The sequence below is a fragment of the Chenopodium quinoa genome, unplaced genomic scaffold, assembly GCF_001683475.1.
Source record: "Chenopodium quinoa cultivar QQ74 unplaced genomic scaffold, ASM168347v1, whole genome shotgun sequence".
In the NCBI taxonomy this organism is placed as follows: domain Eukaryota; kingdom Viridiplantae; phylum Streptophyta; class Magnoliopsida; order Caryophyllales; family Amaranthaceae; genus Chenopodium; species Chenopodium quinoa.
The window spans coordinates 337,435-409,523 of NW_018745368.1; the positions used below are offsets into that span (position 1 = coordinate 337,435).

Genomic DNA, 72,089 nt, shown 5'->3' on the forward strand with positions numbered 1-72,089 from the left:
AGTATAGATTTGCCCCTAATCTGTCCACTCAAGTACAAGTTTGCCACCTGAAAAGTACATCTATAAATAGCTCATCATTCATTAATGATGGGAACTTTTTCCTAATTCTCTCTCTAAGTACACTCACTCTCTCTACTTTCGCTCTCTAGAAAGTACTGTCGCTGACTTAAGCATCAGAGGGGCTTTCCCGGTTCACACCCCCCGGGTAGCTAATCTTCTCTATTTTGCAAGCCTAGCTCTCGGATATACCTGTGCAAGACGGAGCTCTCAGACATACCTTTGCTAGGCGGAATCGAAGGACATTTGGATAATACTTGGACTTAGTTTCTAAGACATTTTGATACCTTACCCTAACACTCCGAGGAGTACTCTGTTTTCATAAACAGAAAGTATGGAGTAAGAGCACAAGAATTTGCTAATTTATAGGCACAAAAAATGAGATAAAGCATTCTTATTTAATGAAATGATTGAACAAAGTATCATTATCTAGAACTTCCACATGATAATTAACTATGTATTATGCATGTATAATAGTACGTAAAACATTATAATAATTCTTTCAATATATTTATATATGTCTCTATAACCTTAAATTCACTGGCAAAACACGTGATTCATGCAAACATCTTAAATACCTAAAGCAAGACCAAGATACGTCGGAAATGAGAAAGAAGAATACACAATAAGGTGAAAAAAAATAATAATAATGGAAAACCGTATCTTAATTACATATCAACCCATCTTACAAGTTAGCTAAAGTTAGAAATTGATTCAAAAATTGATCGAATTGGAATAAATATTTTACTTGAGCGTTTTATAGATCAGAAGCAAATTAATTGATTATAAGTTTCTTATGTGAAAGATTACGGCTAATAATCCTACTTTGTATTGTAGTATGGCTGGTTCTTTACATACCTCACTTTCATTTGCCTTGATATTTATAACATGTTTGTCTTTTATATGCGTGATTTGAAGGAGCCACACTTTATTATTGCATTAGATTAAAGCACATCCATCCTATGTTACATTCACAGCATCCTCGACCATGATATGGGTTACAATTATATCAATCTGTGTTCTACACAGTACACTCGTTTACTTATACGAAGTATTATACTAATATAGATTAGGATGTGGGTGTTTTGACAAACGTGACAACAGTCATTCAACTTTCTTGATTGATTGCCTAAGCGTCAAAGTGCCTAGTAGGATAGATAGTGAGCATATATAGTTATTGATGGAGGTATGGCCAGCTATCAGTAAGGTCCTGGCTTAGTGGTTAATAATATTGAGAGCTTGTGTACACTTGATCACAAGCTCAAATTTACCACCTTCATGTGTAATTTGTATTATGCTTAGTCCCTTACAACTCACTTGGATTTCAAACACAAAAATAGAAAAAGGCTTAATAATTTTTATTTTAAATTGCTGCCTAGTGCGGTAGAGGTTTATTTATGTATACAATAAAGATGTTTAATTCAACTTTTTTGACTTATTTATGAAAAGTTAGCTTTACAAAAATTTTTTTTTTTTTTCATTTCACCGGATTGAAAATAAATTAATAAACCTTACCTCCAATAATTGGCCAATCCTATTCAAAAGTCAAAGATACCTCACAATAATTTTCCTTTCACAAATAATGAGTATATATTAGGAAAATTTGCGAGGAAGGTCCTTTTAAGTGGTCAACCTTGTGTGGAAGGTCCTTTATAAAAAAGATGGCACTAAAGGTCCTTATATGGAGATTGGGTTGTGGGGAGGGTCCTTTGACCAAACTCCGACGTTGACCAAAATTTTCCGGTAAAAAAAAGTCACGTGCAAGCACATGACAACTTAAATGGCCCTTTTTTTATTCTTTTTTTTTTTCCCCTTTTTCCCTCAATTTCCCTTTTTCCCTTACAATTTTGTTTTCCCTCCCTTATTTCCCTTGAACCCAGTTGACGTGACTAGTAGCTACCCACCATTAATGGCGATTCACTGTAGACGAAATTAATGGCGAATTGCAATATGACAGGAGATTAACCCCACAATTTCTTCATTCGGTAAGTCTTAACTCTCTTGGTGTTCTGTCTCTTTCAAAGTAGTAAAATTTTGCAAATTTTTTTCCACAATTGCTAATTTGGTCTGTATAAATGGTGAAGAACAACCCACAACGGAAAAGCAAGTCAAAACGCAAAAGCAAGGCCTACATCTTTTCATTCAAGCGCATAACTAGGCTCAAGTACGTTCTTCCCAATTTTTTAATTTTGTTTTTTTGCAAATTGCGTATTAAAATACTCAATGTTGGGAAAAAGACAAACAATTAGGTTAATTACCTAATTAAATATGTGAATTAGTTTTTTAAATACTGTATTTAGTGGTTGGATGTTGTTACTGTGTTGAATTTGTTTCCTTTTGTTGTGTTTTTTCATTAAATGGTGGTTAATTGTGTTTAATTTGGTACTTAGATGCTAGTTTATGTGATTGGTTGTTCAGGTTTAATTGTCCAATTGAAGTGTTGAAAATGTCGAAGCCAATTAACATAAGACTATATTATGGTGGTAATTTTGTGACTAGAAAGGGGAAAACAACTTATGAGTATGGTGATAGTGAGTTTTATGGTCTGTCTTTGCACCCTAATGTTGAGGAAGTGTGTTACTTTGAATTTGTGGAATGGGTTAATAAGGAATTAGGGTACAAAAAAATGGGTGAGTTATGGTTTAGGAAGCATGGGTACAACTTATTCACAGGGAGGGAGAGGTTGAAAGATGATAATGATATCCCAGAGTTCTTGTGTGCACCTGAGAAAGATGGGTGGTATTATCTTTATTTAATACATGTGCCTAAATTTCTAGACACCAGGAGGCTTATATATGGTCCAAGTGTGGGATTCTATACTGATACAGAATCTGAGGGGGGTCCACATCATAAGGTAGTTATATATCTGCTGACTCAGTTGCCACATCATTGGATAAGGATAGGGTATTTGTTGGGGGTGAGTCACAGTCAGGTCAAAGTGATGACATAGGACAGAAAAAGAGTGGATTAAAGGAGGGAGCACATGCTATTGAATGCAGGAACCCTAGATCTGGAAATATAAACCGACCCATTCTCACTTTTTCCCACAGCCTTTTCTTGAACATCACTAAAAGCGCTGCCTCTCAATTGATAAACATACCCAGCCCTTCTTCAACCCAGAACAAAAAAGAAAAAATAAAAGGGAAGTTGGTCCTCAAATACACTCAACAACCACCTGTTTCTCTTGAATCCATTCCAGAACTAGGTGATGAGAATCCTGCTATTCACAGAGATGGAGATGAGGATGATGATATGGTTTTGAGTGATCTTGATTTTGAAGAAAAAAGTGATGATGACTTGTTTGTTGCCAATGTTGATGAGGAGATTACTGAAGATGTGAATAGAAGTCTGGGGAGTATTCAAACTAGGAAGCAGAACGGTCATAGAGGTGATGATGAGGGTGAAGTACAAGTTGAAGAAGATGATGACTTGAATGATAGTCAGGATGAGTTGGATAGTCCTGCTGGTTCAGATGATGAAGAAGTTAGGTACCCTGTTTTTAACCCTGATGTTGACTTCAAGAGTAAGATTAATCTTACTGTTGGGTTGAAATTTGCTTCAAATGAGGTGTTTAGAAAGGCATTAAGACACCATGCAATAGAGAATGGATACAGTTACATGTTTTTGCACAACCAGAGTAAGAGGATAACTGTGTTCTGTGCCAAAAGGTGTGCATGTAATTTTGTCTCTGGAAATTTTTTTTCTTGTAATTGTCCAACTAGAAAGAAGTGTTTGTTTAGGATACATGCTAAGAAATTGAAAGATGAGGAGACTTTTCAAATTAAAGGTCTTATGCTGGAACATGAATGTGGGCATCAGCATATAAATCCACATGTTACTAGTGAGTATCTAGCTGAGAGATTCTTGGAGGATTGGAAGGATGACCCCACATATAAAATGAGTGCTTTCATGAACAGAGTGAGAAGATTTATTAGGTGTAGAAGTTGGGTATTACAAGTGTTATTATGCAAAAAAATTGGCATTGCAAATGATTCATGGGAATGCAGCAGAGGAGTACAAGAGAGTATGGGATTATGTTGAAGCAATCAGGAGGTACAATCCAGGTAGCACTGCAGTTGTGAAGCTACAAAACATAGACAAACCTCCACCCATTTTCCAGAGAATGTACATTTGCTTGCAACCATGTAAAGAGGAATTCATAGCTGGTTGTAGGCCCATTTTAGGTGTATATGGTTGTCACCTAAAAGGACCTTGGCCTGGAATTTTTCTTACTGCTGTTGCCAAAGATGGTAACAATAATATTTTCCCAGTTGCCTAGGCTGTTGTAGAGACAGAGAGTTTAGAAACCTGGACTTGGTTTCTTGAGTTGCTGGTCAATGACATAAGCCTTGTTGCATCAGTGACTTGGGTGCATGAGCATGAAGATCCAATTACCTTCATGAGTGACAGATAAAAGGTAACTTAAATGCTTTACTGAAATTGCTACCCAAGTGCTCTATGCCAATTATTAACATGGTAAATGATAATAATTGCAGGACCTGCTTGATGCTTTCAACATAGTTATCCCAAATGCAGAAACAAGGTTTTCTTGCAGACATATTTGGGGAAATTTTAGCTCAAATTTCCAGGCCAGATATACAAAGAGAGCTTCTGGAAGGCTGTAAGGAGTTCTACTAAGGTTTGTATCTCTTACTAGTTTGTTTCCTCCACTTGAACTTGTTTCACTTTATACATGTAGTGATGTAGAGTTTTTAGTGAGGATACTTTTCAATATCTTTCTGAGATACCAGTTTGTCACTGGTCTAGACATGGCTTTAGTCCTAGGGGAAAGTCAGGGATGCTGCTAAACAACTACTGTGAAAGTTTCAACAATGTCCTCAAGGAAGCTAGGACAAAGCTAATCTTGTCTTTAATTGAGTGGATCAGAAGATATGTCATGAAGAGAAGCTGTGCTAAGAGAGAAGGCTTGAAAGATTTTTAAGGTTTAATCATGCCATCAGTTGTGAAGATGATTGAAAGAGGACAAAAACAGATTTGAAATATGAGAATTATTTAAGCAGATTCGCATGAATTTGAGGTGGATGATGAACAAGAGACATTTGTTGTTAATCTTGAAAACAAGACTTGTGGTTGCTATAGGTGGACTTTGATGGGTATCCCATGTTGGCATGCCTTAGCTTGCATAGCCAAAAGAAGACTCAACTATGAAGATTTTGTACACCAAGCCTATCATATTGCCACTTATGCTGCTACATATGCTCCAGCATTTCATGCAATGCCAGGACATAACCAATAGGGTGAATCTGCTATGCCTCAGCCTCTGCCCCCTGTTTACAGAATCATGCCAGGTAGGCCCTGTAAAAAGAAAAGGAAGAAAGAACAGGGAGAGGGAACAGGGAAGAATGTGAAGAAAACAAGGAAGCCATACACATGTGGCAGATGTGGTGGTAAAGGGAAGAATGCCAAGAAGTGTTTCAGGTCTCTACAACCACCACCTCCTGTAAACAAAGATGGTAGGCCTAGGAAGCAAAAAGGGGTAGCAACCTCAACAGCACAAATATCTACTGCAGTAACCAACCCCTTAGCAGTCACAGGTCCACCTCTGTCTCAGGCATCAACACAGCCTTCCCAGTCAACAGTTACTCCGTCTGCATCAAGTCAAGCAAAAGGAAAAGAAAAGGTCCCTGCTGCTAAGCCTAGGAAGCAGAAGACCAACTCAATGAGTAGGATACTGCAGGGATTAGCTTCTAAGTCTTAGTTTTGTTAGCTTAAATTAGCTTTCATGTTTTGTATGTCACTTATGTGTAAGTGACTTTTATGTTTATGTATGGACACGTTTAACAACATTTTGGTACTTATGTGTTGTATTTTGAATGCTTTGGAATGAATTAAACAATAATATTGAAGCATTTTAGTTCCAAATATGTGTTCATTTCATTTCTCATTGATAGTAATAGCAACCATATTGGCATAAATACAAATTTCCAACTAGAACAACATGCCTAAACAACTAATACAACCTTTAACCAAACAGTTTCACAATTAATATACTAGCCAACACTGATACAATTGCACACAACACTAGAAAAATGAACAACTGATCATTACTAATCACACCATCACCAACCCTGTTTGCAATTGGTTGTCTAGGCACTTGCTGAACTTGCTCAATCAATCTTCTATTCTCATGCTCCAAACATGTTACTCTTGCCTTTAGGACATTCTGGTCAGTGGCCATCTTGTGTTTCTTAGCCAACAGTCAGTGGCCATCTTGTGTTTCTCAGCCAACAACACATTTATCACATCCTTCTGCCAATCAACCATGTTAGGGTCAACCCACTTGAAATAATCACAACCACTATGCATTGTTTCAAAATCGAAGAACTTGCAACACCAAAATCTTCTTCCTGGGCTTTCATGGGTCCACGATGTTCTTTTGACAACAAGAAGACAACAATTACACCTCTTCATCGATTTGCGCAACTGCAATGTACAACAAACAAAGATAAATTTAATTTGCAAAAGTAAACTTGAAATTGAAGTGGGATTGTCACCTTACCCTTGTTTGACTCGCGTTGAATGCCTTCAATTGGCCTTCAATTGTAATTTCTGGGATAAGAATTGAAGTTTGGGATTAATGTTATTCTCAAATTAGGGTTCAATAAGAAGGAAAAAGGGGGGAAAATTGAAAATCGAGGAAGAAGAGGGAAAGGGTAAAAAAGAAAAAAAAAAAAAAAAGGCCACTTAAGTTTTGGTTAACACCGGAGTTTGATCAAAGGACCCTCCCCACAACCCAATCTCCATATAAGGACTTTTAGTGCCACCTTTTTTCATAAAAGGACTATCCACACAAGGTCGGCTACTTAAAATGACCTTCCTCGCAAATTTTTCTATATATTAATATAGGTCGAGTACTATAGCGCGCGCACACACCCAAAAAAAAAAAAAACATATATTGATGCATTTAAGGTACAATCATTTATACTTATCGATTAAAAAAATTTAAAAGATGTTACGAATCGTACGGAGGAAGATATTCGGATATTGTTATTTATGTTTAGAACAATCTCCACGTCACTGCTCATCGATTCAAAAGAAAAAAAAAAAAAAAAAACAACGTGAGCTAATGTTTTGGACCACATTCAATCCACCTATATTATCTTTAGAAGATGAGTCATTAAGTACAAAGTTATCTTATTACAGTTGCACAAAATAGACAATTGATCTTAATATTGCATTTTGATTCCCTAGCTGGCTAGCTTATATTAGCTTATATGATTGCATTGTATAATTCTTTTAGCCATCATTGAGGTACGGAGTAATATTTTAGCAATCGCGTGATCAATTAATATCTTAACTTATGTGGTTGCATTGTATAATCCACTATAATTAATAGTAATTCTTTAAAAAACATGCTTTCAAAAAAACCGGATCAACTATGAATTTTGTAATATCAATTTTTTTTTTGTAATAGAATTAGAATCAATGAGAGCTATCCAAAACCTCATTCAACTCCTCTATCCCAACTCTCCATCATCTATTTTCAAATTCAAAACTATACGAAGTACACTCTCGTATTGTATTTCTTTCTCAAAAATGTCATAACAATTATACGGTTTTTTTTTTTTTCCTTAAAATTTATTGTATACAAAATCTATTCACCCCATATAATGTACTATGTACAACCCAAAAATGACATGCCCTAAAGGCCTAGATGCCCTCAATTTTTGCATGCCGTTAACATACCGCTGACGTGCCTATAAATTTTCTCCTAGGAAAACGACATTATATTATTATAATGGAATAAATTGAAGGTGAGATTGTTTTCGAATGACCGATCAAATGTAAGATTATTTATTTTCATTTTTCTTTTTTTAAGATTGTTTTTGAATGACCGATCAATTTTCATAAATTTAAGACTGTTTTCGAATGACCGATCAAATTGAATTAAATCTCGCACAGTCAATCCTATTTCTTATGAGTCTTATGACCCATTCCTTTTGTTCCGATCCTTTGCACATGTGTTGGGCTTGTAAATGGGCTTCAAACGACATGCTATATAATGGGCTGTACATGGACTATGCAAAATGCGAGTTAGTATTGGCTGGACTTGCCCCCAGCCAGAGCTGGCTGGTCCCGCGACAGAAATAAATGTCTACTATAACAAAAATGAACATTTTTTAACTGAATATATTTTACAATTTTGTTCATTATAAAATCAATATATTTTCATTCTCATATGTTTTATGTTCACTTGTAAATAATATACTTTTATATTAATGATGTTCAGGTTAATATTAGCAAAAGAGAAGTTTTTACGTGAGATCGGACTCATTGTGAGTCCAATATGTCTGACAATAGTATTCTAATACAGGACATTAATATTCTAATATCTAACAATAATATTTTAATATCTGACATTAATAATCTAATGTCTGTCAAATATTAGATTATTAATGTTAGATATTAGAATATTACTATCATATATTAGATTATTATTGTCAGATATTAGATTATTATTGTCATTTATTTAAATTCATCGCGAGTCCGACTCACCCAATTTTTTTCGATTAGCAAAATGTTCATAATCAAAAAACTGTATGTTTATTTGTATATCACATAAATAAAAAAATTATTTATTTATTTATTTCAATTTTCAAAAATATGAAATTAGATGTTCATTTGTATTACGGATGTTTTGTATTTCTCAATAATTAAATGTTAATTTTCATGCAGTACGATGTTCATTCTTATAAAATAAATGTTCATTTTCATGTAGTATGATTTCACTTGAAACTTATAAAAATATTGATGAATAGGCAACAAAATTATATGTTCATTTTTATTTACAACTGTAATGTTCAGTTATATAATATAATATGTACAATTTTTTTTTTTTCAGTTTCATAGTCTCTTTATTTTACTCTTATATTATAAATGTTCATTTTTATATATTGCAATGTTAATTTCAAGTTTTAAATATTTCTTTCTTTTGATTTGGAATTCATTTTTCATTAAAAAAAAAGTGTTAATTGTTATCTGACAAAATATTCATTTCAATTTTCTGATATACATTTGAAGTTTAAATGTTACTTTTCAAATATGTTCAATTACTTAATGTTCATTTTTTTCCGAGTAAATGTTCATTTTTGTTGGGGAGGACCAACCACTTTTCAAATATGTTCAATTACTAAATGTTCATTTCTAGTCGCAAGACCAGCCAACTCTGACTAGGCGCGAGTCCAACTTAAAATTTATGGCAAAATGCTACAGAATGTGGGCCTCTTACAATGGGCCAAGTATAGCAAGCAAATATACTTCGTATTTCATAAGGCTATTTTTTTTTTTTTGGGTGTTCACCCTTTGGGATAAGACTGAATTTATGGTTGTAGTCAAAACATTGTGAACTAGATAAAGTTAGTGTGATGAACGATTTTTTTCTTCTTCTCTATATATAACTAGTGTATAGCGCGGAGGATGTTTCGAATTACTACTTTATATGTAACCCTTTTTTTAATATCTTAAGTATGTTCGACTTTTTTTCTTCTTATTTTCATATTATCTCGAAAGTTTCCAATTTTGATATTAGATTTATTTGTTGGATCTTTTTGTGTGTGACTATGCTCTATAATTTTTTAAGGTTGTTTTTATTAGGAGATCCGACCGAGTTCAATATTTTGTATGCCATTGACTATTTAACCAAAAATTATGTATATATATATATATATATATATATATATACACACTCCTTTGCAGAACCTTAAAACTAAAGTGGCTAAAGTGCCTCATGAATCATGATCATTACATGATGGAAAATAGTTACAATTAAGCATTCATCTTATCATAATTAACTACTTTCTCCATTTTCTTTTTATACAATTTGCAAAACTTCTCATTTTACGCTTGCCGAAATATTATTTCAAACGCTAATATCTTTACAATATGTTAAAATTATAAAAATTTGATATTAAAATTATATAAATTGAGACGAATCTAACAAGATCCACATGACTATATTTTTTGTAGCTATAAATCACCAATGTTAGTAAAAGTGAATCAAATAAATAGTGTAAAAGCCAAACTGTTGCAAGTATTAAAAACCGAAGGAAGTATATTTTTGTTTTGGTAGAAAAGCATATTAAATGAAAAGTTGAAATGGTAAGACTTAAATCCTAATACTTGTTAGTCTCAAGTTCAAGCATTATAATTCTAAAAATGGTATGAATAAAATTTCTATTAGCAAAAATTATTAATTTAATTATAATGATTTTCTCATACCTAATTATAATGATTATTATTTAGCTTAATGAGCACTTAAAATACAATAAAATAAAAGGAAATATTAGAAATAATAATCCCAACTTTCATCAATTTTGGTAGAATAATCCCAACTTTGGATTATACTGGAATAATCTGAACTTTGGGGGTCTTCTTTTTCTTCAATCCCAAATACCGGTTACCGATTGAATGGATTATTTTTTTTTTTTTACAAAAGTGACATGTGTCATGAGTTAATTGGTTAAAAAAAATATAAAAACAAAAAGAAAAATAAAAAAAAACAAATTTTTTTAAAAAAAAACACCAGCTTAACCTAGAATCCGGCCACCCAAAACCTAGCCGCCGGCGGCTGCTGCTACTCCCCCTCCCCCTGCGCCGGTTTCTCCGGCTACTAGAAAAAAGACTTATGGCAACAGCAATAATCTGTTACCATATGTCCTATTAATGTTGCCATATGCCTATAACAACAGATTATAAACCGTTACCAATAGGTGCCGCTGCTAAAACTCTTTAGCAACAACTTTCATGCATTAGGCAACATTTATTGTAAACTGTTGTTGTAAATAATTATGGCAGCGTTTTTCTTAGGTAGCACTTTTAACTTATGCCAACACTTATTCAACAACTTTAGGCAACATTTTCAAATTTAAAGCAACAATTTTCGCTAATTTTAAGCAACACTTATTAGCTTGATACTAGTTGATGTTTAAAATTAAGGCAACACTTTATTTTGTTTATGGCAATGCTTCCAATTGAAACTAAGTCGACACTTTTAAACCTGCTAATGGCAACGGTTTTAATTGGCATTTAAAAAAATAGATTTGATAATAATGCATTTAATAATAATTAACTTGCTTAAAGAGCATATGATCAATAAACTTACACTTTGAAATAAGTTCTCCAAAAAAAGTTATACGTAGTTAATTCAAATTAATTCTAAATGATAAGCTAAATATTTATTACAACTAGCAAAAACATTCAATCTAAAATTTTCATACATTAAACTAATTAAAATTCCAAAACCAAATTCTAAAAATTTATCTTCAAAAATCATTCTCTTATTTTTGCTCAAAGTCCAATAGATCTTTAGATGGTTGATGGAGCACTTCATTCTTGGATATATATAGTCTCCTGTAAAAAAAAAAAAATAAAAAAAAATAAAAAAATAATAATAATAATAATAATGATAATACTCTTATATTCAATAAAAAAAAATTCAAATGAATTATTTATAAAGCATTATTATCAAAACACTAGAAATTGAGATTGTAGTGAGTAAATAATGAAAATTTAAAATTATTTCATCTAAATGGGGCAAGAAGCAGTACTGTAGCAACATCACAAGAGTATAAGGAAGTAAACATCAAAGGATCATAAATTTTTATAATCATAGAGACTACATTATCAAAACAATAGAACAATTTGGCTAAGCTAGCATCATAAATTTTGATGCCTGGTTTCGAGAAGAGGAAAGAGATTGAGTTTTTTAATCTTATAATTTTCTAAGAAATAATGCCAGTTGTATTTACTTTGTTTAGAACTTCATATCATATAATACACCATTTCAAATTCTTCAACCACATGTAACTATGTAAAAATAGAAAAAGAAAAAAGGAAGATAACATGTAAAATAGAATAACATACCTGTTTATAATCTTAAATAATATAGTTTATGCATCATTTGTAGTCGTTGAAACGATAGCTTTTGCAATAATTTCTAGAGTTAAGCTAGGATCTTTTTGGCGTAGTTGTGCAAGTGCTGATATTACTGCATCAAGAGTTATATTCCCTTGCTGATTTTTAATATCCATGCGTATCTCTTGCAGTTTTAAGGTCTCAGATTCAAGCTCCTTAGTCTTCCTTTCTATTTTAGCTTCTTGTGCAGCATGAACTTCTTTTTCCTTGGCAAATTCTTCAATTTCAGCATTTATATCCTTCTAAACATCAGCAGTTACAACACTTTTAATAGACTCCATGACCTCTTCTGGTAGAATCAAAGAGGTACCAGGTCCTTTATCTTTTCGCTTCTTACGAGTGGCACCAAGTCCTTGTAATAGTCATGCAAGCTGGTTTTCTACATAAAAAAAAAAGCATTAAAGTCAAGACAAATTTATTGAGTTCCTAATTGTTCAATTATACCTTTGCTATTGGTGTCCCCCAGTAAGCTAAAAGTGTTTTGTAATGTGCTTCAGGAACTCTTTCAGGAGGATGCTTCAATCTCTCTTCATAGGTGTCATACATATAATAATGATCTCTTTTGAGGCGACATTTGAATCCTCTCCATGATTGATCAAGAGTCTCCATTACCAATTCTTAGCTTCAACTGGAAGGATGTACTTGTTCTAAAATAATGGTTAGGTTTATGTTATAAAAAAACAATATTAAAACACATATAAAAGTAAACGCATGTTGTATACTCAAAATAGTACAAATGAAAGAAAATTACACATACATTCACAAATTCCCAGATTTTCTCCTTGTTTGGAACTTGTTTCCAATTTGTGTATGTCAAGGGAGTCCAACTGTAATCTTAAGCAATAGTTCCTAATAATTTAGTTAGTTCTTTCCTTGCCTTTTCAGGCCCGATAGCTTGTCCTTTGTCATTACAGTAGATAGCTACGCAATCTTCCCATTTGCGAGCATGGGCATCAAACAAATTTGTTGGACCTCGCCCTTTCTTCTTAGGAACTTTTATCCAAGTAAAAACAAAAGAATAAATTCAAAATAAATAAAAAATTTAAAGATAGAAATAAAGATTACAATTGCAACTTTATAAATGCAATTACATGATATGGAAAAGTTCATAAGTAAACATGTGACAAGCATTCAATAGTTTTTAAGGCATTAACTAGATAACTTTGACAAACAAACAAAGAAAATGATCCCAAGTAACAAACTGTACCAAAATAAATTTGAAGTTTAAGAGAGTTCTAAGACACAAACAATTAAAATGCTTTTGCTTTCCCATACTTAGATAACTTCCAAAAACGTTGAAATCACTCCACTCAATTTAAAGAACTTCCAATCTGTTTTGTATTTTATATTTCTAGAGAACTGTGAAACCAAGTCTTAAGCATCAGCAGGCCCTGCACAAGCAGCAACAACATAACTTGCATTGCCACGTACCATCAGCAGCAGGCACTGCACCATCAGCAATAGGCACTGCACCATTAGCAGTAGGCCTTGCACCATCAGCAGCAGGCCCTGCTTAAGTAGCAACAGACCCTACATCAACAACAACACCAGAACTTGCATCAACAACATCATACCTTGCATCAACAGTAGAAGACCCTACACTAGCAGTGTCCCCTTGATCAACACAAGCAGTCACGTTTTTCCACGTGCAACAGCAACACCTCGCGAAGCAAAAACTCACTTCAAATACTCCCATACTCCCTCACAAGCCTAACAAAACTTGCTTCAACCAGAACATAATTACGTTTGATTTTATAATGGTACTTAGCTTGCAGTTTGTTCATTGTTTACTGCTAATTACTTATATAATAAGAGAAGAAGCAATTTTAGAAGCAGATTATTGAAATTTGTCTAACCTTGGATTGAATAACTAAAAAGTTTACAAGACCATAAGAATTTTCATGATTTTTAAAGGGGTGGAGTATTAAAGACAAACCTTGTGCGGAGACAGATTCTCCTCGGCTTTCTAGTGGAACTTTAGTCGAAAGCGGACGCTTAGATCTTTGTCGATCTTGCTCCAATTGTTGTACATCTTGCTCTATTTGTCGTACTTCAGCTAGATTCATTTGATTTTGAGCAACAAGGAAATCGTCCATTGCCATAGATGGGCACAATGGCTGCTTCTTATTCTTCCTAGGTGGTTGCTCTCTAGTTCTTGCCTTCTAGCATCCGATCATTAAGGTAATCAGTATAAAATAAACATGATCCCAAGAAGAAAAAAATAATGAAAAATAGGAAAAAGTAACCTTCTTAGGTATAGAGGTTGTTGCTTCTCGAGACATCTCAAACTCCTCATCAAGGTCACAATTTTCTTCACCAGGCACATAGTCTTTATCATCTACATTAGAATTCACATTCTCCTTTCCTTTTGTAAAGTTCTTATTTTTTTCCAACAATTGTTAAGCAATCTTGTCGAGCCCTAATTCTCTAAACCTCCGGGCATTTCTTTCCATAGTCATGGACCTTACTTTCTCATAAGGTGCTAAAATGGACTACAAGGCAATTTCAAGCTTCTTACTTCCATTCTTCGTCATTCTGCAAACAAATATTATAAACAATTAGTGGGAAAAAAAAAGTTTAGACCTATCAAATAACACTTACAACAAAATAGTCAGACATATTTTTTTCAAATATAACACATACTTAATACTACAAATTTATTAGTACTATATCTGATACCTGACATTAAGCTAATATATTCAGGTTTTGGGATACTCAAGTTTTGGGAAAAAAATTAGAAAAGGCTAATATATTGACTAAGGAAGAAGATAATTTTGAGGAAGTCCAAAGATGATAAATAATTACTACTAAAAAAGCCAAATCAAATGTTCAAATAGCAATTCTAATACATAAAACAAAGTATAATAAAATAATATCGATTTTTTTTTAAATAAATACAATTGCTCAAGATTCATTAATAATCCTATGGCTCATGAGCTAGAATATCATCAGTTACATCCATCCAATCCCAATCTGTATCATCATAATCAATGTCATCTTCAAGGTTATTAACATCCTCAGAGTATGATAAATCATCTATGTTCACAGCACGCACTTCACATCCACCAGCTCCTACATGAATATGATTAGCATCAAAAGAAGGCATGTTATTAGAACTAGAATCAATAGGCTCCTCCCAATATGTTTCCTCATTCAGTGCTTCCTCAAAGTCAAAAAGGTCTCTTGGAACCCTTTTCATGACGTATTGAATATCTTTTTCTAATGGATCTTGAGAATAGTATACTTGGTGAACCTGAGAAGCCAATACGAATGGATCATCTTTGGAACATTTCTTCTTGAAATTGACATATGTAAGCCCAAACTCATCAATATCACCAAGAAACCAATCACACTTAAATAACACAACGCTGAATTGAGACCAAAAGTCTAAGTCAAATATTTCTTCCATTACACCATAGTAGGTCTCCGTCGACGCGATTTCGATCCCTTGAACTGGAAAAACTTAAAGTCAAAGCTGTCAAAGTCACTCCACTATTTTGAGTCTTTAATCGTGAATCACGTTCTCTAGTGTAAAACCTAAAACCATTGATAAAATACCCAGTGTACCTCCTGGTCTTAGGATTAGGACCCTTATCCAACCAAAAAAGTTCTCCATTAACCTTCTCTCTTTGTACTTTTTCAGAAAACCAATCAATAAAATCTTTACTATGACTTTGTGCACTATCCCATCTACGCTTTCGACCTTGGCTATTCACCCAAATATGATGTTCTCTGAATTATAAAAGAAAAAATATCATTATTTTTATTAGATTAAAATTATAAAAACTGAAAATATATTAAAAGAAAAAAACTCTTACTTGATGTATGTTTCAACTGTTGCATTGTCGCAATTGAAGACAATATATCTATGAGCTTGGTTCAAGACTTTAGAAATCTAATGTAAATCCTTTTCCTTTTCTCTTCCTTTTCCACCAATAGGATGTCCTACTTTAGGAAACAAAGATAATTCATCATCATGCTGATTCAAGGAAAAATTCCTAGCACATCTAATCTTCTATCTAGTCTAGTGTTTACACCTTCACGCAAATATCGAGAAATACATGTCAAGCACTCTTCCATCATATACCCTTATGCTATACTTCCTTCGGGATTACTCCTATTTTGAATATAGGACTTCAACTTACCTAAATACCTCTCAACAAAGTACATCCATCGATATTGCACAAGTCCACCAAATTTGATTTCCTCTACTAAATGAACAGGTAGATGAATCATAACATCAAAGAATGCAGGAGGGAATATCATTTCAAATTGACAAAGTATATTGACAACTTCAGATGCTAACCTATCTAATTCTTCATGATCAACAATTTTACTACATAAACCATGAAAAAAGTTCCCCAAAATAGTCAAAGGTCCTGCAACATTTTTTTTTGGCAATGTCTTCCTAACAGCAACTTGAAGCAAGTGATGCAATACGACTTGTGCATCATGAGTTTTGTAGCCAAAAAAATTCCTTTCTTTAACATGCACACACCTCCCGATATTTGATGCATACCCATAAGGTAACTTTGTTTCCTTAAGAACTTTGATAAACAAATCCTTCTTTGCATTACTCATAAAATAAGGTGCTTGCGGAAATAGGATGTGGCTCGCTGTCATCTTTAGATGGATAAGTCTGGAGGCGTGGTTTTATGCTAAGATCCAACAAATCCAAATATGCATTATTATGGTCTCTAGTATTTCCAGGAATGTCTAACAAAGTGCCAACAATATTATCGAAGACATTTTTGTCGATATGCATGACATCTAAATTATGACGATATTTAATATTAGACCAATAAGACAGTTGAAGAAAGCATGATTTCTTTTTCCATGGACCTTTACCTTCTCCACCTTTACTTTTCTTCCCAAAATCATTTTCAAAGTTCTCTAATTCATTCATCAAATCAGTACCTGTTAACGGAGAAGGTGCACACCTATCCTCTACTTCTCCATTGAATGAATTTGTATCTTTCCGCCAAGGATGATCCATATCAAGATGCCTTCAAATATCCATGTAACAATTCTTTTTGCTGTGATGCAAGTTTTTAGGTTTCACATCATGGTTACAATTAGGATATGCATAATTTCCTTTAGCTGACCATCCAGACAACATGGCGTAAGCTGGAAAATCATTTATCATCCCCATCAATGCAGCATGTAATTGAAATTATTGTTTTTTAAATGCACCATAAGTCTCAACCCTAAATTCCCATAATTCCTTCAATTCGTCAATTAGTGGTTGTAAAAAAACATCTATGTCATTTCCAGGAGACTTAGGGCCAGGAATTAACAAAGACAACATAAAATATTCCGATTTCATAGAGAGCCAAGATGGAAGGTTGTAATTTATCAACACAACAGGACATGTGCTGTGAGCAACACTCATAGTTCGAAATGGATTGAATCCATCACTAGCAAGAGCTAAATGTACATTTCGTGCTTCATTTTTAAAGGCAGTATATGATGAATCTAGTCCTTCCAAGATTGGGCATCTGCCGCATGTCTAATTTTGTCATCTTTTATTCGGCCTTTATCATGCCAAACCATTAATTCGGCTGTTTTGGAACACATGAATAGTCTTTGCAATCTAGGAATCAAAGGAAAATGCCTTAAAACTTTGGCAGGAACAATGTTAGACTTCCTCCTAGATGTACCACACTTAGGATAAACATCCGCTCCTTCAAATTCCTTCCTATAAAGAATACAATCATTGGGACAAGCATGAATTTTTTTTATAATCAAGACCCAAATTCTTCACTATATTCCTAGATTCATTAAATGATTTAGGAAGTTCGGCCATTGGAAATGCCTCTCTTAATAACTCTAAAAGATCACCAAAGGCTACATTGCTTAAGCCATTAAGGCACTTAAAGAGGAACAAACGAATTATGAAAGACAGTTTTGAGAAATTTTTACAGCCCGGATAAAGCTCTTTCAATTTTTTCCTTCTTCCACCAAATGAAAAAACTTTCTAGCCTCCTCATTTGGCTCACTTTCAACCTCATGATCTCTATTTAGACCTTCACCCACATCTCTAAAAGTATCATGTAGTAAGCCATTGATATCATCATGTGTACTTTGATTATTTACTTCATGCATAGTTTGCCTATCATTATTTGTAGAAGAATATCCCTCCCTTTGCAAGACCCACTCCTTGAATCCCTTCACAAACCCATTAACAATCAAATGATCATAAACGTCATCTCTAGAATGGCAGAAACGCCTCAAACACGTTTTACAAGGGAAAAATATATGATCTCCAATGACGTCCTTGGCAAAATAATCATCAAGAAAAATATTCAAAGCAACTTTAAAGTCCGAACTTCTAGGATAGTTCATCCAATTTTGATCCTTAACTTAATTTATGTCAATTCCTAAATTACACAAGCAAATAAATTTAGAGATCATCTATATTATAAAATGAAAGAATAGATTTGATAGATATTAATTGGAAAAATTTACAGTACTAAAGCTGAAAATAGAAATCTTATATAAAGATCATCTATGATATCTAAACATGTACAGATATTAGTTATAAACCAAAATCTAGTACATATAAGTTTATAATTATTAAGATCAAAAGTTATATATAAGAAGAGAATAATTAGTTTTACTCACTAACTAGACTGAAAATTACAAAGTCTTTAGATAAAACTTCAAATAAGAAACCACTAACTATGAACTAAAAGTTAGGTAGACATGATTCCATTAACTCATAATAATTCCCGACTAATAAGAAATATGCTACTAGTCTATAAGGAACACTTACTTGGCATCAACAATCTCTAGCTTATAACTATCTTTAGGTTCACATACGCTTAATCTCGTTAAAATATAAGATTGATAAAGTAAAACTATACTCTCTAAAATCTTAATTATTTGTGCACTATCAATTTTAACTTTAACTCACTTTTTAAAGATTCTTCACATCGCCTTATCTGGCTGTTCTGATATAGTTTCAATTATGTGATTCAATTCTAATGGATAATGAATAAGATCTAAACTTTACATATCACACTAAAGAAATTGTAATGTTGTAAGAAAAGTTCACTTTATTGCAATGCTTCATTATTGCTAACAAGATCATCATGCATTTTTTTTGGGTTTTATTGTATAAATATGTTACTGGGAAAGTCATGTTCTTTAAGTGGCATTAATTAGTGAGTAGTGGTTAAGTTAGTTGTATCATATACTCACAGGTAGATATTTATAATTTTCCAGTACTTCTTAGGAAGTAGTTTTTATTTGGAGCATACTTCTTAATTTTCCGATATCCTTATAATTGCAAATTCTAAGCTATGATAAAAATAGAACTAGTAGAAGGAGAAGTGAGGATCATCATGCTTTTGTCATGTGATTATAACTATTGCTTAACACAAATAATTACAGCAAAACAAGTTTAATTTTGAGAATATTTTTTTTTGTAAGAATGAGAATAAATTATTTAAATTATAGCCTTTAAGCCAATTAACATCAACTTATTCAATCACTCATTCACTCGTATAAGACTCAATTCTATTTTTTTAACAAAAAAAGGAAAAAAAAAACCACACAATAAAAAATCACAAATTAGCAATTATAGGCAAGTAGAAACTGACTATTGTTACTAATCTTTCCCAATCTAGCAATTATAAGCAGGCTCACAATCTAAAGTATATAAATAACCAACATGTCTAACAATCCCAAAAAATTATGTAAAATTATTCAAGTAATGTCGCTTTCGTTGATCTTATTCTAACCAGAAACATGCAACTCACCAAGAAAACATATTAATTTACAGGAAAAAAAAATTCTATGGTAATTCATAATAAATCTATAGATTAAATTGAATTATATGAACTCTCATAATCAGATGATACAATTCCCTAATTTACCAAACCCTAAATCCCCTACTCAATACCCATAAGTTCCAATTACATAATTGTGATATCAAAATCAAATTGGAGATAAGTTATTCAAGAAAATATCAATTTATACAACTAAATTACATACTAACCTTGTTCACTAGTCTTGAGAGCAAAGAAATTTCGGTAAATTGTGATTCAAGCAATTTCAACTCGCCTACAAAGAATTGTAATCGGACTATGATGACAAGATTGTACGATAATCAACCCTAATTTATGTGCAAAAATAAGAGAGGGCTAATTTAAGAATTTTGGGGGATGAACAGAGGGAATTGAAACGAAAATAAAGAGGGTTTGTGAATTCGGAGAGGGTTTGTGAATTAGGAAAAGAAAGAGGGAAACCAAAAAAAATTGGCCGCTTAATAGAAAGTTTTCATGTTTCCAGAATTTTCATGTACCCAAAAAAAGACTGCTTAATCACTATCAAGTACTCCGATCCTTATTAGTTATTTTTATTTTTCAAATCAGAAATTATTTAATTAATTAATCAATCATTAATCATTAATATTAACTAGCATCCACTTGGTTAAACCATTGTCAAATAATATCTTTTACTTATTCATTAAAAGTGTTGCCATGTTTTTCTCTATAGCAACAGACTTTAAACGAAAATGGTTAGTTATATCAATAAATTAAAAATTGTTGCCATATTGTCTACTTATAGCGACACTAATAAAACTGTTGCAAAAATGTGTGTTGCTATAGCCCTCTTTTGTTGTAGTGATCCCCTCCCCCAACGCCGGTTTTCCCCCTCCCCAATGCCGGTGATGCGACCCACCTTCCTCCCCTCCTTTTCCGCCGGCAACCATCACTTTAATCTCCTTTTCCAGCCACCACCACCACTAGAAACTGCCTTTAAAACTCCCCCTAACTCTCGAAAACCCCCAAACACCCTTCCCCCACCATTGAAAACCCTAGCCGCTAGGGTTTCGGGGTGGAGGAGGAGTTTTTGGGGTTTTTCGGGAGTAGGAAAGGGGTTTTTTGTGGTGGTTGCGTGGGGGGTTGGAGGGGATTTCGGGGAAGGGGGAAAACGGCGAGGGAAAGCGGCGGTCCGACGTGTGAAGAGCGGCGGTCCGGCATGGGAAGAGCGGCGGTCGGTGAGGGAGAGGCGGCGGACTGGGCAGTGGTGGTGGGTGGGACGGTGGGGGAGGGGAGGTTGGCTGGGTTTTTCTGTTTTTTGGGTTTTTTTTTTTTGGTTTTTGTTTTTTTTGTTTTTTTTTCTTTTAAATTTTGGACCAATCAAGGCTTGACACGTGTCAAGTGACCTGATATAGTAGGTCATTGACTTTTGTTAACCGGTTAGGGATTGAAGAAAAAGAAGACCCCCAAAAGTTTGGATTATTCCAGTATAATCCAAAGTTGGGATTATTCTACCAAAATTAATGAAAGTTGGGATTATTAATTCTAATATTTCCTAAAATAAATTTATATTGTTGGAGTAATAATACTTGTAATGCAAATCGGAGTGTTGCTAAGTGTTGTTACCCTATATCAACGTTGTGTGCAAGGAGCTAGCGAAAGAGCTATAGCTAACAAGGCAAATGGGTTGCGGCAAGGCCGGGCTATAGCTCAGATGGTAGCTCAGATGATTGCTTGGCATGTAGCAGATGCGAGCTATAGCTCGTGTGCGCGCGAGCGATAGCACGCTGCTTGCGTTGCTTGCGGCAGGTACGAGCTATAGCTCGCCTGCTAACTGCTGCACATGTTGCTTGCGGCAGGGCCAAGCGATAGCTCGCTCGTTCGTGAGCGAGAGATTGGCCGCTCGTAGGCTTAGCGAGGAGGCCTTATTTGCTTCATTTATATCTTTTCTTTGTGTGTGTGTGTGTGTGTGTGTGTGTGTGTGTATATATATATGTGTGTGTGTGTGTGTGTATCCCCAAATTGAGATATACAATTTTGTTATCTCTGAAACCCTAAACACAAAAAACACACACCTACCATTTGAGATCTGAACAGTTCTTGAGTAATTCCATTCTTCGGGTTCGGGTACACGAATCATGAAGAGAGTTGTGTTAACATTGAGGGGCGTGCGTCATCAAAAAACTTGTACCGGTGGTGGCGTATTTCGCTTCTAATGCAATAGATTCTGTTATGCGGCACAACTGTATTATTGAGATCATCAATCGAGTTTTTTCCCTTTCATCTTCTCTATTTGTTATTGAAATCGATAGATATTTTACCAACAATTTAGAAGCGAAGTAGTACAATTAATTTACTGTTGATTCTTGTATTATTTATATTAATATTTGGTTCGGGATCATCATATGAAATTCATCCGTATAATTCGAATCAGAAGAACCCTAATTCATGAGGACTATTAATTTCGTCGTCAGATTATGATTGATATCTCCTCAGCAAAGCGGATGAAACTTATAAAGGAAGTCTGATCGTAATTTTATGCAATTACTATTATTAGTGGCTCTTGTGATTAAGATCAAGATGGGTCTTGGTTTCTCAAAGAATATTGATGTCCTTGTGATTGTCCGACATGGAATTAAAGGAAGGTTAATCCTTTATCTTCTAAGACTTGCCGACTAGTGGCCTTATTATTTAATTCCTAGCAAAAGGATTTTTAATGGGTAAATGTCAGAGCTTGAGTACAATTAATGTTCAAGAATCAAAATCCTTTTATAATGTAAAGATGGAGTACCAAAGTGGTATTATGGTGGCGAGGAGTTGATTTAAGTCAACTGAGATAAAGCACAACAGATATTGTTAGGAAATAAAGGGTGTAATAGTGTTTGATTAATGCGGAATAAGTCAATGAAAAATAAGGACGAGAAAAGCAATAAAGAAGATAAACAAAGAACACAAGGATTTACGTGGTTCGGTCAAATTAGACCTACATCCACGTGTGAGGGATTCGAGAGCTTCTTCACTATAATGGAAAAAAAACAAGTGAATAATACAAGGAGTCCTAAATCTAATGGATCAAAAGGTATGATCTAATTGATTAACTATAAGGTCCTTTAATAACACAAGGAAATCCTAATAAAAAACCCTAAATTGTTCTCCAAGTTCAAATAGCCGTCATAGAAAAGATATAATTTTAGGAAATATTCCATAATTTACCCCACAAGAACCGAATTGACGAGCTATAGCTCGACAGCTAGCTCAAGCCTGCCGCAAGTCTTCATAGGGACGAGCTATAGCTTACTCGCATAGAGCTATAGCTCGCAACCTCGTCGCAACTTTCCAGCTTCATCAGGTTTTCGTAAAACAGTCATAACTTTCTCGTTTCTTATTGGAATTAGGCATATGACCTATCGTTGGAAAGCTCTTGAAACAAGCTATCACCTCCAACTTGAATCACCTCAAAATAATTTATAGTTTGATAGATAAATGCATTAAAAGTCATCCCTACAAGATTTCGAGTCACAATTTAACAAATCTCCACCTTGACTTGAAATCGACTAAAAAACAAGGTAACTCTACCTTGAACAAAAAAAACCAAGAATTAATGCTCATAAGAAAATGAAGAATCTCCACCTTAAACAAAATTTCATAAGCCTACTCTCATTAGGCTATCAACAAACGGACATCTTCCATAACTTGTGAACCGGTGCGTCTTCGAACACAAAATTACGTACACAAAACCATCACATGGCCTAGATTGAGAGTATAATGTCCCGACGCCAAGCATGCTTATCAAAATTGACCAAACTCTTTTCAAACACTTCTTCATCTCAAAACCAAACTAAAACTTAAGCAATTCTAGAAAAATAAAATTACATCAAAAATTTCTAAATTGCAATTATACTTAATAAATCATAAAAGTACCAAAATTGAGATAAGAAATAGCATAACTAGATCAAAATCTAATGCATAACCAAGATTGCTACTTTATAAAGAACGAAAATCAAAAAGTAATCTATCATAGAATCCATAACCAAAAAAATTCACACGGTTTCTCGTTTCACCAAGAGATCTTAAAGGGGCACTTATCATGAAGAGATCGTAGAAACCGCAGCCCCGAAGCTCAAACCCTAAAGTGCATAATCATCATCATCGTTGGTGTCAGCAATATTTGTAGATTTGTCCTCATTGGACTTCTCCTCATTCTTTTTCTTCAATTTCCAACACTCGGCTTTGATATGACCCTTCACATGACAATAGTTACAAACTTTTCCTTTACCAAATTTCTTATTACCACCATGAGCAACCAAAGCATTATTTTGAGTTGGATTATTAGATTTATTAACCAACTTATTGTCAATTAAATCTCTATGGGTTAAGGCATCCTTAACATCCTCCAAACTCAAATCATCTTCACCATACAATAAAGTATCTCGAAAGTGCTTATAAGGAGGCGGTAAAGAACACAACAACCTAATAGCCATATCTTCATCATCGATCTCAACATTGATGTTTGAAAATCCATAATAATAGAGAAGAATTCATCTAAATAAGACTTAAGCGGTTTACCTTCTTCTAGACGAAGATCATGAAGTCTAGATTGAGTAGTAGACAGTTGGTCACGCTCTTTGTCATATAAAGTGACTCCAACTTTAACCACAAACCCGCAGCAGTTGTCTCCTTGGCAACCTCTCTCAAAACATCATTAGAGAGACATAATTGAATTGTCAAAAGAGCCTTCAAATCGATCTCCTCCTACTTATCCATTGTCATGCATGAAGGGTTTTTGGATACACCTTCAAGAGCCTTGTGATAGCCACTTTGAACCAAGATGGCTTTCTTATTCAATTGCCATAGGCCAAAATTCACTTACTTGTCGAATTTCTTAATGTCAAATTTCATTGGCATAATTTAATTAACACCTAAAACCTAAAACCTAAGATCTTAATATCTGGCTCTAAATACCAATTTGTTAGAAAATAAAGGGTGTAATTGTGTTTGATTAATGTGCAACAAGTCAATGAAAAATAAGAACGAGAAAAGCAATAAAGAAGATAAACAAAGAACACAAGGATTTACGTGGTTCGGTCAAATTAAACCTACATCCACGGGTGGAAACGAGAGAATAATACAAAGAGTCCTAAATCTAATGGCTTAAAAGGTATGATCTAATTGATCAACTACAGGGTCCGTTTATAACACAAGGAAACCCGAATAAAAAACCCTAAATTGTTCCCCAAGTATGCTCAAATAGCTGTCATAGAAAAGATATAATTTTAGGAAATATTCCATAATTTATCCCACAAGAACCGAATTGCCAAGCTATAGCTTGACAGCTAGCTCAAGCCTTCCGCAAGTCTTCATAGGGACGAGCTATAGCTCACTCGCATAGAGCTATAGCCTATAGCTCGTAACCTCGTCACAACTTTCCAACTTCGTCAGGTTTTCGTAAAACGTTCATAAATTTCTTGTTTCTAATCGAAATTGGGCATATGACCTATCATTGGAAAAATCATGAAAGAAGCTATCACCTCCAACTTGAATCACCTCAAAATCAATTATAGTGTGAGAGATATTTGCATTCAAAGTCATCCCTACTAGATTTCGAGTCACAATTTAACAAATATAGTGGTCGGCCATGGCAGCATTATTCAGGTTCGCTGATGGAGAGTGCCAAGTATGGACGAGTATGTGGCAGCAAGATTGAACCGTATAGCTGTACAAGCGTTGTACAACAATGAAAGTCACAACTCGTAGGGGTCGATCATGCTCGATACCAGGGAAGTTCCTTCTCGTATATTAGTTTTTATCAATTTCTAACTTTACATAATATGGTGTATGTTTATTATTATGTGCCCCTGTTATCTATGCATAATTTTATTATTTTTATTATGAGCTATTACAATGCAATGTGGGGGTGAGATAAGTTAGATATTGAGACTAACTAGTATGTTAGTTTTACTCTTGTTCATGAGTGGTTATGAAAAGGAAGGTTTTCGTAAGAAACTTTTATCTATGTCTATTTACTTGTTGACTTGTTGTTTTGAAAGTAATTTTTATCTCTGCTAAAGTATGGTTTGTCCAATGATAATTTTTATTGATTTTCATGGACTTTAAATGTGTTTTGTCCTAGTAGATTAGGGATGTCATGCGTTCTATCTTATGATAGTGTTTTGTTGACCTTATTCCTAATCATGGACATTGTTTTGTTGAGCACAGAGTATGTGATAAGCTTGTAAGTGTCATTTTTTAGTTTAAAAAGGGATGTCGAATTATTGAAGTTAATTCTTGTGATCTTAGCTTTGCTCACGAACTTGAAATGTGTATACATGCTAGAGGTGTTTTTTTTTCCTTTCTAGTTGATGGTCTAGATGAGACCGGGTTTGATCTCCGTGCTTGTTAGCAAAAGTAAAGTGTTTGGCTTGGTAGAGTTAGAATGATCGTGCAAGTTTAAAGCGTAAGTGCCCCACATGCGGTAATAATGGAAATTAAGATTCCATATGTCTTTAATATCTATGAATATCTTCTAAATATTTGTATTATTGGGGTTGAAGATATGTTTAAGTTGCTTAGTTCACCCCATAATTGGATGTTACTCCCTATTTTTGTTACTTGATTCATGATTATTTTCATGTGGTATGTGTGGTGTGGGGGTTTCCAATAATGACGAATTGATTTCTATATGTGTTTCACATAAAGCATGAAGGCTTGTGGGACTATGGGTGATGTGTATGTTGAATATTTGCTACGTTTATCATGTATGACCTTGATATGATGAATCCTGTGAAATGTCTCAAGTATATGCTTTCTTATGAAATGACATGTTAGTCTTGCTCGTTAATAGAATTTATTCTTTCTTCCTAAGCTTTCTTCTGACTATTAAAGTTGATGAGTACGTGCATCATCTAAGCTGCATTTGATTAAAACTTGAACTAATTGTGTACCGTCTTGGTTTTACTTTCTTGATTGAAAGGTGTAGTTGGACTGTTTGTGGTATGTATTCAAGTAGTGGTGAATAAAAAATCCTGAACCAAATGAATAGACCTTGATTAACTAGTTGTGGAATGAAACATGTTCATATAATTTTTTGCGCTCCTTTTGAGCCTTACATGCTTGAGATTAGTATGTCTTGCCTGCTTTAATATATCCATCAGTTGTAAGTATCTTTTAAGGTGAGTTGAAAGGTAGTTGATTGGAAATAGGCTGAAGGTAAGATATTATGATATCGGGATTTAGTCTGTAAGTGTAGACACCTGATTGTGTCTCCCCAAAAACCAAACCCAGTGATGAGTACCTTTCACGTCTTTGATTATCGAGTTAGGTGAAGAGTTGAAGAGTCTCGTGAATTTCCTTTAGCCTTGACCATTTCTAACCTTTCCTTATATGTTTTAATCCAAAATCATTTATTTCGTGTCCTTAAATCCAAAATCATTTATTTCACGTCTTTAAACCCAAAATCATTCATTTCTTGTCTTTGAAAATCATTCATTTCGTGTCCTCTTTATAAAACGTCCAAACCTGTTAATTTTGGTCCATAATCCTGGTCCAATTATTGTGTAGTTGGATGGGGTTGAAAAGAGCTTTCCAACGATATATTATAAGCCCAAATCCGAGTTATAACGAAGAAGTTATGGCCAAAATACTAAACCGAGTCCAAACTGAGCCTTACCCAATGACTATGTGGAGGGTCCATTAACCTTAACCTCATTCCTGAACCAATTAGTATTTATTATGAGCTTTTAGAATCCACTAGAAGGTTGTTTTCAATCCTAAATCCCTTAGGATTTATTATTAGCTTCTAGAATCATCTAGAAGGATCAAATTTGTCCTGTTTTTGAAAAGATAAAGATTTAAGAATTTTACATCGGATAAAACATTTGTTTTTCAATGATTTTGATTATGATAAAATTAGAATACGTACGGATATTCGATTTACCCAATTTGATTGGAAGTCGGATTCCGTACGGATTCTATCTTCTAAAAATATCGCTGAGTGATAGAAATATCGCGTTGCGATAAGCCTATCGCGCTGCGATAGAAATATTGGGTCGCAATAGTGCCTGTTTGACTCCGAGTCGGATTCTGACTCTTTTCTAATCTTCGACCCTCTTTTTTCTTTATAAATAGAGGTCATTTTCATCCATTTTCAATCATCAATAAGCTTGATCAACAATCATCATCTAATCCCCTCTCTAAGCTAAAAGCTTTTCTCTCTATCTCTCTCTTTCTTTCTTAGCCTAGCCTAAACACATCCCAACACCTTCTTGATATCATACACCATACTTCCTTCACGAGCTTCAAATACTCCTAGCCAAACTCGTAATTGCCTTCGACCTCGACATGAAAGGTTGATAGTTCTGAGGGTTTGGTCCCAAATCTATATTTCAATTCATATTTGATTTATTTGGTTTATTTGATTTAATCTTTCTTGAAGTTACTAACATGTGTATTGTTTTGATAGAAAGAGATACGGGGCATCAAAGTAAGTAATTCGATTACTTATTTATTCCTTTGATATAGAAGTCATGCTTAGAATATTATTTTAATTCCTAGAATCATGTTAGGATGTCTTTATTGATTCCTAGCATCATGTTAGGATGTCTTTATTGATTCCTAGTATCATGTTAGGATGTCTTTATTGATTCCTACCATCATGTTAGGATGTTTCTTATGATTTCTAGTATCATGTTAGGATGTTGATTTTTGATTCCTAGTATCATGTTTAGGGTGTTAATTAATATTTCTAGTATCATGTTTAGGCTAAAGCTTTAATCTTTACTATTTAGTGACATGCTAGAATTTGTTATTAATATGTTTAGTATCATCCCTAGGATCTTGCTAATTATACTATTGATGAGATTATGTTTACATTGATTATGATGATGATTGTTGTGTCAATTATGTTGCTTGATTATTCATTATTCATTGTTATTGCTTGATCACGCCCTTTCTACAGGTTTAAGGGAATTTGTACTTGAAATCACGTTAATAAGATAATTAATAATTTGTTTTTTAGGCTTAATATGATATTAATTCAAGTGATCGCCAATAATAGATTTATTTGTGCATTAATAATCAATCAACGTAGATTAAATATGCTTAGGATTAATTTAATGAATGTAGGTTGATCGAAAAGCGCACATGAATATCATAAGAATTAAGTAGAGGCCGATTTAGGGTGGGTTCAATCTCTTTTAGGTTGGATTCGTTCCATCATTCCCGAATATCTAGTCATGGTTCCGGAACACTATGGAGTTAGTGATCTCTGTGATCGTGAATGGGGTATAACCTTCATATCCGTGAACGGTTTACAAGTTTATAAAACTTGTTGGCGACTCTTTTATCTTTAGCTTCTTTCCCTTTAGACGCCACCATGCTTAAATGCATGATCACAGTGGGGCTCAAAGTTGATGTTTGAAAAATTCCTTACAGGGTAAGTTTGGTGTTAATCCACATTTGTTTCTCACCTATTTTGTTTTAAGCTTGTCTGTTTTGCAGTAAGGTTGCTTAAGCTACCCTATCATAATAGATTTCAAATAAAAAAGGTATGTATTTAAAATGCATACACAGGTGACAACTTAGAAGATGGGGTATTTCTCTCATGTTGTTTTATCCTTTGTGATATGTATGGTGAGTGGGGGTTACATGTAAGTACCCAGACTTTGTTTTATCAAGTTAGTCTTGGTATGTGTGTTGAACCTCTTGATGCATGTGTGAAGTTATTATGGTTTGCATTGATAGTGTTCATATGCTAGAATGATCACATGTTGTTAACTTTACATGCGTGTTGTTTATTGAGATAGAGATGTATGTAAGTCTCAAAGATAAGAAACAAGTACGAGATATTGAGATAAGCTGCATGGTTCTGGTTAGTAAACCAATGAATCTTTAAAGGTACGCATTAATCTCATTTTTGTAATGTAGGGAAAGTGTTTTGGTAAACTATGTTTATCATGTTTAAGCCATAGTTAATTTTGTGTTTTAGCCTTTGATGTTTGATTCAAATGTGCTAATATTTTGCAAGTTAAATGAGTTAACAAATTATTCTTGACATGAAATTGTTTTGTTGGGAAATTCATCGTTTATTTTGTTTGTCAAGAGAGAATTACTCAACTATTGTTTGAGCTTTGAGTAATGCAGGGATAAAGGTTAAGTGAGAAAGATTCTCAAGTACCTGTTCCAGTAGGATCTAAGGATAATGATTGAATGAACACTGATGATTAGTTGAACCTCTTTAGTGTATGGTTTTTACATGATGAAGGGTGGTGCTCTGTTTCGAGTGAGTTGCAAAATAAATTGTTGTACACTATCCATTAGGAAGCAAGGTTCATTAGATTGGATGACGTGTGTCAAGAAGATGATTTTTGCAAAATTTATCTCTGGAAGTTTGTCCATTGTGGGGGTAAGTTGATCCTCATGTTTTCTACATTAATTTTCACAAGTGTCTATGTATGTTGTCAGGAACTACAGATGTAGTGATAGAGTTAGATAGATCTTGTGGAGGTGATACTCATGTTAGAGTATGTGAAAGCAAAGAAGAATCAAGCAGGTCCTTATCCAAGGATGAAGCACAGGTAAGTGCTTGATTGTCTAAGGGAATGTTTTTAAGATTATGTGTGGTTAATTTATTCCAGTGACAAAGTTTTAAATGATCAGTCTATGTTCTAAAGTTATCTGGCTTGATAACCCTCTAATTTATATGGTTATGAGATGCTTTAGTAGACTTGTTGCTTGATGTTAACGGGTCGAGCTTTAAATGCTCTTAATATGTCCATAACCTAGGTTGGGTGGTCAATTGAGACAGCTTACATGGACACACCAAAGTGCTTTAATTTTTTTGAACTTTTGTTCTGAATGAGTCCGGAGCCTTGTTTTGGTTGACTCATTGTTGGATTTATACTATTTGTGTATGTTGAATCTTTAACTCTTTTTGAGTGGTTTGTTGACCAGGTAGATTCAATTAGGTTGAGCGCGGCTCTTAATGTCATTTGTCTAGTTATTCTTTGAGCAGGAATTGATAATGGTTCTTAAGTGGATTTAAGACCATTAGCCCAGTGGCTCTTAGAGTAGGATTGATAATGACACTGAAGGTGGAAGGTTGAGCGTTGCTTGCTCTTAATACTACTAGCCTAGTTGCTCGAGAGTAGGGAACAATAGTGATCCTTAAATGAATTAGAATCACTAAGCTCCTTTCTTGACAACGTTATGGCCCCTGATATTACTCGAGTAGGGAACGATAGTGGTACCGAATGATTGAGGTTGGGAGTATCCCTTAATGCATCTAGCCTAAGAGCTCGTTGAGTAATGGATTGATAGATGCACCGTCGAGTTGATAAAGTTGAACTTTACGTTCTAAATGTTCTTATTCCATTGCATAGAGAATCTTGGGTTTGCAAGGTGCTTGAATGTGTTTTAAGCCTGCAGGGAAACACCCTATATGTGCTTGGAATGTGTAATTTATACACAGATGGAACACCTACGTGAGTACGAGGGGTGTCCTCCTTCAAGGGAAAGACTGTGGAGATGTTTTCATGAAGTACTCATGAGAGCCCAATGTGTTGGCCAAGACTGGCGGAATTGCTCAAGCTCAAAAGGTAAAGTATGTGATACATGTTCCTTCCTCGCTCCTAGGAGTTCAAACCTTTGGATGCTCACTAGAAGAGTGTTGAATACCTGTGTCACTAAGGTATTAGTTCAAACGTTATGGATACTAGTGCTTAAGTAGCTAACCTTTCATTTACTATTCAGATTTCATGATCTCAGACCGTTTTGCATTAGTGGGGGATTGTTGGAATAATAATACTTGTAATGCAAATCGGAGTGTTGCTAAGTGAGTATTGTTACCCTCTAGCAACGTTGTGTGCCAGGAGCTAACGAGAGAGATATAGCTCACAAGGCAAATGATTTGCGGCAAGGCCGAGCTATAGCTCGGATGGTAGCTCGGATGATTGCTTGGCTTGCAGCAGATGCGAGTTATAGCTCGTTGCGTTGCTTACGGCAGGTGCAAACTATAGCTTGCCTGCTAGCTCGATGCACATGTTGCTTGCGGTAGGGCCGAGCGATAGCTCGCTCGTCCGAGAGTGAGAGCTCGTTCGTGAGTGGGCTTAGCGAGGAGGCCTTGTTTGCTTTATTTATATCCTTTCTTTGTACACACATATATATATACTCTTTATCCCCAAATTGAGATATATAATTTTGTTATCTCTGAAACCCTAAACACAAAAAACACACACCTACCATTTGAGATCTGAACAGTTCTTGAGTAATTTCACTCTTCGGGTTTGGGTACACGAGTTACGAGGAGAGTTGTGTTAACATTAGGGGAGTGCGTCATCAGGAAACCTGTACCGGTGGTGGCGAATTTTGCTTCTAATGTAGTAGATTCTATTCTGTGGCACAACTGTATTATTGAGATCATCAATCGAGTTTTTTCCCTTTCATCTTCTCTATTTGTTATTGGAATCGACAGGTATTTCATCAACAAATGTATCTTCTCTTAGTTGTTAGATATTTAGATAAACAGTAAGTCTTCTGTGTGGCCAAGGGCAATGTTGGCGTGGCACAACTTGGCGACCGTATAGAGTCCCCTAAAGATTGGGGCCCCAATGTCATGTAAAATGTTATTATGAGTCCAAAGTTCAACAAAGGTTTCTTTGGTTCGCTTGTTAGGATAACTGAGTTTTGAAGGGAAGTCAAGGGAGTACAAGTAATAAAGAAAAACATTCATAACCATTAATATATATACTTGGATTTTTATTGCAAACATAGAAAGCTAGGGAGCATCACCCTCCTTTTCAGTTGGTTACAAACTCAAGATCATGCGTACATTCTACAGGGGAGCTTCACCATTTATTCATGTGTCACGTAGACACAGCATACATAGCATATAACACATACACGAGAATACGAGATACATAACACAACATTACAAACAAGTAAAGCGAAATTTTAGCAAGCTTGCTCAAGAGTTGTGACTTGTGAGCCTAGCTAGCTAATTATAGAACTTTGCAACTGCATAGGTACCGGAAATCTCTGCCACAATCCTGGCTCCAAAAATTGGGTCAGTGATATCGGCTTTGTTTCCGGAATGTCGGTCCAGTTTGACTTCAATTACATTCCAATCGACTGGACCTATTGGCCCACTTTCAACATAGATCTGTACAATAGCATTACGAGTCACTTCAATATTCTTAGACTAAAAAATAAAATATGCAACCACGTTGTGATACATTACCTTGCCCGTTGGGCCATGAACAGCAACAATGAATTTACGATTACTGGCCTGATCGCCGTCAGCATAGGTGATTCCCCACTTGACGCCTTCGGGAAGAGTCCCGGCCTGGCGCATTGCAGCACCAGTATTAACCGCGAGGTTAGGGAAGTTAGTAAGTGTACGCCCGTGCCAAAAATGAGTCTCCACCACATGCACAAGACGTTTGCTAAAGTTTTTGACGTCAGTTGTCATTCGATATTCATTACCGGCAACACGAGTTTGTGTATCATATTCCTTGGCCTTAGCTTCCATATCAATTTCCACATCCTCCACAGGCACAGCTTCTTCTAGTGTGACGTTTGTATCAGCCATGATTTCTTCCTTCTCTTAATTTAGCCTACGAAATAGTATGTGCACATGTACTTAGCTAAATAAATCAAGTTACTCAAGATTCGAACTAACCTATCATACACATGCTCACAATCTTAACCACTAGGCCAAGACCTCATTGGTAAGCCAACTCTTGATACTAACGGGATATCTAATATTCAAGGAGGTCTTAAACATATACTGATATACATATACTACTACTCTTTATCTTGTAACTTTCATACATGTTTTTTTTAACTATAACATAACATAATGAAAAAAAGGTTTTTTTTTTTTTTTTTTTCCTTCTTTGTTAAACATATTATGTAGTAAAAACCTATACGAGTGAAGAATGTCACAACAACACGTAAAGTAATGTAAGAACACAAGTCATCGCTTATATAATAATCAATGTAACAAGTCATTTCTAAATACTATATACATCGAGTAATAAATAAAATCTCCCTTACATAATGGTATAGACTTGATTGTGCTAGACAGTTATCAAGTGTGGTTAATTAAAATCAATACATGTGGTGAGCTGGTGAAGAGTACGTAGATATGAAAATCACAACTTCACAAATTTTTATCTAGTGTGAATAATGATAAAAAACGATCCTAGAATCACCTGAAATTGGGAGGGAAGTTTTAACCACTTAACCTATCCCTCACTCTCTTTAATCGAGAGATTATATTATCTTGCTTAACACCATTATACAAAATAATTTCTGAAAGAAAGAGGGAAATATTATTGAAATGAGTAAAAATTCTAACGTAGAGAGAAGGATTACCTGAAAACAATTATTCTCGAGTTACGTTGTATTGTTGGGAAGTGTGGAGTAGGAGAACTTTAATTGGCTATTTATAGGCAAGATGAGGTGAAGTTTTTTTTTTTTTTTATTATTATTATTTTTTTTTTTAAATTGATAGAAAAAAAAATAGCTTGATAAATCTCGATAGCTTTTGAGTGGCTACAGTAATTTACTTAGATTACACCAAACCGTTTATCGAATTTGCCTTCGTCCTTACAAATATCAAAGAAAAAGAATTTAAAAAAAAAGTCACGTTTTTTTAGTTGCTTATCCTTTCGTACATCTAATATTTGGACTTATCTTTCCTTTTGTCATCCTCAATCCTTAATTCTTAATTCGCCTAAACAAAAGAAAAAAAAAAAAAAAAAAAAATCGCCGTCCATAACTTTGGTTGTATCCTGGCTTTCTTTCTATCAATAGGTATTGATCAATAGCAATATGGTACGGACGCACTATATTGGTAGCTAGCATCAAGTTGAGCAATATTGGATATTGATAAATGTTAGTAAGACGACCCAAATTCGAATTGTATTGAGAATAGTCATATATAAACACATGTATAATATCATAACCATTTGCATATTTCTCTAGTAATATGATAGATATAGCCTAATTGGCACATAAATGATCCTATTACGATTTATTGTCATGGGATGGGAAATTAAACACATGTATACTTGGACTTATCTTTCCTTTTTTTTTTTTTTTTTTTCTTTTTTTTTTTTTTTTTTTTGAGATCATGTCTTGTTGTATAGCTTTGTATATTTATTAGAAGTACTCTTATTTGTGAAAAGAAATTTCCTCATAAGCAATTTCATTTTTCCCCACGAGGAAATCCAAAATTCCTCGCCTCATAAGGAAAATTGGAATGTGACTCATATTGGACCCCCCACAGATTAGCTGCAAATCTATTATTGTAAAAATTATCAAAAATAATACTTTCTCCTTTTTTGTTGACACATTTCTTTTATCAAGTTTCACAACTTATAGTTTAAACGATTAATATCTATCTCCAATTATAAATATTTTTAAATTGAAAAAAAATGGATATTACTCCCTCCGTCCCAGAATATTTGACACAGTCAACATTGCACACATGTCAATGCATTAGTTTGACTTTATTTTTATATAATTAAATATGAATGAAAATTATTTTTAAAATTATACTATGAAACTTTATATTAATACCTATCTAACAATATATTTATTTTATGATAAATATATTTATATTATGTTAGTAAAGAATTATGGTCAAAACTAATGCATGAATATTGAAAAAAGTGTAACGTCTCAGATATTCTGGGACGGGGAGAGTTATAAAATTTACATTAGATGATTCTATCCCACATAACTACTTTATCCCTCCGTCCTACAAAGATAGACACACTCGACTTTTTTTGTTTTCTCAACTTTGACCATCTTTTTTTGATATGAATTTATCTTAATTTATATTATTACAGTATCAACTTGAGCTATCTCGACTTGAAATTTATAAAATGAAACTAAAATGTACGAAACAGATGAAAAAGGAAAGTGTTGCGATCATTACGAAACAGAAGGAGTAATAGATAACTATTTTTTTTCACCCAACACTACAAAAATTTGGCCTTTTAACGACAAGTGAAATTCGTATCTAATTTCTAAAAATCTGTCGCTGAACTTAGCTAGCTACGGATATATTGACCAAATCACTCCATTGGCAAAAACCTTGTCGCTAAATTGATTTAGAGGCAAAAAAAAAATTAGCAACAGGAAAAAAAAATCTGTCTCTAAATTTAGCAACGGGAAAAAAAAAAATTCGTCGCTCATATCAGCAACGGGAAAAAAAATCCGTCTCTAAATTTAGCAACGGAAAAAAACCGTCTTTAAATTTAGCAACGGAGAAAATAATCCGTCTCTAAACTTAACAACGAAAAAAAAAAAAAAAAAACTTTGTCTCTAAAAGTAGCAACAGAAACTCGAAACCTCACTTGAGTCAACCCGGCTCGGCTTTACATGTAAGGCTCCTTAAAACCCAGTCTCAAGAGTCACAGAGTGAAACTATTACCAACTATACCAAGTACTATATTTGTTTACTTCTGACGTACCTACAACTTCCTCGAAAGAAAGGGTTAGCTCCTTCGAAAGAAAAGCCGACCTCTGTCTCTAACGATTGCTCTCCGACTATGGTCGCCGATCTGATATAAAAATAGTCTGTTTACAATTAGACGATGATGACAATGATGTGGTTGATTTAGGAGGATCGAATAATTCTGGAACCCAAGAACAATTAGAATTGATGTTAGTGGGAAAGCTTCTGACGAAACGACCCTATAACATTTTGGCGTTTAAGAGGACTATATTCAAAGTCTGAGCTACAACGAACAGTATGCTAATTCGTGTGATTGGACCAATTCTCTATGTGTTTCAGTTTTTTCACTAGAAAGACAAAGAGAAGGTGTTGAGGGGATGACCATGGGGCTGGGAGAATAACCTGTTGGTGATTAAAGATGTGGCGGGTGACGAACAACCTGAACAAGTATGCCTTGATTTTTCCCCTTTCTAGATTAGGGTTTGCAATTGTCGTTCAATTGTAGGTCGGATGATGATATTAAAGCCCAACAACGAATTTGGGGGAGTTTCTTGAACTGGAGGACAATGTTTTGGGGATTGACCGATATCATAGAGTGAGAATTATGACTGATGTTTGCAAACCGATTAGGCGACAACGACGGATAAGAGATAAATGTGGCAATAAAATCAAAGTTGAATTCAAGTATGAACGTCTCCCGTATTTTTATTTTGCGTGCGAGTGATGGGGCATTCTGAGAAGGATTGTGACACGGTGACAGAGGAGGATAAGAAGAAAAGTACGGGGTGGGGCTTTTACTTGCGAGCTTCGCAAAGGAGGCAGAAGAGGTGGTTATTATCACTTAGACAAGAAAACAGCTCTTCATAACTAGGGAGAAAGAAGCTATGAATGAAGAGCTACATCTGTTGAAGAAGGGGGAGGAGTCTAGAGTGTTGTGTCTAGGATAGAGGATCGATAGAGAGACTGAAAAAAAAGGCCAAGGGAGGGGAGTGAGTTGGGGCAACAGCCTACTAACCTGAATATTATGGTGGTAAATGCTCCTGCTCAGAACTTAAAAGAGCATACCACCAGTGAGAAGAGTTATGGGTCTGGAGGGGAAGAAAAAGAGATTAATGAGCCTGAACATTTCACTTTTGGAGTGCATAAGGTGCAGGGGAATAAGAGGACTTGGAAGAGATTTGAGAAACCGACGCTGGAAGGACACATGGAGGTGGATGAGGATGGGGTTGGAGTGAGGGTTGATGGGAAGAAGAGAAGTGTGTCGGAGTGTGAACTGAAGGGGGTGGATAGGGAAACTGATGAGATAAAAAGAAGTAAGACTAGTCTCCAAGCTATGGTGGCTCAGAGTATAATGACGGAGGTTGGAGGAGACAAACCGCGTCAAGAATTATGAGTCTTTTGTGTTAGAACTGTCGGGGAATGGGCAATCTCGAGACAGTTCATAGACTCTGTAAATGGAGTAATTTGATTTCCCCTGATCTAGTGTTTATCTCGAAAACTATGATCAGTAAGGATGCGCTGGAAAAGGTAAAAGAAAATTTTGGATTTTCAAATGCATTTGGGGTGGCAAGCCAAGTGAAATCTAGTGGATTATGTGCTTTTTGGAGACAGGAGAGTATTGATTCTTCCTTAATTTCATATTCTCAAAACCATATTTGCGGATATGTTAAGAAGGGGGATGTTGTGTGGAGATTTGTAGGGATGTACGGATGGCCAGAAGCAGTTAATAAGCATCGCACTTGGGAACTAATTGAGCAGTTATGTAGTGAAGCTCCGAGTCTGATTATTTTTGGAGGTGATTTTAATGAATTGCTTTCCTATGAAGAAATAGAAGGGAAACTAATCGAGAGAGGGGTGAGATAGCTAAATTTAGAGAATCTCTTGATGTTTGTGAGCTGCAGGACTTAGGATTTGAGGGTAAATGGTGGACATGGGAACGAGGAAATACGATTCAAACTCGTGTGAGAGAGAGGTTGGATAGGTTTCTAGCTTCCCAGTCATGGTTGTAGTTGTATCCTCATGCGAATGTGGAACACTTGTAGCGGTATACGTCTAACCATACACCTATTGTGGTTCGGCTTCAACAGCCCGCAAAGAAGAAGAGTAAACATCGAAGAAAATTCAAGATCGAAACAACATGGATTTTGGATGGGTTTTGTGAGTCGGTAATTAAGAAGTCATGGGAAGTAGCGAGCACTCTTGATATTGTGGGAAAGTTAGGAGCAATGGGGAGAGACTAGATGGAGTGGAACAAGAAGAAGTTTGACAACCTTGGAGAAAAAGTTGTGAAGGCTGAAAATAGCCTACGGGAAGTGCAGGGGCAGCCTATAACCCACGATAATGTGTGAAATGCTCAGAGTTGGAGAGAACACTTGACGATCTTCACGCTAAGCATGAAGCCTATTGGTATCTTCGCTCTCATGTGCTAGAAGTGAGGGATGGTGACCGTAATACTTCATACTTCCACTATAAGGCCTCACAAAGAAAGAAAAAGAACAGAATTAAAGGGTTGTTCGATGAGGAAGGTGAATGGAGAGAAGAGGAAAAGGAGCTTGAAAAGGTAGTTTCACAATACTACTCGAAGCTGTTCACTTCTATCTTCAAAACCTGATGACACTAGTATTCAGGATGTGCTACAATATGTGGAGTCTTTTATTTTGAGTGAGAGTAACAGGGAGTTGCTACGCCCGTACACAAAGGATGAGATCTTCTCTGTCCTGTAATAGATTCACCCCTGCAAAGCCCCGAGGCCTGAGGATATGCACGCAACTTTTTACCAAAAATTTTGGCACATAGTAGGTGATGATTTTTTGGTTTTGTGAGTAGTATTTTGCATGGCTTATGCTCCCCGAGCTATGTGAATAATACTAACATATCCCTAATCCCAAAAGTGAATGATCCTACTCTTTTGTCTGAATTCCAAATTATTAGTTTGTGCAATGTTTTGTATAAGCTTCTGTCAAAGGCTATAATGCTACGACTGAAGCTTCTTCTCCCTGAGGTTGTGTCTGAGAATCAGAGTGCGTTTGTACCGGGAAGGCTAATTACAGATAATGCTCTTATCACCTTGGAAATTTTTCATCTATGAAGCAGATAAGTTGGAGTAGACGGGGTACCATTGCTTTAAAACTCGATATGAGCAAGGCGTACGATCGAGTTGAATGGGGTTTTCTGCGGAAACTTCTTCTTACTATGGGGTTCGATGGTAGATGGGTGAATTTGGTGATGGACTGTGTGATGACGGTTTCTTACTCTTTTATTGCTGATGACAGAGTGTGTGGTCGGTGTTCCCTAGCCGGGGGTTGAGACAGGGGGACCCCCTTTCCCCTTATCTTTTTATTCTGGTTGCGGATGCTTTCTCTTATATGCTTAATAGTAAAGTGCAGGGGAAGGAGATTCATGGAGCACGAGCTAGTAGGAGTGGGCCTGTTATTTCCCATCTTTTGTTTGCTGATGACAGATTATTATTTGCTAGAGCCAACCAACGAGAGTGCGAAGTTATAGTTGATATTCTCAACAGATATGAAGTAGCATCAAGGCAAAAAATTAACTATGAAAAATCGGAGGTCTATTTTAGCAAAGGTGTCAGCGTCGAGCACAGGGATGTTTTAATGGGTGTTTTGAATATGAGACAGGTGGACAGGCAAGAGAAGTACTTAGGGATTCCAACGGTTGTAGGAAGATAAAAAATTAAAAAAAAAAAGGCTATTTTTGCAGTTTGGAAGATATTGCAGGGATGGAATGAAAAATTGCATTCAAGATCCGAAAAAGAAATTCTCCTCAAATTTGTGATCCAAGCCATCCCGATCTATCTGATGGGAGTGTATAAATTTCCTAGTTATGTAATTCATAATACCAGATCGGTTATGGCTTGATTTTTTTGGGGACAAAAAGGAGCTCAACGAAAGGTGCATTGGAAATCTTGGGACTCAATGTGTACTCCTAAATGCTTAGGAGGAATGGGGTTTAAAGACCTTGAGATTTTTAATGATGCGCTTCTCGAAAAGCAAGCATGGAGATTAGTTCACGTGGAAGATTCACTTTTGAGCAAAGTTATGAAAGCAAAGTACTACCCAAAAACGTCATTTTTAGATGCTTCTTTGGGTTTTGGTGGGAGTTATTCTTGGAGGAGTGTGTGGAGCAGCAAGGCGTTAGTGAAGGAAGGAGTTATCTGGCGTGTAGGGAATGGTACGAATATTAACATATGGAGAGATCCATGGTTAGCGGATGAGGAAGAGCGTTTCATAACTAGTACTCCGGTGGATGGGTTTTCTCAAGTTAGTGAACTGATTGATATGCAGCGTATGTAGTGGAAGGTGGAGGTTCTGGCTTCTAATTTCAATGATCGTGACCAGAATTGCATTTTGTCAATTCCGTTGAGCGAAAGAGCACCTCGAGACAAACTCACTTGGGGCTTTCTCTAAGGATGGTCTATATTCGACAAAGACAACCTACATGTTGGGGAAGGGATGTAATTTCGACAATTTTCACCAAGCATGGGTGGAGATTTGGAGGATGGAAGCTTCTCCGAAGGTGAGACTTTTTTTCTGGAGGTTATGCAATCACACGCAAGCAGAGACATTTGCTTGATGTGGCTAAATGTCCTTGGTGTGAGCAAGAGGACGAGACAAGTGCTCACGCGATCTTTGATTGCATTAGAGTGAAAGAGCTGTGGGAGGAGAGTGGGTGTGAGGCTTTACTGCTAGATAGAAGTGGCAACTTTTGTGACCTGTTTAGAGACGGAATTTAACTCCGTCTCTGGTTTAGAGACGAAATTTAAAATCCGTCTCTAAATTACATATTCCTCTCTAAAGTAATATTTTACATAATTCGTTACTAATATAATATGGAGACGGAATTAAAATCCGTCTTAAATTAGAGACGAAATCAAAAATCCGTCTCTAAATTAGAGACGAAATTATCTTAATTCCGTTTCTAATTTAGAGATGGATTTTTTTTATTTCCGTCTCTAATTTAGAAAAGGATTTTTTAATTCCGTCGCTAATTTAGAAAAGGATTATTTTAATTCCGTCTCTAAATTATTTTAGAGAAGGATTTTGTAATTTTCGTTTCTATAATTGAAGTCTCTAGTATCCGTTTCTATATGGACAGTTTTTTGTAGTGTAAATGATATCTTGGCTTATTATAATATTAGATTAAACTCATTGTTAATTATATAAATTTGAAATGAGTTAAGAGATATAGAGGGGGGGGTTTGGTTATTTAGAGATTTTTGAAGTAAAAAGAGATTTTGGGAACTGAAAGAGCTATTTGTCCCTTTCAAAAAGCTCTATGGGTGTTTAGTTAAGAGCTTTTGAAAAAGCATTTTGGATCAAAGGAGCTTTTTGAAAGAGATTTTAGCTTTTTTGTTGTTTTATACTTTAAAACATTTAATAACTAGCAGCTATTTACCAAATACTTTAACAGCAATATCTAATTACAATCAGCTAGTCATAAACTCATAATAGCTTACAGCAAACAACCGGTCAAAGTAGCTAAAAGTTAATTGCCAAACGGGGCCATAGTGGTTATACTTCCTTCGTTCTAGTAATTTTGCGGGGGGGCAAATTTTAAGATGAGGAGAAAGATAGAGATAAATAAAATAGGAGCCCATAAAATGAAGAGAGAGAGAAGCATGTGCAAATAGGAAAAGGTTGTAATATTTATACAACTGTCTAAATTGGTAATTATTGCAATATTATTATAATGGAGGAAGTATATTATGCCAACAACAAAATCAAATGATTGAATATTAGTTAATATACGCCAATCATTCATTAGAATTTTGTTATTTTTTTTATCACTTAAATTAAGTCTCTTATCAATGCAAGATAATAATGATTCACAAAAGTTCAAAAAAAGCCGGTTTACAATAATAGTTATTGAATGGCGATATTGTAGCCATTACCTCTCTTATTTTTCCTGCATTTATTTTGCCTCCTGCCTTCAAGCGATAGTGATGATTTCAGTAGGAGATTTGTTACCTCCCTTTCATTTCTTTTAATTTTGTTTTTTTCTATCTCCTTTGTTCTTCAATTTCACTCTCCATTCTCTTTCCTCTTTATTTCTCACCCAACTTTCTCTCTCTTCTGCTCTCAATTTCTCTTTTTTGTTCCCAGTTTCTTTCTCTTTTGGGATCAATTTTTCACCATTACAAATCCTCTCATTTTTCTAGGTTATACTCTACTTTTCGATTCCTAATTTTAATTTTTTGCATTTTTCTTTTGATTATGAAGTTCCAAACGTATCAATGAAGAAGATTAGTACAAATCCATCACATGCAAATATGTTTTTTGAATTACTTTACGGTATATCAATATGATTTATATGGTTTTGCTATTGTTGAATTTTGATTTCAATTTTTAATTGCATTACTTTCGTTGTTTTTCTATACATTTTTACTTGTAAATTGTGGAATGAAGAAGACTAGTAATCTAGCTTCAAATAAATGAGGGAGATCTATCGTGTATTAAGTTTTGTGAAAATAAAAGGGTCACTTTTGTGAAATAAAAAGAGTAAAAAAGGGTCACTTTTGTTGAAAAAAATGTCACTTTTGTAAAAAAAAAAGGTCACTTTTGTGAAAAAAAAGGGTTTATTTTGTTGAAAAAAATGTCACTGTTGTAAAAAAAAAAAGTCACTTTTGTGAATAAAAAAGGGTCACTTTTGTGAATAAAATGGGTCACTTTTGTGAAAAAAAAAGGTCACTTTTGTGAAAAAAAAGGGTCACTTTTGTGAATAAAAGGGGTCACTTTTGTGAAAAAAATGGGTCACTTTTGTGAAAAAAAAGGTCACTTTTGTAAAAAAAAAAAGTCACTTTTGTGAATAAAAAAGGGTCACTTTTGTGAATAAAATGGGTCACTTTTGTGAAAAAAAAAGGTCACTTTTATGAAAAAAGGGTCACTTTTGTGAATAAAAGGGGTCATTTTTGTGAAAAAAATGGGTCACTTTTGTGAAAAAAAAAAGTTACTTTTGTGAAAAAAATGGTCACTTTTGTGAATAAAAGGGGTTACTTTTGTGAAACAAAAGGGTCACTTTTGTGAAAAAAATGGTTACTTTTGTAGAAGAAAAAGGGTCACTTTTATACGAAAAAGGGTCACTTCTCGCAAAATGTTCAATGTACAATAAAATTATTGTAAATCGGGGGCATGCAAAAGAGATCGAAGTTGATCGAATGGACACAAAAATAATATAACATAGGTTATTATAAATCCCTGCATATAAAACACTCCAAATCACATTCCACTTTAGGACTTGAGTTGGTAACAATATCTAAATGTTGTTTGTATAGTTATGTTTTCTTTTCGTCATCTATACACACAAATTTCCCTAATGACATATCAAGCCCTAAATGTTTGTGACTGCATTTTTAACTCCGTTAATGTGCATGTTTCAGTTAATCTTTTCTATACTTAGTTTGTTCTTCTCGTCCCAGGGCTGCACAAACTTATACGTCTCATGCCCAGCAAATATTTGTCCGTTCAGTTACAGCTACAAACTCTTCAAGACGGAGAGCTTATGCTTTTTATATTTGTATTTTTACTTTCGCTTCTAGTTATCTACATTATGTCCATCAAAATTGTAAATGTAAAAACAATAACTATAGTGACGGGGTTTCAAACCCCTTATGGAACAGAGTGCTTGACACTCGCTATGGATACTATGGGAAAAAGGCCCATTACTCGACAATTATATCATCCGTATGAAAGTTCTAAGTTGGAATATTCGAGGAGGGAAAAGAATGGAAGCTTTGGCAGAATTAGTACATCTTAAGAATAAACACAAACCAGATATTATTTTTGTTCAGGAAACAATGACAAATGCGACTAATAGTAGAAGAATTCTTAGGTCCTTACATTTTGGGGGTATTTGGGTATGTTGGAATGAGGAAAAAAATAGCTATAAATTAGACTAACTTGACTGATAGATGTGTGCACTTAAATATCAATTTCAAGCCTCTGAATCAAAATTTCTTAATCACGAGGGTTTACGGACCGGCTCAAGAAGCTGACAAAGAAAACTTCTGGGAATATCTCACATTGTTTAGCTTTAATGTAAGTATTCCATGGTTAGTACTAGGGGACTTCAATGAGATGTTGTGCCCAAAAGAAGAAATTGGTGGAAGACCCTTTCTACCCCCACCGACTACAACGTTTTCCCAACTTCCTACCCACTACTTCTGCCATAGATATTCCAAGCTCTCAAAATTCTTTCTCTTGGAAACAAAGTACTAATATAGTAATGTGATATCTGAAAAATTAGATAGGGCTGTTTGTAGCCAACTCTTCCTCTGTTATTTTCCTATAAGTCAAGTTCAATCCGATTCGACACTTTTACAATCTTAGATCATGCGCCGTTAATTTACGATTCTCATTATAATGATCACTTTACTCCTAAGCGTCTATTTCGTTTCCAAAATCAATGGACGCTTGATAAAGAATCCCATGACTTAGTCAAAAAAATTGGCCACATCCAATCCAAGGATCAAGATTCTATAGGATCCAACAAAAACTAGCCCGCATTAAAAACCAACTAAAAATTTGGGCTAGGAAAAGATATGGAAACAATAACAACAAATAATTGCGCAATGCTGAAAAAATATCTACCCTAGAGAGCTCTCTACGCTCTCAACCTTTTAACCCTATTCTAGTTAGCCATCTTAACCGCATGATCCGCCAAAGGGAGAAACACTTCCTATTTGGGCAACACCATTATAGAAAGTTATCTCGTAAAAATTGGCTATCCCAAGGAGATAGAAACACCCGTTTCTTCCATAACAAGATGAGAAAAAGAATAGCATTTACTTCGATCTATAGATTAAAATCCCCGACTAATGACTGGGTAGAATCTTGTGAAGAAATTCACAAACTGCTACTTGACTCCTTTCAAGGTAGATTCAAGTCTGACATTATAAACAGAAGACATATTGATCTCTCTTTCATTAAACCAATTACCACAAATGATGATTGCGACATGCTTTTAGCTCCTGTTTCAAAGGAAGAAATTAAAGCAGCTTTCTTTGAAATGAATCCTAATAAAGCCTCGGGTTCAGACGGCTTTGGGGCAAAAATTTTCCAGTCTTATTGGTCGATAATTGAAAAGGACATTACTATTGCTGTTCAAAGCTTCTTTCCCCACGGTTGCTTGCCTCTGGCCTTAAATCATATCATTATCACCTTAATACCAAAAACAGAAATTCCTGAAAATCCAAATCATTTTCGGCCCACCAGTCCGGTTAATACAGTTTACAAAGCTATCTCAAAAATCATAGTTGCTCACCAGTGCCCCATTCTGCAAAGATAAGTAAGTCCCCTTTAGAATGCTTTCACCCCTGATCGCTCTATTTATGACAACATTCTTATAGTTCAGGAAATCTTAAACACCTTTCATAAATCTAAAAATAAGACATGTTGGTGTCTCTGAAACTAGATATGGAAAAAGCGTATGACAGAATTGAATGAGACTTTCTTTGGACAGCCCTCACTGCCTTTAGATTTCCCTCTAGGTTGATTCATTTGATCCGAGAATGTGTGACCAAGGTGTCCTACTCCCTTAAAATTAACGGAAAGACTACAAATTGGTTTAAACCTACACGAGGGTTGAGACAGGGATCCTTACCTTTTTATCTTGTGCATGGAAGTCCTTATCCGAAAATTATCCCTCGAAAGTAAGAATCGTAAGTCTGGAATAGGCTTTAAGATTACACCCCGATCTGTTAATGTTCCTTGCCTTCTCTTCGCAGATGACAGTCTAATACTCTGTAAAGCTACAACATCTACTTGCAATAACCTGAAAAGAGTACTTGATGAATTTTGTAGTATGTCAGGTCAACTCGTGAACTTTCATAAGTCTTCTATAGTATTTATCCTGACAAATAAATAATAAGCGATGTCCAGGCCTCGCAGTGCATTTTAACATGACCCCAAATTCCTAACTTGGAAGATACTTAGGAGTATTTTTTAGCTCTTATTACCCTTTAAAAAAGGATTTTAAAAAAATAATTGATACTACTCAAAGCAGAATACAACAATGGAAAGCAGGCTATCTTTCTAAAGCAGGCCGCCATACGTTAATTCAAAGAAATTTAGAAGCACTACCCTCTTATCTTTGCTCCTCCTCTCTCCTTCCTGTAGAGGTCGCTAAAAATCTAGACTCCCTGCATAGAAACTTTTTTTTGGAGACAACAAAAATATAATAATGGGAGCCCTCTAATAGCATGGAATAAAATATGTAGACCCAAAGCCCTCGAGGGGCTAGGCCTAAGACGGACTTTACCTCTTAATAAAGCCTTCTTAGAAAAACTAGGGTGGAAAATTCTCTCCAGACCTTCTAATCTCTAGGTCAAGATAATTAAGGATAAGTATCTTCATAATTCTTCATTTTCCAAATACCACCACCACCAAAAAGATTCTCATATATGGAAAGCTATCCTTGGCCAAAGAGAAATATTACGAAAAGGTACTCGATGGAAAATATGCAATGGAAAGGACATTTACTTTTGGATAGATAATTGGGCTACTAATGGGCGCCTACTGGAAATTTTACACTTACAAGGACATCAAGTGGATATCGACTTAAGAGCTGCAGATTTTATACTCCCAAAGAGGCAATGGGACAAATCCAAACTTGTTACCGTGTTGCCAAATCATATTGTTGCTCTTATTATGGGCATCCCCTTGCCTTATAAAGAAATGACAGACACACTAGTATGGGGCCCCACCCCTTCGGGACATTTCTCAGTCAAGTCGGCCACATGGATAGCGCACAATCTTAATCAAGATATGCCTAAATGGTCTTATCACTGGATATGAAACTAGATATCCCCCTAAGATCCAAATTTTCTTATGGCAAATGTTGCATGACAGTCTTGGGGTTAGGGTCGTTCTTCAAAATAGGAGAATTATTCCTTTTGGAGAATGTGCCCTTTGTAATTCCTTCCCAGAGATAGTTGATCACTTATTTCTCGAATGCGAAAGATCAAAAGAGATTTGGCAACACCCTTTAACTATAAATTGATTAGGAAGTACACTTCCACTAGGGAATTTGTTGCTTATTTTAAACAACCTTAGATATAATAACTCTAAGCTCACTAAATTTATTTATTTTTAGTATGAAGAATTTGGAAAGAACGTAATTCCATAATTTTCAGAAATGGCAATTTAGATGTCCCTCGAACTTTCCATCGAGCGCACTTTGGGCTTGAGGAATGGAAGTGTCGTACTCTCATAGATACCTTTTTTTTAGCTCGGGATCTCCTATACAACGATCCCAAACCCATTCTCACTACCTACCCACCAACCCCTCACCTCGCCAGGTTGCTTGAGAGGCCCCTCCTTCAAACTCTTTCAAACTTAATTTCGACGGGTCACTCAGAAGCAATTCAGCAACAGCAGGTGTTATCATAAGAGACAATGCCGGTACTCTGATTTCAGCCCACACCTTCAACCTTGGCAATACCAACGTCTTTGTCGCAGAGGCTACAGCTCTCCACAAAGGCGTTCTTCTCGCTATCCAGCACGGGATTCAACATTTACACATTAAAGGCGATAATATCCTTGTAGTTAATGCTCTTAAAAGGACCTAGTCTACTCCATGGAAAATCGACCACATCATCACTGACATCCAGGCTCTCCTCCAGCAGTTTCACCATTGGGAAATTCATCACGTTTACAGAGAAGCAACTAGGGCAGCAGATTGGAACGCAAATGTAGGACATCTTGTTAGTGATAACATGGATATTATTCTTTGTACTAACTCATCGTTGTACCCCATTATCTCCTCAGATGCACTAGGCATTCCCCTCGTGAAGAGGGATGCCTAACGCTTTCCCTCCTTTTCTTACCTTATTAAAAAAAAAATATATATATATACACACAGATTTCCCTAATGACATATCAAGCCCTAAACATCTAATAAATTGTCTACCCAAAGAGAATAGGTTGTGAGTTTGGCATGAAATAGGCTCGCTAATAACTGTACACAAGACCAGCCTATTTCTGTACATACTAAAGAGGCGTTTGGTTAAAACAATGGAAACAAAGTGGAAATGATACAAATAAGAAGGGAGAAAGGAATCATTTAACTAATATTTTTTCGTTTGTTTGGTTTAACTATGAAAAGGAATCACTTTGTGTTTGAGGAGGGTAAGGGTATTTGTTACCTTAGGTTTTGGAGAGGTATCAAATAGGTGGAATCCTTTACCCTTAGGTAATGGTAATTGTTACCAAACCTTTTAACCAAATATTCGGTAACAGTAATGGTTTAACCGAATTCGTTTCCAACAAAATATACACTAATCAAACATGCTCTAAACAATAAATACACTAGTATAGAAGTACATAATAAATGGGTATAAAAGAAATCGCAATTAAGCTCTCATCATCCTTAAATAATTTTTACACATGACATTTTGTTCATTAATAAAAAGCATTTTGTTCATTTTTATTTTGATACATTTCATATAGATAAATGTTTATTTATAATTAGTACACATATGTTCAAGGACTAATGATTCCTAAAAAAAATATTGTTCAAGCATTAATGAACCATCGTTTAACCCTCATTGGAATAAACAAATCTTTTCATTTGTATTGAACAATCTATTTGCCTCTTACTCTTCCCAACTCCAATTCCAAACTTTTTTCTAAATATATATTAATTATACATTTCATAAGTTTTTGCTTCAAATTTAAACTATATTTCCACTAACTCAGAATGACTTGCTTCTTCAAAAACAATATCATCCTTTTTTTCCACTACATAAAATACAAATGAACAACTTTATAAATGAACAAAAACAGTATGTAACAAAAATGTTCAATTACAAAAATACATTTGATCAACAAAAATATATTAAAAACACAGCTATATATAAATGATTATTATCATTATATAAGTGAACATAATTCTAACACAACAAAAATAACAAATAATAATTAAAATTTGTTCACTAATAAAAACGTATATGCATAACTACAAAACAATGTTACTCATTAAAATGCAAATGTACAACATATATATTCGAATACAATAAAAATAAATATATAATATACCACAGAACACACATATAAAAGATAAATGATCATATATAAACAATTATAATAATTGTTCGTATATGACACACATAATTGGAAAAATTAATCGAATAGTAAAATTGAAATTAAATATGAAAAATAACTGGAAAAAAAAAATCGAATTCCAAACAACAAACAAATCTTTTCATAAAAATTGATTCATCTCTTCGCCACTTACTCTTCCCAATTTGAATTCCAAAACCTTTCCTAAAAGCATATTCATTATAAATTTCATAAGCTTCTGCTTGAGATTTAAATTCTTTGCCCAAGATTTCAGACTTAGTTGCTTCTTCATAAATAATATCATCCTTTTTTTCCACTGCATAAAGTTATAGTGTACAATTGTAAATGAACATAAACAGGTTTTAAAATGATCAATAATCAATAAATAAAATGTTCAATAACAAAATTGCACATGATCAAATTTTAAAATTTTAACATATAATATTATCAAAAACAAAACTTTATACACAAATGATCATTTATCACTTTGAAAATGAACATAAATCAATTAATATATTACTAAAAAAAAGTGCATACGATAAAACATAAATGATTATTTAGCATTATAGACCTGATAATAAAGACAACAAATAAGAAAAGAAATTAAAAGTATCAAAGAAAATCTACGCAATTCTCAAACACAGATTAATAAAATAAATTACAAGTATCAACAACCTAAAAATGTTCATCATCGTAAGCCATAGCAAACTATGAAAATTAGAATATGCCAAAACATAATTTTAATTGTTCTTAAGGGAACAAGTAATATAGATCAAATAATACATAATTAAAATTGCAAAAAATACATCGAGTAACTAAATTACGTGATATAATTTATAGAAATTAGATCAACTAACAAAATAAAAATAAAAAAAAAAGTGAGAGATAAACAGAGCATTCACAAAAACAGAGAATTGATAAACAAAAATAAACAAATTAAGATCATAATAACTCACGTTGATGAACAAATAACTGAGTCTACTAATTGAATTCCAGTTGGAAATACAATTTCATAATCACGATCGAAATCCGTAGAAGAAGGATTAGCCATTGATGCGCAACAATCAGTATCAAAATCAGAGAAAATAAGCTGAAATTTTAGTTGAAATAAAATCAAAAAGAGAGAAAAACAACGACTGGAGAGAGAATGTAGGGATTAAAATCAAATGAAGATCAATTGAGGAGAGAGAAAATGTGGGTTTAAAATCATATGTATACATAGTTTGAGTGATAAGAAAAGAAAGGATTTAAAAAAAGGAAACTAATAACAAAAATAAAATAAAATAAAAATAAAATAAAATAAAAAAAAACAGATCAAGTCGTTAGATTCACGGGGGGAGTGTAGGACTATAGGTAGAACACCATACACTAGCTACAAAACGACGTAGCTTCATGGGGGTGTAGGGTAGAATTTGTATGCAAACATAACGTGGGCATTGTTCAATGGGCCAAGTATAGCAAGCAAATATGCTTCATATTTCATAAAGCTGATTTTTTTTTTTTTTTTTTTTTTTTTTTTTTTTGTGTTCCACCCAATTCAACTTTTGGGATAAGACTGAATTTATGGTTGTAGTCAAAACATTGTGAACTAGATAAAGTCAGTGCGATGAATGCATTTTTTTTCTCTGTATATAACTAATGTATGGCCCAGGTGATGTTTCGAATTACTACTTTATACGTAACACTTTTTTTAATTTCTTAAGCATGTTCGACTTTTTTTATTGTTCTTAGTTTCATATTATCGAAAGTTTCCTATTTTGATATTATATTTATGGAATAATATCGAGAATAATCCGAACTATTGATGGTGTTCTCATTTTAATCCCAACTAAACTTTAACTTAGAATAATCCTAACTATTGAGGTAGTCTTCTCAAAATAGTTTCATTTACCCTCTTTCTTTAATTTGGTTTCAGATCTATTTTCCCTCTTTCTTTAATAATCATAATCCCTCCAAATTTAGAGAGATTTAGAGGGAAAATAGAACTTACCTCCCCCTTCTTTTCTTTTCCCTTCCCTTATCTTTCTCCTCTTTTCCTCCCCTTTCTTTCCAACCTTATTTGCTATCCAAACAAAGCGTTAGATTACTCTTACCGGTGAGAAGAAATCTCCTCATAAGGACATTTTTATTTTTCCCCACGAGGAAAACCAAATTTCCTCGCTTCATAAGGAAAATTGGAATGTGATTCATAGTGGACTGGACCACCCAAAAATTAGCTGCGACTCGTATTGTAAAAAATTTCAAAAAAACTTCCTCTGTTCCATTGTTTGACACATTTCGTTATCACGTTTTCCTACGTATAATTTTTACGATTAATATCTATAAATACACAAAATCTATGTGTGACTGACAAGATTATGTGGCGGGGGTTATTTATTCAGAGGTAATCCGCGATCGATTGATTAACCTCTGATTGACCACCCGACCAATTAAGTAATCCCTAATCGAGTAACCCCGACCGACCGATCCCAGTGACCTCTAACCTCATAACTCCTGAATAAGTAACCCCTGACCGACTGAATAGCCCCTGAATAAGTAACTCCGACCACACGGTGTGGCCAGCCACCCAAAAAACGTCCTGCTATAATTATCAACATTCTTAAATATTTAAAAAAAAAGTGGATTTTTTTTTTATAATTTTTACATTGAGACTGTTCAAATAATATCCTACATGACTAAATTTTATTGTAGCTATAAATCACAAAAGCTAGTTAAAGTGTTGTTTATGATTAGCGTCAAAACGTGTCAACTAAAAAAACTAAGGTGATAGCTTATTTTGTTCAATTAGAGGTTTGACCAATCAAAAAAAACTAATTTGGGTGTTTGATAAATTAGCTTATTAAAAGAGCTTTTTCGGCTCAAAAAGCACTTTTAGAAAAAGTTCATTATAAGAGCTTTTTAAAATTAGCTTATTGAACAATTAGTTTTTTGGCTCTTATATACACTAAAACAGCTAACAAGTAACAACAATTTACCAAACACTTTTACACAATCAGCTAATTATAACCACTTAGTCAAACCAGCTAATACAATAAGCTATATCAATCAGTTACCAGCTAATTACCAAACAGGGCCGATATAACCTTTTGGCCATTCATTTTAAACAAATCAACTTTTTGATTATTTCGGATTACAACTTTTGAAGGGTATAACTTTAAACAAGTCAAAATTGGAGGTAACCTCTTAAACAGATTAACTATGCCATATGTCGCTCTATGATTGGTCTAAATTATTTTTGATTAAATTATATTAAAAAAAATGAAAAAAAAAAACCCCTCTTTGCTTTTCCTCTCCTCCCCCGCCATTTTCTCTCTCCTCCCTACCCTGTCATGACTGGCAATCAGTGGCGGATTCAGGGATACATAGGTACAAGTGTATAACTGCATCCCATTCCACCAATAAAATAAATGATAACATATAGACCATTTGTAGCATACAATCAGTCTCTTAGATGTTGTTATATAGACAACCCCGAACCACTAGAACACTTCGATTATTTTTTTTTTTTGTTAAATTCAAGAAGACCAGTTATTAAAAAAGCTGGTGTCTTAGATATAATTCATATACTTCCTCCTTTTTTTATTATTGCACCATTTAAATTGGGCACAATAGTTTTGGTGGTTGGAAAAAGGAAGAGAGAGAAAGGTAAAAGTACAAAAATGTCCATATGATGTAAACATAGACTAAGTATTAAGTGTGAAAAAACAAGGGTATTTTTGGTATTTGCAGTGTGAACGTAGATATTTTTTGTCCTAAAATGGTGCAATATTTGTGAAACTTCCTTAAAAGGCAAGTGATGCAATATTAAAAGAACGGAGGAAGTATATGTTCTCTTAGATGATTCTTTTTTCACACACAAGTATATTAAGCTACTCATTATAGATCTCGTTGTCGGAGGATGGGTACATTGTACACGCAAAGATTGATACAATAGAAATAAAACATGAACCCATATGATGAGAGGAGAGATAGAGAGAAAACATGTGTAAATAGGAAAATGTTACAATATTTATACAACTTCTTAAATGGTAATTATTACAACATAATTAAAACAGAGGAAGTATAGTATACCAACAACAAAATCAAAAGACCTATACGTCAATCATTCTTTTTTTTTTTTTTAATTACTAAAATTAAGTCTCTTATTAATGCAAGATCATTAAGTAATGATTAAGGTGATTGAATGAACACAGCATAAAAATAACGGAAATTTCACCATATACCACTGAGTTTAAGCTTAATTCACCGTATACCACCAAAAACTTTCTAATACACCATATAACCTTCAGTTTTATGGAAATGTCACAACATGCCATTAATGACTAACGGAGGTTAACACCGTTAGTCATTAAGGTTAATAATGCCACGTGGCAGCTTGTGATTTGTTCCCTTCTAAATAATTTAATTTTAAAATAATTATTAGATTAATTATTGAAAAAATTAAAAAAAAAAGAAAAAAAATCAACCACCACCAACGTTCCCCAGCCATCCACCACCAACGACACCCCCTGCCAGCCACCGCCAACGAACTCCCTCGCCGGTGCAGAATCCGACCAGGACCTCCGCCGGCGCTCCTCCCCTTCCCCTGAACTATCGTGCCTCCCTCGAAAACCCCATTGAATCACCTCAAAAACCCCCCTACCTCCCTCGAAAAACCGTCCCCTAAACGCCGGCCGACGTCGAAACCCCCCTCCCTCGCGTCAGCAAACGAATTAGCCCTGTCCCGATGAAATCTCCACCCCATTGAACCACCACGTATGCCGAAACCCTAAAACCAAAATCTAGGGTTTCGATTTTGGTGTTTTGGGGTTTCGTGGTGGTGGTTTTCGGCAAGTTTCGTGGTGAAGGTTAGAGGGGTTAATCGGGGATGGGATAGAGGTTTTCGGCCTTTTTGCGAAGGTTAGAGGGGTTAATCGGGGCTTGGATGGAGGTTTTCGGTGATTTGCGAAGGTTAGAGGGGTTTTTCGAGGCTCGATGGTGTTTTAAGGGTGGTGGTTATGGTGGTTTCGGGGGTAGGATTTGGGTCAAGGGGTGATTTTGAAGTTGGACTTAGATCGGCGGGGTGGTTGTTTGTATTGGGGAGTTCCGGCCGGCCGATTTCGGGGGTTTAGGGTGGCGGCCGACCGGTTTTAGGTTGGCCTAGGGTAACAGTTAGGGTTTCGCGTGGCTTGGGGGGTGGGTGGTGGGTGGTGGGTTTTTTTTCATATTTTTTTTTTACATATTTTTGTTTTTGTTTTAACTTTATTTATTTGGTCCAATTATTGAGTGCCACGTGGCATTATTAACCTTAATGACTAACGGTGTTAACCTCCGTTGGTCATTAATGGCATGTTGTGACATTTCCATAAAATTGAAGGTTATATGGTGTATTAGAAAGTTTTTAGTGGTATACAGTGAATTAAGCTTAAACTGAGTGGTATATGGTGAAATTTCCGTAAAAATAATATATCATAGAGGGTAAACACGTTGTATTATAAGCGAGGAGTTTTTAAATTTAAATCTTTGTATTAACATTTTTTTTAGTGAAGGAATTATTGCAACGTCTTGACTTACCATATCATTGCTCATGTGGCACCAACTCACCAAATCATGCTAGGGTAAGGATGCCACATGTTGTGCCTCTGAGATTAATTATAAATACATATAGATATAGACAGATTAGGCGAAGGCAAAAGTCTTGTATACAATATTGATCTTCTCACCTAGATTGCCTTGATTTATGTAAAGAGGAAAGATAAATTAATTAAATGTTATTCATACAGCAAATTAGAACTATTGCCTTTTTTCCTCTATATATCACTACTTCTCACTAAAAAAAAAAAAAAAAAAAAAAAAAAAAAAAAAAAAAAAAAAAAAAAAACCTACCATGAGAACAAACTTAGAAGAAAAATAAGCTAACACAATTACAAAATGCTTCTTTGTCTCCACTCTTGCTTTGACTGGAAATATCCAGGGGAATCTGGGGATTCATGAGTCTTTGAATTAATGACCAGTCCGTATTTCGTGTAACACACATCTTTCAAACAATTGCCCAGAATTTTTTCCTGCAAACGAGTACAGTTTCGTTTTCATTTTGTTTGTTCTGCATCTGGTATGAACTCACATCCCAAAGGAACTTCGGTGCAAGATCCTTAATTCGTGAAATGATTAGTTCTTCATCCCTGATAATTATAAATCCCTGCATAAAAAACATTGCACTTCAGGACTTGAGTTGGTAACAGAATCTAAAGGATGTTTGTATAGTTATGCTTTCTTTCCATCATCTATATTCTTTTCCCTTAATGACATATTAAACCCTAAACGTCTTACAAATTGTCTACCTACGAGAATGGACACAAAAAAGATTGCCCTGAGCATAGTTTGGCATGAAATAAGCTAACTAACTGTACTCAAGACCAGCCTATTTCTGTACATACAAAACACATTACTATAGAAGTGCATAAACAAGAAGTGTAAAAGAACTCGGTTCAATGTGGAAGGTGAGAGGATGTTTTCAATAGACCACCTACAAGATATAAGAACAATCAACAGATGATATTACGTGTTAGTTGACTGGAGTATTTAGAATGATAATCCAATGCCCAGCAGGACATGCTCGAATATTTGACAAGTCTGTGTGCTTTTGGTTAGGAAGGGTTTGGTTTGTGAGTTCTCCTTTTTTCGGAATCGTAAAGGATCCCCATCTTCTCTAATATGTCTGGTAACCAAACAATTGAAATGAAGGTCGAAAGCAGATCTTATTGAGTTGAAATCTAATTTTCAGAGAAAACAAAAATGTCATCCTCCAACCCAAACACTGGCTGGGGTGTTATAAGACATTAAGACATGGAGTGACCCTGCATGATGTTTAAACCTTAAGCCATTCCATCCTGTCAGCCAACGTAGATGAGATTTCACTTGATGACACCCAGGATCTTTATGGCTCGGTACAAGTATTTTGTTTGTAGGTGTCATACCCAAGGGAAGGAATAATTTTAGAACAGTCTCATACAACCGTCTTTAATCACCAAACCATGTTACTTGTATAGTTGTATGTGCTATGCATGCTTTATTTTTGGATCAATTATATATTTGAAGTCTCATAAGACTGTCTCTAATCAATAAGACGATAAACCGTGTTACTTGTATGTGCTATGCATGCTTTATTTTTGGATTGATTTTATGTTTCATTTAACAAGAAAACGTTGTGATCATATTATCAAAAGATATTGAGCCATGTTAATCACAAAGCAGATAAAGGACCTTTTATGACGTGTGTATAACTCACTTTCAGAAAGGTGTACAAGAAAATTAAAGTGGAGAATAATTGTAGGAATCGAGACAATAAACATATTAAATGGTACCTCAGGTCTCAGAATACGATCCATCTCCAGCATGATATCCTCCAGCAAACAATTATTATTGTGATCTTTGTAATGAGAGAAAAGATAACACGCATGCAAAAGATCATAAGATCGAGGATAAGTTGAAAATGGCTCACACCTAAACAAAAAGCATTCACAAACTTTGGTTAAAAATTGCTGATCTACAAACTCACAATTGAGTTGATAAAAATAGCAGATGTAGTATACTAGTTTCTTACCAATCATGAAAAGCACCTAGCAAACCTCTACTGTAAATAGCAGTCAACGTATCATCTATGGTTGAAGGAACTACATTCATGACCCAAACAGGATATGAGTTTAATGCTGCAGCAAAACCACCCCAGAGGGCATTCATATCCATGACATTTCGAATCTGTGTCTTGCTAACATTCATCAACATCCAATACTGCTCAACTTGATTCTTCCAAAATACTGAGTCCATAGTAAATTGCTCTTGATTAACACCTATTGAAGTCATGCAAAAGGGGTCAAGTCAACCATACACATACAAAGATAATGACTCGTCCTAATTACCAAGAAAGAAAACAGTTATATATAAAACTACAATTTTTCACTGGGAAATTTTTATTGCTAGTAGCCCTATTTCTTGTACATTGTAAGAAATATTTGGCAGCCACAAAAATAAAAAAAAATAAATAAATAAAAATAAAATAAAAAATAAATAAATAAATAAAAAGGGAAAAGTTTTCATTAGCCCTGTAATTGTTAAATACAAAGTTGCAATATTTGTTATATTTTGTTAAAAATATGTTAAATGAGTATCATCTGAGGCTTTGTTCTCTTAGTCTAAATTAAGGTGTTCTGAATTTTCTAAAGTATTGTCTGCTCTGATTTGAAATTTTGTAATCTGGTTTGGTAGTCTGATCTGATTGACTGAACTTTGACCTTAGTCATACATCAAAGTGTAAGAAAAATTATCATCAAGTGGGATCTTGTTAGATTCGTCTCAATGTGTATTTTTCAGATATCTAATTTTCATAACTTTTACAATGATAGATGGCAATAAGCAAACCGAAATAAGATCTGATCTGTTCTAGTTTGAAGTTTTCTGGTAATTTATATAGTTTTCAGAAAGAGATGATTTAGTTGCATGAGAAAAAGTACACAAGATTCTTTTTTATAGTTTTATTACACTATACACCCTTATCCACTTAAACATGTAAGGAAATCAGCTAAGTCATTCAATATATCTTAACAATATGAGCTTTAAAACTGCACCAAGTAATTCAAGCTAATTCTTTCTATCTAGCATTCTAGCACCCTGATACATCTGATAGGGCTTCATACATGGTGTGGTAAGATTCTCTAGTCTAGTATGCCTTACAACTTAACCAATGCAAGCATTCATTAATTTCTACGATTTCACCCTAGTTAATTCCAAAAGTTGACACAAAATTTAGGAAGCACATATTTTTGAGACATTAACTGACAAAAGCAAGACATCATTAAATTATTCAATTTGTATAGATTATAGAATTAGATGAATAACATACCTAGTCTACTGAGACTCTCAGAATATACAGAAAGACGCTCTGGCTGTGGAGGAAGTTTATCAGAATTTGCTAGTTCACCACTCAAGGTTACACAATTCTTCAGTGGTTTATTCCATGACGGCTTTGAATCATTAGTCACGTCACATATTTGTATCAGGTTCTGTTCTGCATTCTGCTGGACACAAGTTTGATCCCCTGGTTTAACCCAGATTGCTGTTTGAACCTTTTTAGCTATGAGTTTCCAACACATGGCTGTTGTTATATTCACCAACTTATCCCATATCATGGGGTAATCTTTATCTTTTCTGTATGCTGGTGGGGCAGAGTAAACAAAGTATCCATTTGGTCTTAAAAGGCGGTCAACTTCTCTCAGCAGGATGCCATCTGCATATATTGTACAAAGTAAAATTATTTATTGTATGTGAAAGCATGGTTAGGATAATAAATTGGCACGACAAAATTTCAGTAAATAAAACGCTTTACAATTGTATCTACCACATTTAAACATCATTATATAACACGCTTGCTCCAACAAAGACAAAATGATATAAGACAACATGGTTTTCTTGTTCTGTTACATAGGCAGGGATCGGATACTTTTAGTAAATTAGTAAAGTGAATCTAGTTGAAGGGGTGACGGCAAAAACAACCTTGACACCTAACATACTACACCAAAAACCAAAAAAACTATAAGAAATTTTACGAAAAAGCAAAGAATTCAACACTCACTAACAGGCCCAACATCTTTCACAAGAAAACAAATAGAAAACTTCACTTTATGTCATTGAAGTATTGAACAATGAACATGTAATAGACTAGGATCAACAACAACCAACAACAATCACAGGTGGCAGGGACAGCAAGGACAACTAAGGAGGAAGCAGACAAAATTAATTAACACTCCACTATGGAGGGGTGCTCACTGAAGACTGCAAACTGATTCTCTTTTTTGTAACAACCTCAATAGGACAAATTCTAATTAATACTAGGGTATTGTAGTTGCTTGAGCATATAAAGGAAGGTAGCACTAGTAGTAAGGTAGGCAGAAATTGAGTGATATTTTGAATGTGAGATTAGTAGCCTCAAGCTACCATTGAGAGTTATAGCCTAAAGCTATATATATCTTTGTAACCTTTTGCTAGTTTCAATCAAAAAGATTCAAGCTTTCTTATTAATCTTAATCAAATTACAATATTTACAGCAGCAAACTTAGTCTATAACAGAATATCAACGAATATCTTCCACTTCTTTCACCAAAAATTCATCCGCTAGAAACCACATATTGAAAATTAATACAACCCAGCTACATGTATGTATGACATGGTTCCATACATAGACATCAGATATATGTCTCTAAAGAAATTTGAGAGCCAGAAAAGAAATATTAACTGACCATTTTCATGCCAATCAACACGGCATCTTGAACAATGTACCATTTCAAATGAGCTTGTGGGATAAGGAAGTTGTTTTGTAGATATGGCAGCAATCATTGCACCGATTCCTCGTTCTAAAGCAAATTGAATCTGGTTCTCATGCCCATCTTTGGGGGCGAAGGACATTGTTTGTATATCTAATGGCAGTAGATATGCTCCAAAGCTGGCAACACCACAGCCAACATCTAGAACCTGAAACACCCCTGCATTACGGAGATCACCTGTCTCATTAGTGGTCATATTTCCTAACCTGCATAAAGAATTAAGTCAGCAGATCAATTATCTGCAAGACAGCACTGAAGGCCTTAAACCATTACATAGTCATGGTGTTAGAGGTCTTGGCAGATGAAGCACTAGAAATAAAAGGATGTGAACAAAAATTGACAATAAAACCATAGTAGACAATTCGTACACCCAATACTAGGCCTGTTCAACGGGGTAGGTCAGGGGATGGGCGCATAGGGGCAGACCTTGATAAACATTAGTATGGACTGAGGCAGGCTATCTGTACCAGGCCTGTTTTGAACTTAAAGGGCCACTCAAATTAATACAAATAAGGGATATGTCAGCATTTAAATGGGGCCTGATACACTTTTTCATGGTTCATGCTCCTCACCACCATCCATTGACAAATTCAAGAATCCCTTTGACCGTCTTTTTTTCACTTAACTTTCTCATATATCCAACTGCTTCATTTTCTCTCTCCTATACTTTTCAAAGTTTATCCCCCTTCCTCCAGTATTTTCCAGGATTCTTTAAGTCACCTAAGTTCTCTGTAATTCCGAATATTAGAGAGAGTGATTTGAAGACTTCTATCTATTCATCTAAACATCTTTACAAAAATGAGATATTGATGAAATTTGCTTATGAATATGTGATATTCATGAATTTATATGTTTCTCACTCCCTCAATTTATATTTTTTTAGATTTTGAGTTGATATATTGATTTGTTTTGGATGAATAAAAAAAAAGGGATGGGTTGCCCCGGGCTGTGAAACATACATAAAGGAGTGATCCTTTAAGAGCCCACCCCGACCTATTGAGGGCCCCGTCAACAGCCCGATTCTTTTACAGGATATTTCGGACCCAAACTGTATAATATTAGGACGGGGCAGGGTCTTAATGGGGCCATGGCCAGTTGAACAGCTCTACCCAAAACCATGCTGGATAAGCTACCAAGCTCAGGGCATGATTGCTATTACCCACAAAGACTATTATTTACTACATATCAATTTCTAGAGTCAAGATAATGTAAAAGTTGTGGATGTTTACCTTTGAATGTATTCAACAGCTCCATGCTTGAAATGAGTACCACCACCGGGAAACCACCACAGCTGCCCCTTCTCATGAACCCAATTTTGACCTCCTTTCACTTCTGCAAGGTGAGTATGATTCACATTACTCCGCCAGACATAATCCCTGCTGATTGGCCACCTGATTGGTATTTTATAATCCTTAGGGGGTGGTATCAAACAGAATAAGCGCTTGTCAAGAGGAGGGCAGTGCCTCTCCAGTTCCTCTTTCCTCGAAAGATCTAGAGATGGAAGTAAATCTTTCACATAAAAAGGATCGTGGCAAGGTATATGTTCATTTAAGTTGATTGGGCATACATTCATCCCTGATTGAGAGATCACCAATGGTGTCCTTCGATAATTAAGAGCAACTCTATTTGTAAAGCTTGAGGAATCTGCAACATATGTGGTAGTGTCAATTGCACAATATTTAGATCAATGAAGCTATTAAAACAAGGGGGAAAAAAAATTTAAAAAGCTGATATTGCAATTAATATATCATCATTTGTGCACTATCTAATAAGTTATTTTCAAAATGTGTACAGTGTAGTGCACTCCTGGTAATTACCACAGTAAACATGGTCTCTTAAATATATTTTGCTAGATTTGGATTCCATAGTTATTCTTCAAAGTGATGAAAGAACAGTGGAAAGTTATACAAATCAGATCAAAATTAGATAATAATCTATATACATTACATTTACAGAACAACATTTCAAACAAGTGAAAATTAAAGAACTACATACACTTTTATAATATTACTTTTCTATTGATTTCTATAGTTTTATAATTGGCTTCAAAACAGAACTTTAGCCTTTCAAAAGATTATGGTACTGAACAAGTGCATGTTATAAGGGAAAGACCCATTGGCTGCTCTTGGACAGTGCAAGGACCCAAAACTTTTATGAAATTGTGATCATTTAGTAGTTGGGGAAAAGTGAGACAAGATGTTAAAAGACTATCATCATATTTGAGGCCAACTCGTTCCTCCAATCCTTGGGCATGTGGCTAATTTCAGTTCAACCATCCTGTCACTACATCAATTAGTCCTTTTGATTAAAGAACAATACCTTAACTCTTCGACAACATAACTACCTTAAGTCCTTAACCCACCCCAAACACCACCAGAAACATACAACAAAAATCCACCCAATTACCATGAAAACCCACCAACCCACTACTAAAATTCATCCAACAACCACTACAGCCACCACTCTATATCCTACCACTGAAACCCTTAGACCCTCCATAGCAGACTCATGTCACAACTGAGAACGAAACGTTAACAATGAGAGAACGGAGGAGACTTTTTAACCTTTTAACAGTCGAATTTAGTCCCAAGTGATAGATTCATAACCTCTGTTTGACTGTGACCACCAAGGAGTTATGGTGGTTCTAGTAGTTCCATATAGTTGGTGGTGGATTTGGTGGTAAAGGCAGTGGGTAAAAAGAGAGCAGATGGCAGTACTGGAATTAAAGAAGAACGAGAAGGGCAGTGGTGATTGGTGAAAGTCTTTTTCATGTATAACAAACAACATGAGAAATGAGGGGGTTTTCTTTGGTCCAACCAAACATATACACTTCCCTAGTCCCTTCTAGAACAAATGGCTTATCATAATTTCTGTCACAAAACCAAGTATAAAAGAGGAGCAGTGAGCAAGGAGGTTGACGCACACTATACGGTTTAAATTACCAATTCCCTACAAATGGAAGCCACATCTACTCGTACAATCCTAACATGATGAAAACCTACTCTACATTTCCCAGCCGGAAGGAAAAATTTGAGATAGGATATTAAGCTAGACTTGTTGATCATTGCTCTAGGACGCACATTTGATATTGAGGGGGTCAGCGGGTCACCCTTTTGTTATTGCCACAACAATAGAGGCCTACTTGACTGTGCTATTAGGCCTCTATTATTACTACTACGTTTCAAGCAAGATGCCAATGTTACATAAAAGAATCCACAACGTCCCAAAGGTACAAAGCTTCTTCTGCAACCTTTTTCTTTCCCAATCCAAATGCAAATCATCCTATAGGTGAATAGTCACATGGGAAGAGTAAGAAGGATCTTGTTGACAGATTCAGCGAACATGGTCATTTCCTAGCCCTATGTACCCTCATAACATAACATATGTTGCAGCAAGTCTTCATGGATTACACCAACAAGTTTATTGGTTTCCATAAATGCATAATTTCATACTATAGCAGGGTACTTTCTTTCTTCACACAAAATATTGTGATGTCCGATTTGTGGGCACTCAGGCATCAGGGGATCGACTATTCCAATCCTGTTGCATACTATCAAAAAAATATCTACCTCACACTTTAATCAGCTAGGAGCAAAATTTAACAAAGCAATTGAGCGAGACACGACTCAGTTTTATCTTAAGCTTGGAAGTGGAAACATTGCTTCAAGAAGCTGCCAAAATTTCAATGCTATCCCAAATCGAAAAATGTGGTGAAGGAATTGGTTTTAACCAAGCTCTAGGATCCATAAAACACACTATGATCCATTGATCCACCACCCTATACCCAATCTCTACATTTCAATTAATGCTTCACCTTCCAAGACATTGAAGTATATTGATGAAACAACAACCAATCTTCGACCCGCTACGCCCTGCCCAATAACCAGGTCCGCCAATCTACCACAAAGTATCATAATTACACAGCTCAGAAATTCATGCTTGAGCTAATCAATTGCTAATCAACAATGTCTATTCTAAGGTTGCACAAGATTCTTTACCAATTAAACAAATTGAACATTATAAAATCATATATCCATTAGCTTTCTATAATTAATTTTCTACTTAAGCTCATGACACAAACATGCAACAAAATCCCAGCAGCAAAAGACAATAAATAACACACTAACATTAAAGTAAACCAATTTACAGAACTATTAAACTTAAATGCAAAAAAATAAAGATTGAATCTTTGATAATAGAAAATAATAAAGATTGGATTATTAAGCAAAAATTGAGAAATATACCAGTAGAAAAATTGGAGGAAGTGGGTATTTCCAAAAGAGGGGCGTTATTGGCAAAGAGAGTGCCTCCATAAAAAGCGGCAGCAATCAAAATCAAACCCACCATCAACATTTGGCCCCCTTTGGAATCTGGAAACATCCGCTTAATTCCCATAATTTTCTGGACAAATTCAGTGAGATCTGCAATTTGAGTGGGGAAAGAAGAGAGAGAAGGAAACAGTGTCAGAGAACAAGGGGAATTGGAGATACAAGTATTGTTTAAGGAATTTTAACAGTGTTGATGATTGGAGAAAATTAGGAAGAACATTAAAAACAGTATATAGAATTGAGAAATTTGAATTAAAAATAGGAAGTAATTGAAGGAATATCAGACTTGTGTTTCTTTTCAGAAGAAAGAGAAGAGTTGTGTTTTGTGAAAGAAAGCTGGATCAGAACAGAAACCACGTGATGGTAATGCTGTTTTGAAGTGATGAGAAGATATGGAAGATTATTTTTGGGAGGGATAAAAATAAGTGTCGGTTAAATTTTAGTAAGAATTAAATTGAACTAAATCGAAATTAAAGTATCGTTTAATTTTGATTTTTATGGTGGGAAATTATTTTTGACACACCCATAATTGATTTTGTCAAATCCTTATGTGAAAAGAGCATAATAAACTATACTCTCACATAAAATGCGTGTTTAGAGAGTGAGAGAAAGCTTAAGTGGTAAGAGCTCTCCGTTTGGTTCCAAGAGATTTTTGGATCGATTCTCATCCCCCGCCTTTGTGGCTCTCTAAACACCACCAAAAAAAAAAAAAAAAAAGTGTACCAAAATCATTTCTCGTACTTTGTAGTTATTATATGACATTTTTATCACGGAGTAAAGAAGTAATTTTAACATTACAAAAAAAAAGAAATAGTTAAAGTTAAATATAAGCGTAGCTAGGGATGTCAATGGGGCGGATCAAATAGGAGACTCACCTCATCCCCGTCCCAACGAGGTGGGGATGGGTCTTGGTTTGGCGGGTGATGGGGCGGGGATGGGGATAAAAATCATACCCGCCATGGGTGATGGGGCGGGGGTGGATTTTAGGTTGTACCCGCCCCATCCCCGCCCCGCCCTACTTCGTACCCGCCCCACCCCTACCCGCCCCACTTCGTACCCGCCCCATCCCCATCCACCCCACTTTGTACCCGCCCCATCCCCACATCCATGTATTTTTAAAAACAAAATTATATACTTTTATACTATTTTATAAAAAAAATTATGTAAAATAAAATAGTATATTATAATACTTTGTAATACACTTATATTATAAACAAAAAAATGTGTTTTATTAACAATGATTTTTTTCTTTTTGCAATCTTTATTAATTGTGAAGGATTGTGCATTTGGGAGGCGGGGATCAGGCGGGTCTTAGGTGGGGATTAGGTGGGGGTGGATATCCAAGTGGGGGTTGGGGCGGGGATGGTTTTGGAATTGTACCCGCCGGGGCGGGGATGGGGATGAATTTTAGACCCGTCGCGGGGATGGGGATGGGGATGGGGATGGGTATGAAAATTTTAGATGGGGATGGGGATGGGAAGGCCAAAATCCGCCCCGCCCCGCCCCATTGACATCCCTAAGCGTAGCCGATCAATAACAACTCAATAATTGACTTATTTACTCTGTATTATTTTTGGATATTACTAAATGTCGTTATTAAATTAAATGATCATGCGTTATTAACACCTAACTCCTCTCCTACCCTGCTGATAACCTTCCCCTAATCCCCTCCACCGCCACCCAACTAACCACCTTTGCTTTCACTAATGCCCACCCCCTTCCTTCCTCATTGTCGAAATCTACCCCTATCTTCCCACCCCTCAGAAACCACCTCTTCTCGCCCCATCCACCAAAACCACCCCCTCCTCTCCCCTAGCATCCAAAACCACCCGCCCCTTTAATTTCCATTGCCATCGCCAAAAGCAACCCTCCTCTTCCCTACCATCGAAAACCACCACTTTTTTTTCTCCCCTCATGGCCAAAACTACCCCTCCCCTCCCCTCCCAAACCTACAAAACAACCCTTTCCTCGCCCTCACCACCGAAAACATCCTTGACCGTGGTCTCACTATCTCAATAGTGTTGGAGAGGCAGTTGATAGGTAGTGTTGGTGGTAAAAAGAGAAATAAAGTAAAAAAAAATTCATTCGTCAAGTCACTAGTCATCTTGGTCCAATAAAAGCAAATTCCTCACAAAAATTCGAATTATAATAAATAACTAATATGAAGTATTTGGAATTAATAAAAGTGAATTAACTAAAGTTGGGTTGAATACAATAAAAACAAAATTTTCATAGTTTTATTACTAACTAGGGAAGCTTACATGCGCGATACGCGCGCCATAGCTAGCCACATCAAAGAGCTTTTTTGATTTGGTCTTATGTCACAAGTTTAGTTGTTGCCAGCATTAATAAGGGAAAATGCATATATAAATATTTTTAGCATATGTAAATAAATATATTAAGGGGCATAATTGTCTCTAACAAGTTTGGGGGAAGAGATAATAGTATGGGCTTGATTATTATTCATCAATAAGTAGAGTATTTATACAAAAAATAAGATCATAAGATAGGTTACAATCTTCCTAAAAGATATTCTACTATAACTATAAATGCTAAAGATATATTCACTTATATATATTTAAGAGTAAATGTGTAAATAAATATTTCAAGGGGCATAATTGTCTCAGCACTATTCATAAATGTAACAAATATAATATAGGCGTAAACATGTAAATAAACATTTTGAGGGGCATAATTGTCTCAACACTATTTTTAAGTTTTTAGTCATACTTTTAAAAAGGTAGGGATAAACTTATGATTTTAGTATTTCCCTTAAAATACGAATTTTACATTGTACAAGTGACGACAGACATTTATGTCACTCATATTGTTTTATATATCTTTGATATTTTTAGGATTGTTTCCCTCTATTTTCAATGAGAAAATACAAGTTTATCGTCATGATATACGAAATTATGATGATAATAAACAGTCTGTTTATGGCTTAATAGAGAAAATTAGGAAGAACATTTTTATTTATGTATACAAGTTCATCATCATGATATATTTGTTCATTTTGCGTATACCTAATCTATCTGTGAATTCCTTAAAAAAAAAAAAAAAAAAAAAAAAAAAAAGTTCATTTTATTTTAATTTTCCGAGGCTAAATCATGCTAACAATATTGACACAATGACCCAACAAAACTTCAGGCCATGAATTGTGACAATTGTCAAGCCCAACTAATGGGAGGGGAAGCAGCCCACACAACATCACCACATAAGCATATAAAAGCTTGAAGCTTTTTGTCTCTTAAATGAACCTCCTTATACTACTACACCGGTACACGTACATTAAGAATGACATGGGCCGCGCCAAGTCGAAGGCAAAACAATCAACTCGGTAAGTTGGGTTGGGTTAGGTCAGGGTTTGGGCCGAAAATGCTTCCAAAAACCCGTAGATTTTACCGAGCCTAGCGAGCTTTTGGATTATTTTGGTTCGGGCCAAAAAAAAAAAAAAAAAAAAATACAGCTGAAAGTGTCAAAAATGCTTGTTCATGGCCTGCCTAAAAAAAAATATTAATTTTAAGCCGAATTTTTATTTTCATAGCCGCCCAAAATTAGACCGGGCCCATTTTGGTCACCTCTCTAATGCATATTTCCTATTCTCTCTAATGCACAAATATGAACTTGAATTGTTCCGAGACAATAAAAGATATTTATGGTTAAAGTTATGTCTTGATAAATGTGCCGGTCTAAGTGATATAAATATTAAAAAACAGAGGGAGTATATATAATGTCGGAGAATGTAGACTTATCAACTGGCCTTATTGTAACATAATTGATTTGAATTTAAGGGCAAATTCTTTTATAGAGGAGGAAAGTGAAATGATATAATCAGGGACTCTTTATATAAAATGAAAAATTGATTCTAATAATCCCACCTTTAGCCGGTTCGCTGTTAATAATCCCACCTTTATAGGGGATCTTTTTCTATTGGTCCCTAACTTGTTGGTAACCAACTTTGATAGGTTAAAATGCCACATGCCGTTTTGTAATTGGTTGAAAAATAAAATAATTTAAAAAATTAAAAACTAAAAAAAAAAAAACCGACCAGCCACCCCTCCACCCACCGTGAAACCTTAACCCTTACCCTAGCCCCACCGAATACCGGCCGACTTCCACCATAAACCCCCGAAAACGGCTGGCCGGAATAAAAAACCACCCCACCGATCAAATCCACCACCGAAATCAACCCCTGACCCAAACCCACACTTGAAACCACCACAACCAAATACCCCCGAAACTCCGCCGAAAACCGCCATAAACCCCCGAAACTCCATCGAAAACCCCCATACACCCCCGAAACTCCATCGAAAACCCCCTCGAACCGCTCTTGAAGGTTATTTTTTATTTTTGCTTTTTTTTTTTATTGAAAATCGGGGTGGTTTTAGGGGGAGCTGGGTCGGTTTTTGCTAGGAGGGGGTGGAAATGGGTGTTCCGGCGGTAGAAATGGGAGTTCCGGCGGTACTGGGGATGGGGGTTCCAGCGGTGGAGATGGGGAGGAGCCGAGGAGGGGCTGCCGGAGGTTGGGGGGTTCGGTGGTCGTTGGGGATAAAAAAAATTATTAGGGTTTTTTTTTTTTACCAAATTTTTTTAAGTTTTTTTTATTATTAATTTTTTGACGAATTATTTAGTGCCATGTGTCACTTAAATTAAAAAAAAAAAAAAAGTTTACCCAATGTACAGGTTACCAGTCATAAGGGACTAATAGATGAAAATCCCCTATAAAGATGGCATTATTAAATAAAAATCTAAAGGTGGGATTATTAACAGCGAAGCGACTAAAGATGGGATTATTAGACTCAATTTTTCCTATAAAAAATTGTCACTAAATTTAGTTCTTGACATCGTTAGCTCTAATTTATTTGGATTTAAGCAAGAGTTTTTATATTGTATTACTTATCTTACTAATTGCCATATGTTACAACCTTCCCTTTTATCAAGTTTATGTTCAGAACTTTTTATGAAAATGTTCAAGATGACAAATTAATAGAGTAAGTTTGTTATGTTCAAATAAAAGTTGTGATTTATACAGAAATATTTGTAATCACTTTGCTCATTTTGTACATGTAATTAAATAAATGACTTAAACAGAGATTCATGTAAATTGGGAGAGTAGTACATGGAGGATATAAAAATGACATAAAATTCCAGTTAACAATTTTAGTATCTAATAAAATACCAAGTAAATTAAAACAGTTCTTGTATAAAAACAAAAAAAGTAAATTGAAACAGTTTATTCCATATATATATAGATTGTCTATTGGGTGACATATACATTACAACCATAAACAACCATACATTATTAGGATACCTTAACCCTTACCCTAGCCCCACCGAATACCCGCCAACTTCCACCATAAACCCCCGAAAACGGCTGGCCGGAATCAAAAACCACCCCACCGATCAAATCCACCACCGAAATCAACCCCTGACCCAAACCCACACTTGAAACCACCACAACCAAATACCCCCGAAACTCCGCCGAAAACCGCCATAAACCCCCGAAACTCCATCGAAAAACCCCCATACACCCCCTAAACTCCATCGAAAACCCCCTCGAACCGCTCTTGAAGGTTATTTTTTATTTTTACTTTTTTTTTATTGAAAATCGGGGTGGTTTTAGGGGGAGCTGGGTCGGTTTTTGCTAGGAGGGGGTGGAAATGGGTGTTCCGGCGGTAGAAATGGGAGTTCTGGCGGTATTGGGGATGGGGGTTCCAGCAGTGGAGATGGGGAGGAGCCGAGGAGGGGCTGCCGGAGGTTGGGGGTTCGGTGGTCGTTGGGGATAAAAAAAATTATTAGGGTTTTTTTTTTTTACCAAATTTTTTTAAGTTTTTTTTTATTATTAATTTTTTGACGAATTATTTAGTGCCATGTGTCACTTAAATTAAAAAAAAAAAGTTTACCCAATGTACAGGTTACCGGTCATAAGGGACCAATAGATGAAAATCCCCTATAAAGATGGGATTATTAAATAAAAATCTAAAGGTGGGATTATTAACAGCGAAGCGACTAAAGATGGGATTATTAGACTCAATTTTTCCTATAAAAAATTGTCACTAAATTTAGTTCTTGACATCGTTAGCTCTAATTTATTTGGATTTAAGCAAGAGTTTTTATATTGTATTACTTATCTTACTAATTGCCATATGTTACAACCTTCCCTTTTATCAAGTTTATGTTCAGAACTTTTTATGAAAATGTTCAAGATGACAAATTAATAGAGTAAGTTTGTTATGTTCAAATAAAAGTTGTGATTTATACAGAAATATTTGTAATCACTTTGCTCATTTTGTAGCATGTAATTAAATAAATGACTTAAACAGAGATTCATGTAAATTGGGAGAGTAGTACATGGAGGATATAAAAATGACATAAAATTCCAGTTAACAATTTTAGTATCTAATAAAATACCAAGTAAATTAAAACAGTTCTTGTATAAAAACAAAAAAAGTAAATTGAAACAGTTTATTCCATATATATATAGATTGTCTATTGGGTGACATATACATTACAACCATAAACAACCGTACATTATTAGGATACTAGATGCATAGTAGCATCATTACTTTTATTACACAATTAAAATGCACTTAATTAAAAAGCAAGGAATGTAAAGGATTGTAGTTCTTGATTAATTGCAGCAGCAATGCAGCTTACTAATTAAGCTAACATGGTAGCTAATAGAGAGTTGATATTGCTTGGAGACCAGTAATCTTAGCAGTGATCCTGCCTCCAAGAATAGGGTCAACATACTCGCAACTGCTTCCAGACGCATTCAACTTAACTTCAACTACGTTCCAGTCAACTGGGCCTGTAGGCCCGGCTTCACAATAAGCCTGAAATACATTTAATTGGAAAAAAAATAGGTTAGTACATCATTGACAACGTAAGTAACATCGTTATGAATTTATGATATATACTTATTATTAGATGTTCAAGTAGTAGCTAGTAGTATAATGTACCTTGCCAGCAGCGGAATCAAAAGCCGCAACCCACTTACGAGCAGTGGAGTCGGTACCAGAAGCGTAGCAATAGCCCCACTTGACACCTTGAGGAAGAGGGCCTTTCTCCCTAAAATAGTAAGTTGTGAATCTATTCATATCAGGGAAGCTAGTGAGCGTATATCCAGACCAAAAATGAACGTCGAGTTTTGTGAGCTTGCTATCGGTAAAGTTTGTGGTAGGGCTGGTCAATTCCACATCTCCAGCGAGTAGCTGAGCATTATTGGCCTCGGCCTGACCCTTGACCTCCAACTCCGTCACCAGCTTCTCATAGTGAGCTGCTGGATCCTGCAAATTCACAACGTTTGGTTCGATGCCTGCCATGTTTCTCTCTTGCTTATCGTACGTAGTACCGTCTTCTATCCTGCAAAACCGTACGTGCGTGAATTACTAACAACACTTAAAACAATAATCAAATATAAATCAAATACTTAATAATAAAATAAATTGATGATATAATCTACTAGTATCTATCGATTAATAATAAAAAGTAACTTTGATTTAAGTGAAGGGAGTAGTATATAGCATACCCTTGAGTAATGCCTGCTATTAAGTTTGAGTAAAAGAGCTTGTTAATTGTAGTGCATTGAAAAAAGCTTCTCATTTCACCGTATTTATAGACTGCATGGCATGTGAGACTTAAGACTTAAGATGCCACATTTTCTTGAATCCATAAATATAATTATATAACAATACTAATTAATTAAGGTGCTAGCTTCTAACTTTGCTATACGTACCTCACCATGTGTTGGTGGATCCTTATGGCGTGCAATTCCATAATACAATATATATACTTTGGCTAACTTGGTAAAACTCTTACTTCAAACCCTTAACTAGTGACTAACGAGGCTGCTTTGGGCTGAAATTTCCTCACTTTAACTATTGGAAAATTGGTCTTTAGTATCGGAAATTAATCGATAGTAAAAGGGTTGTTTTCCGATACCAAAGGCCATTAGTATCGGAAATAATTTCTGACACTAAACCGATACTAATACCTCCGTGGCTAATGTGTTGGTATCGATTCTTCAAACCGATACTAAAAAAGGGTCCCTTTAGTATCAGAAATATCATTAATTAGTATCAGATAATTAGTAACCGAAATTCTGA

General features: G+C 35.0%; 5 protein-coding genes across 9 annotated transcripts; all 5 read right to left on the minus strand.

Annotated features, from left to right (window-relative positions):
• Window positions 1-11,945: 11,945 nt before the first annotated feature.
• LOC110712853 lies at window positions 11,946-20,330 on the minus strand. Of its 4 annotated transcripts, none has more exons than XR_002509712.1 (6): window positions 19,994-20,330; window positions 14,238-14,526; window positions 13,928-14,153; window positions 12,749-12,984; window positions 12,436-12,638; window positions 11,946-12,370 (listed from the first exon to the last, which is right to left on the minus strand). XR_002509712.1 is itself a non-coding variant. In XM_021891306.1 (5 exons), exons 2-4 carry the CDS (start codon window positions 14,271-14,273, stop codon window positions 12,827-12,829), a joined length of 417 nt encoding a protein of 138 aa, XP_021746998.1. In that variant the 5' UTR covers window positions 14,274-14,526; window positions 19,994-20,330; the 3' UTR covers window positions 11,946-12,638; window positions 12,749-12,826. The 4 variants fall into 4 exon arrangements, 2 of the variants coding, with proteins under 2 accessions (XP_021746998.1, XP_021746997.1); XR_002509711.1 differs by adding an exon at window positions 13,423-13,521 and having other exon boundaries at window positions 11,946-12,638; XM_021891306.1 differs by having other exon boundaries at window positions 11,946-12,638; window positions 13,928-14,150.
• LOC110712852 lies at window positions 14,657-16,012 on the minus strand. The gene is made up of 2 exons (XM_021891304.1): window positions 15,810-16,012; window positions 14,657-15,723 (listed from the first exon to the last, which is right to left on the minus strand). Exon 2 carries the CDS (start codon window positions 15,398-15,400, stop codon window positions 14,915-14,917), a length of 486 nt encoding a protein of 161 aa, XP_021746996.1. The 5' UTR covers window positions 15,401-15,723; window positions 15,810-16,012; the 3' UTR covers window positions 14,657-14,914.
• A 12,153-nt stretch (window positions 20,331-32,483) lies between the features above and the next one.
• LOC110712849 lies at window positions 32,484-34,257 on the minus strand. The gene is made up of 3 exons (XM_021891302.1): window positions 34,131-34,257; window positions 32,992-33,367; window positions 32,484-32,913 (listed from the first exon to the last, which is right to left on the minus strand). Exons 2-3 carry the CDS (start codon window positions 33,340-33,342, stop codon window positions 32,749-32,751), a joined length of 516 nt encoding a protein of 171 aa, XP_021746994.1. The 5' UTR covers window positions 33,343-33,367; window positions 34,131-34,257; the 3' UTR covers window positions 32,484-32,748.
• A 19,775-nt stretch (window positions 34,258-54,032) lies between these two features.
• Window positions 54,033-64,671, minus strand: LOC110712826 (probable methyltransferase PMT7). 2 transcript variants are annotated; one of them, XM_021891279.1, is made up of 8 exons: window positions 64,265-64,671; window positions 63,895-64,071; window positions 60,880-61,294; window positions 59,567-59,856; window positions 58,174-58,557; window positions 56,878-57,124; window positions 56,639-56,777; window positions 54,033-55,473 (listed from the first exon to the last, which is right to left on the minus strand). In XM_021891279.1, the coding sequence occupies exons 2-8, from the start codon at window positions 64,043-64,045 to the stop codon at window positions 55,315-55,317; spliced, it is 1,785 nt and encodes a 594-aa protein (XP_021746971.1). In that variant the 5' UTR covers window positions 64,046-64,071; window positions 64,265-64,671; the 3' UTR covers window positions 54,033-55,314. The 2 variants fall into 2 exon arrangements, with proteins under 2 accessions (XP_021746971.1, XP_021746970.1); XM_021891278.1 differs by having other exon boundaries at window positions 54,034-55,473; window positions 63,895-64,671.
• A 5,727-nt stretch (window positions 64,672-70,398) lies between these two features.
• LOC110712850 lies at window positions 70,399-71,616 on the minus strand. The gene is made up of 3 exons (XM_021891303.1): window positions 71,513-71,616; window positions 70,944-71,346; window positions 70,399-70,817 (listed from the first exon to the last, which is right to left on the minus strand). Exons 1-3 carry the CDS (start codon window positions 71,584-71,586, stop codon window positions 70,659-70,661), a joined length of 636 nt encoding a protein of 211 aa, XP_021746995.1. The 5' UTR covers window positions 71,587-71,616; the 3' UTR covers window positions 70,399-70,658.
• Window positions 71,617-72,089: the final 473 nt, after the last annotated feature.

Bases quoted from the DNA above. Each gene is read 5' to 3' on its own strand.
- LOC110712853 (XM_021891305.1), bottom strand. From the start codon at position 14,273: ATGTCTCGAGAAGCAACAACCTCTATACCTAAGAAG. The intron at 14,154-14,237 runs GTTACTTTTTCC...ATCGGATGCTAG, and splicing joins CAACCTCTATACCTAAGAAG to AAGGCAAGAACTAGAGAGCA. The intron at 12,985-13,927 runs GTTTGTCTTTAA...CTTGGATAAAAG, and splicing joins AGAATCTGTCTCCGCACAAG to TTCCTAAGAAGAAAGGGCGA.
- LOC110712852 (XM_021891304.1), bottom strand. From the start codon at position 15,400: ATGGAAGAAATATTTGACTTAGACTTTTGGTCTCAATTCAGCGTTGTG.
- LOC110712849 (XM_021891302.1), bottom strand. From the start codon at position 33,342: ATGGCTGATACAAACGTCACACTAGAAGAAGCTGTGCCTGTGGAGGAT. The intron at 32,914-32,991 runs GTAATGTATCAC...GCTATTGTACAG, and splicing joins TTCATGGCCCAACGGGCAAG to ATCTATGTTGAAAGTGGGCC.
- LOC110712826 (XM_021891279.1), bottom strand. From the start codon at position 64,045: ATGGGAATTAAGCGGATGTTTCCAGATTCCAAAGGGGGCCAAATGTTG. The intron at 59,857-60,879 runs GTAAACATCCAC...TTCTTTATGCAG, and splicing joins GCTGTTGAATACATTCAAAG to GTTAGGAAATATGACCACTA. The intron at 55,474-56,638 runs GTACCATTTAAT...TTTTTTATGCAG, and splicing joins ATCGTATTCTGAGACCTGAG to GGATTTATAATTATCAGGGA.
- LOC110712850 (XM_021891303.1), bottom strand. From the start codon at position 71,586: ATGAGAAGCTTTTTTCAATGCACTACAATTAACAAGCTCTTTTACTCA. The intron at 71,347-71,512 runs GTATGCTATATA...ACGGTTTTGCAG, and splicing joins ATAGCAGGCATTACTCAAGG to GATAGAAGACGGTACTACGT. The intron at 70,818-70,943 runs GTACATTATACT...AATGTATTTCAG, and splicing joins TTGATTCCGCTGCTGGCAAG to GCTTATTGTGAAGCCGGGCC.